The sequence below is a fragment of the Bufo gargarizans genome, chromosome 7 (genome assembly GCF_014858855.1).
Source record: "Bufo gargarizans isolate SCDJY-AF-19 chromosome 7, ASM1485885v1, whole genome shotgun sequence".
Classification (NCBI taxonomy): domain Eukaryota; kingdom Metazoa; phylum Chordata; class Amphibia; order Anura; family Bufonidae; genus Bufo; species Bufo gargarizans.
Genome location: NC_058086.1, coordinates 174,059,876 through 174,131,964, shown reverse-complemented (window position 1 = coordinate 174,131,964; position 72,089 = coordinate 174,059,876). Strand labels below are relative to the sequence as shown.

The 72,089-nt window shown below is 44.7% G+C and overlaps 2 protein-coding genes and 3 long non-coding RNA genes across 5 annotated transcripts; all 5 read right to left on the bottom strand.

Moving 5' to 3' along the window:
• Positions 1-27,855: 27,855 nt before the first annotated feature.
• Positions 27,856-28,809, bottom strand: LOC122943917. Its single transcript, XR_006390909.1, has 4 exons — positions 28,733-28,809; positions 28,311-28,366; positions 28,065-28,151; positions 27,856-27,960 (listed from the first exon to the last, which is right to left on the bottom strand). It is a non-coding gene; the product is annotated as an uncharacterized LOC122943917 (long non-coding RNA).
• A 27-nt stretch (positions 28,810-28,836) lies between these two features.
• Positions 28,837-30,305, bottom strand: LOC122944232 (DNA damage-regulated autophagy modulator protein 1-like). Its single transcript, XM_044302460.1, has 4 exons — positions 30,164-30,305; positions 29,456-29,523; positions 29,120-29,262; positions 28,837-28,947 (listed from the first exon to the last, which is right to left on the bottom strand). Exons 1-4 carry the CDS (start codon positions 30,280-30,282, stop codon positions 28,837-28,839), a joined length of 441 nt encoding a protein of 146 aa, XP_044158395.1. The 5' UTR covers positions 30,283-30,305.
• Positions 30,306-47,664: 17,359 nt separating this feature from the next.
• LOC122944231 (DNA damage-regulated autophagy modulator protein 1-like) lies at positions 47,665-48,945 on the bottom strand. The gene is made up of 3 exons (XM_044302459.1): positions 48,655-48,945; positions 47,937-48,004; positions 47,665-47,744 (listed from the first exon to the last, which is right to left on the bottom strand). Exons 1-3 carry the CDS (start codon positions 48,771-48,773, stop codon positions 47,665-47,667), a joined length of 267 nt encoding a protein of 88 aa, XP_044158394.1. The 5' UTR covers positions 48,774-48,945.
• Positions 48,946-56,173: 7,228 nt separating this feature from the next.
• LOC122943201 lies at positions 56,174-57,083 on the bottom strand. Its single transcript, XR_006390842.1, has 4 exons — positions 57,051-57,083; positions 56,629-56,684; positions 56,383-56,469; positions 56,174-56,278 (listed from the first exon to the last, which is right to left on the bottom strand). It is a non-coding gene; the product is annotated as an uncharacterized LOC122943201 (long non-coding RNA).
• Positions 57,084-68,642: 11,559 nt separating this feature from the next.
• On the bottom strand, positions 68,643-69,323 carry LOC122943191. The gene is made up of 3 exons (XR_006390841.1): positions 69,291-69,323; positions 68,869-68,924; positions 68,643-68,709 (listed from the first exon to the last, which is right to left on the bottom strand). It is a non-coding gene; the product is annotated as an uncharacterized LOC122943191 (long non-coding RNA).
• Positions 69,324-72,089: the final 2,766 nt, after the last annotated feature.

The following is a 72,089-nucleotide window of genomic DNA, read 5'->3' as shown; positions in this document are numbered from 1 at the left end:
TGCTTATGTAAAAGAGCTTAAAAGGGCATCTGTCAGCAGATTTGTACCTAAAAAACAGTTTGTACTTGTATTCCGCTGTAGGTTCCGAGTATAACGGAATATGACGGATCCGTTATGCGTTCCCATAGACTTCTATTATGACGGATCAAAACGGAATGCCTCTTAAAGTCTTCCATTTTGTATTCGGTCTATGTATTCCGGTATAAATGGAACCAATAACGGAATACACGCAAGTGCGAACCCGACCAAACAAAGTCCTGTCGACAGGACTTTGTTTTCTGTCCTACATAACGGAGAGCAGACGGATCCGTTATGCGTTCCCATAGACTTGTATTATGACGGATCCAAACGGAATGCCTCTTAAAGGCTTCTGTTTTGAAATCCGTCCTAGCGTTATAAATGGAACCTATAACTAAATACCCTAACGCAACTGCAAACCCGCCCTTACATGTGCACTTGGCAGCTGAAGGCATCTGTGTTAGTTCCATGTTGATATGTGTCCGCATTGCTGAGAAAAATTTAGTTTTAATATATGCAAATGAGCCTCTAGGAGCAAAGAGGGTGTTACTGTTACACCTAGAGGCTCTGCTCTCTCTGCAACTGCAGAACCCCTGCACTTTGATTGACAGGGCCAGGCAGTGCAAACGTGCTCACGCCTAGCTCTGTCAATTAAAGTGGAGAAGTTGCAGAGACAGAGACAATGGAGACTCTAGGTGTAACAGTAACGCCCTCGTTGCTCCTAGAGGCTCATTTGCATATAATAAAACATCATTTTCTCAGCAGTGTGGGCTCATATGAACATGGGACCAACACAGATGTCTTCAGCTGCCAAGTGCACATCTAACAGGTCAGCCAGTGTCAGATGTACAAATCTGCTGACAGATGCCCATTAAAGGCAATGTACACCATTAAGGGTATTTTTTATGATTGCATTTTACTCATTTTGTGCTACAAATCGTTCTTTCATCTTGGTCTTTATTAAAAATGTTTCTGAGATACAAGGGTTATAAATAAATCTGTCTGCTTTCTTTGAATCCCATCATTTGACGGCTCATGTGTAGCTCTTATCTCTGATCTCCTGACTTCATAAACACTCATTAAGGCTACATGCACACGAATGTTGTTTGTTTCCGTGTCCGTTCCGTTTTGGGTTTTTTTGCGGATAGGATGCGGACCCATTCATTTCAATGGGTCCACCAAAAATGCAGACAGCACACCGTGTACTGTCCGCATCAGTATGTCCGTTCCGTAGCCCCGCAAAAAAAATAGAACATGTCCTATTCTTGTCCGTTTTAGGCATTGTTACAATGGATCCGCCCAAGAAAATAGATGGCTTACGGATGTCACCCGTTTTTTTTTTTTTGCGGATCCACAAAACACATACGGTCGTGTGCATGTAGCCAAAAGCTCAATGCTTAGAAAAGTGTGATAAGAATATGGCTTTATTAAGTGTTTATGAGTTCAGGTTTTTGGGTAGATTACTACAGAATTAATATTTTGCCGTGGATTTCACCCAGAACATTGCAAAGGGTGAAATCCATGTTAGAAATCCATATAAAAAATTGACATGCTACAGATTCCAAATTCACAGCATATCTGCTCTAAATTTACCAATTCTACCCTTAGTTTACTAATTCCCATATTTCATATCATTACTTCCTTTGAAATACAGAAAAATTGGTACAATCACAAATGCAAGGAAACATGCAACTCATCTCTACGAAGAGAAGATTATGTCTAGCCTCAGCTTCGCAGTTTATTTTTTTTTAAGTATGCATTTATTATACACAAATGAAAATTTGAAATTCTACAAAATGTAATTGGAAGATTTCCATATACTGCCAGCAGAGGGCGCACCTTAGCGTTCAGCTGTCAGACCAGCATTGGTCCCTGCAGTCTAGCCACATGTAAAATTTCTATTGAAATCCACAGCTGGCAGCCTTTGCAGTGAATCTTCACTATTTAGGTTTCCCACACGAAAGGCCCATTCAGGCCTTCCATACAAGGTATATAATCATAACCAAGACCTGTGTTGAATGCCATACATCACCCATAGGTTTTATAAACATATTCTGCATGGTATATATGTATATTCTTTGCAGTAGCCATATGTATAAGAAAGAGTGGTCTGCGGTGTTTCCCTATACAGGTGAAAATGGTGTGGCCTCTGTGGAGTGAATGGGGGCCTACAGACCCATATATTGTATATGCCATATATGTCGAGAGCTTTTTCCGTAATCGCAGTGCACTTAGTCTTACTTTATGCTTCGAACACATTTGAATTGAAATTTATTTTATTGTTCTTTTGCTTTCTAAATGAAAAAGCCTTTATTAAAAATGTCCTATTAAAAATGTTTTTCCATCTCAACAACTATGACATATCGCTAGAATTATGCCATAAATATCAGATCACCTCTGGGACCCACTCCTATCTCCAGAATGCGCTATTTGCAGAACTGCCGTAAATGGAGAGAATGCCGCACATGCACTGTTACTTCCCTACCTTGCCAGTGGGCACGCTCTGCAGGTTTGCAGCACCGCCGGCATCTTCACTCCTTCTCAGCTATAGCTGGCAGGCGTGCTCTTCAGCGAGCAGCGCTGCCACCATCTATTTTCCGTAGAAACCCAGCCAACCTCCATGTTCTGCAGTGCTGGACAGTCAGGAGTGACGCTGGGATGCCCCACGTCATGACGTCACAGGTTTCATGTCGGTGACTCATTCCATGTGATCTATGGGAGTGCTCTATTTAAACAGGCAACTGCTGGTCTATTCACCTGGATATATTAATTTTCGAATCTCTGGATTTTTGGACCTCAACATGTTTCTGTCTGCTACACCTTTGCCTGATGAGACTCTAGTTTTGGTACGTTTCTGTTTTCCGTTTAGGCGTGTTATTTCCCGCTCGGTTTGTTCAGCTTGTGGTTAGCCAACCCATCTAGTTGGCTATCTGCACTGTGTCTGTCACTATGTTTATTATTTTGTCCCTGCCCATTTCCTGTAGACCCCTGCACCTAGTAAAAGAAGGGACCGTTGTCCAGTTGCGGGCCATCATCTAGGGCAGATCGTGCAAGCAGGTAGGGACAGTGGTGGCGGTGAAGTTCAGGGCCTCACTGATCCCTACTGTGACATGCACGTTGTTCACTTCAGGGGCCCATTGTGGAGACAGGTGTGACCAGCACCAATCTGACATTTATGGCATAATAATAGCAATATGACATAATTGTTGATATGGGATAACCCCTTTTTTATTTGTTTCCGTAAAGCATGTTCAACTCCTATACTTACCTGGTTCTGCTGCCGCACACAGGCTGCACTATATTACAGTGTCGCTAGGGAGAGAAGCACATAGGGCAGTCTGCAGAGGAAGCTGGTAAGACACACCGGCTGTGCATCAGTACTGAGATGGAAATAAATACATCAACGGGAGGGGGTGAGGTGAATCGCACACTCCTCATCATCTGTGTCTATCGGCACAACGGTGAAGTGATCCCTCATGAGCTGTAGAAGGATAAATCAGTCCAGGAATAATGCTGTGCTGATATACGAGAGCTAGTGAAAACAGCAGCATCCTGGACACACAGAACTGACATCCAGCATATACAGTCCTGATCAAAAGTTTAAGTCCACTTGAAAAATGGCAAAAAATCATATTTAGCATGGCTGGATCTTAACAAGGTTCCAAGTAGAGCTTCAACATGCAACAAGAAGAAATGAGAGTGAGACAAAACATTTTTTGAGCATTCAATTAATTGAAAATAACGATTAAACTGAAACAGGCTGTTTTTAAGCTGATCCAAATTTTAGGACCACATGCCTTTAAAAGGCCAAATCTGTGCAAAGATGTGGATTTATTGTCATTTTCTGTCAGGTAGTCACACGTTGTGATGGCAAAGGCAAAAAAACTCTCCCTTTTTGAACGTGGTCAGGTTGTTGAACTGCATAAGCAGGGTCTCTCACAGCGCGCCATCGCTGCTGAGGTGGGACGCAGTAGGACAGTCATTTGGAATTTCTTAAATGATCCTGAGGGTTATGGAACAAAAAAGTCAAGCGGAAGACCCAAAAAAAATTTCATCAGCACTGAGCCGGAGGATCCAATTGGCTGTCCGTCAAGACACTGGACGATCCTCGACCCAAATAAATGCCCTTACTGGTGCTGACTGCAGCCCCATAACCATCAGATGGCATCGGAGACTGAAGGGCTTCAAAAACAAAAAACTTCTCCTTGAACGCTTCAGAACTACTCGTTTGGACTTTGCAAAAGAGCACCAAACATGGGACATTCAAAGGTGGAAGAAAGTTTTATTCTCTGATGAGAAAAAATTTAACCTTGATGGGCCTGATGATTTCCAACGTTACTGGCATGACAAGCAGATCCCACCTGAGATGTTTTCTACGCGCCACAGTGGAGGGGGCGCCATAATGGTCTGGGGTGCTTTTTCCTTCAGTGGAACAATGGAGCTTCAGGAAGTGCAGGGGCGTCAAACGGCCGCTGGCTATGTCCAGATGTTGCAGAGAGCATTCCTCATGACTGAGGGCCCTCGTCTGTGTGGTAACGACTGGGTTTTTCAACAGGACAACGCTACAATACACAATGCCCGCAGGACACGGGACTTCTTCCAGGAGAATAACATCACTCTTTTGGCCCATCCTGCGTGTTCCCCTGATCTAAATCCAATTGAGAACCTTTGGGGATGGATGGCAAGGGAAGTTTACAAAAATGGACAACAGTTCCAGACAGTAGATGGCCTTCGTGCGGCCGTCTTCACCACTTGGAGAAATGTTCCCACTCACCTCATGGAAACGCTTGCATCAAGCATACCGAAACGAATTGTTGAAGTGATAAACAATAACGGCGGAGCTACTCATTACCAAGTTCATGTTTGGAAGTTGGATTTCTGTTTTGGGGGGGTTTAGTTTTTTTTGGGAGGTGTGGTCCTAAACTTTTGATCAGCTGAAAAACAGCCTGTTTCAGTTTATTCGTTGTTTTCATTAAATTGAATGCTCAAAAAAGGTTTTGTCTCACTCCCATTTCTTCTTGTTGCATGTTGAAGCTCTACTTAGAACCTTGTTAAGATCCAGTCATGCTAAATATGTTTTTTTGCAATTTTTCAAGTGGTCTTAAACTTTTGATCAGGACTGTATTACTAGAAGGGCCACAGACACATGGGAAAAAGCTCTAATGAGGAGCAAGTAGGACATTGTATGTCAGGGGCTCGGAAAATTAAAGAATGGAAATTACAACTTAAAACGTAGTGCTACTAACATAAAACTAACATATAAAAATATATATTTTTTTCCATTTCAAAGGTGTCCATAGTCTTTAAACCCCTGCATAGAGTTATCTGATATAATGGATGTAGTAAGCACTTCAATAATGGTTGCTGGATCATGTGCGCTGTAGTAATCACTGCAGAACTGGACTTTGCACCAGTACATTGTCACTAACATTTGGCATTTGGTTATTAACTCATTTAATGCCGGAAAGCAATTTCTAGTTAAAAACAAAGCGACAGCTGCCAACAATGACATCAGTGAGTAAAGTCCGGTGGTGACTGCGGTGCTCACCCCGGCCAACACACAGACTTTACTTGTTTCAGCTTCAAAGCATGAAGATTAAGATGGCACCGTCCTAGAGGATCACTTAACCCTTGTTCCCCAGAGGAGGCTGCTCTAAGAATAAAGCCTCCTGCAATTAGAAGACAGACGTTACTTCATATTAATCGTGGAGAAGACAAAACACCTTATTGTGTGGGGTCCTGGACCTGTAGACGGCTCATTACCTTGAAATCTGAGGTTGAAAACAATGATTTATGGACTGAACCTAGCAAAGGAGGATAAACACCACAGTCCTACATTACCCTTGTGTACGTGAAAGGAATGCCTGCAATGGAGCAGCATAGCCGATACCTGTCCGGCGGTTCAGCCGTAGGCTGACATGATGACCTTCTTTGTCTTTGCAGCAGAAGAGGCCAATTCTTGTCTTACTGTTTTTCTTTTTTGCAAAACCTATAGGATAGAAAAACTGCAATTCATGGTAACAATTGATGACTTTTGCTGATTTTTTAACCTGCAAATGTGAACAGGGACATACATTGCAATAATCAATAGAGGACCCACTTGGTGCTGGTCCACACTGCCAAAATCTTCTTATCCAAAACTAAGAGGAGATCTGGCACTTACTCTCACCCTTGTTCCACCAGCTGTTTGTGTTACTTCCTAAAGAAGTAACCAGGGACATACACATATATCGTTGGGCCCCTAGGGCCCCCCATGGCAAAACTTAATAACCCCCCCCCCCCCATATATATTTCTGAAAAATGTTACATTTTTATGGATTTTTTTTTTATTTAATCAAAAGAAAGAAAATGGTGCTCCTCCTCACCCATTTTACTTGACTTTTATGTCACAAAAACTGGAATACGTGCTTTATAGATAGGGCACTCATTCTGTTCACATTCTGTATAAATACATTGCCAAATCTCCCCCATATAGCGCTTTGCTTCCTTTTACACGTTATATTGTAAAATTTTCTCCTTGCAGCCACCAATAGGGGGAGCTTAGTGCATAGGAATTTATACCACTGAACTCAATGAAGGCTGTAAAATCTCTCTGCTCTGAGCTCCCCCTAGTGTTAGCTGCTGGGAAATGCCATGGATTTTTTGCTGGGTTAAATTTAGACCTGCTGTCCCGTCCCCTTCCCCGCCACGCCTACTTTTTTAGACCTGGTGTCAGTGGGGAAAATAGGTGTATTTCTGGATAATAAATGACCCGTGTGTATTTAAAAACAGTCCTCATTTTGCATTAAGCAATCCCTGCCTTAAAGTTGACATTCTGTGGGCGTTCCCAGGTGGTCGAAGGGACTGGACTTTTTATTGTTGGCGAGTACAAGGGATGTCCAATCCGCCCTAAAAATTGCTGGTGGCCAAGAAAGTGTTTAAAATAAAGAAGAAAAATAAAGCCACTCACATACGGAATGCTGCTCTGTTTCAGGGGTGAGGCTCTCATTCCCGTTACTTCTGGTCCCTGGCAGACACAAAGTGTGATGTTTGGTCCGTGGTCGTATGGACTGCTGCAGCCCGTTTCTGGTTTCAGTGGTGACATGTTGGTGACGTGTCTGCAAACGGCACATGACCACTCAGCCTCTGCAGTGACAACCAGGTGGGGACACATCACCAGAGATAGGACATCACGGATAGGACATCACACTTCCGGTCCTCCGGGACTCAGGAGGAGCAGGGACAGGAGCCTCGCCCCTGGAACAGAGTGGCATTTAATCGGTGAGTGTCTTTCGTCTTCCCTTTATTTTAAACCCTCCCTGCCATCACTAATTGTTTTTTTGGGGGGTTACGCAACCCCTTTAAATCTCAGAACATTGCCAATCGCACAGGCTTCACAACTAACTAAATCATACCTGCAGTTAAAGGGGTTTCCTGACCCCTAGATCTCACTTTAAATGGCTGAGAATAGTTTTCATTCCTGAACGACATGTCACTCCCGTCTCCCGCTGCCTATGATTATCAGGATCACCCAGCTTTGCTGAAGTATGCACACATAGACCTCGAGATGAAATAATAAGTCTTCTGGAATGTTACTTCAGGCCTGTAGCTTCTGCTATAATGTGAGCCGCCTTTAAATCAGGACCCGTCTCCTCTCCTGACACATCTACTTTCATTCCCCATATAATAACGATTCTGGAGCCTCTATTCTTATGGCTCTATGTTGTGCCATTCCTTTATTATTCCTACAAGAAGTTTATAAATGAATTGCCAGCAGTCTGCAATAAAGATCCAGATGGGTGTTACTAGTTGGGTTTGTGTGTCCCTGCACAGTCTGACACTATCCAATCAGTGCTGCCAGGGTCAAACTGTGCAGGGACACCCCCCTAACTGGTAACACCCAGCTGGACCTTTATTGCAGACTGCTGGCAATTCATGCATAAACTTCTAGTAGGGACAATAGATGAACGGCACATCATAGAGTCATAAGAGTAGACGCTCTAGAATTGTTAGTACATGGGGATGCAAGTAGTTACTAAAACAAACGAGTCAGGAGAGAAGACAGGTCCTCTTTAACCTGTTCGCTACCAGCGCCGTACATGTACGGCGCTGGAGCGAAGTGCAAACATGGCGCTCGCTCGCGAGTGCAGCAGGCGTCATGGCCGGCGGGTCTCTGCTGTTTCAAACAGCAGAGACTCGTGGCTAATGCCCGCGACCAGCAATAATGATGATCGCGGTCATTAAAGCCTTTAGATGCCGTGATCCCCTTAGGCCAGGTTCACATCACTGTTATGCATTCCGTTACTGCTTTCTGAGCTTCAAAATCGTAAAAAAAATATATGTTAAAAATATATAAAAAAATAAAAAAAATTAAAGTTTAAATCACTGTAAAAAAAATAAATAAATATCATTATCGCTTCTCTTACCCCAATTTTTTTTATAAAATGTGATAAAAAAGTCACACACGCTCCAAAATGGTATCAATAAAAACTACAGATCGTCCTGCAAAAAATGAGCCCCCACACAGCTCAGTAGATATAACTATAAAAAAGGTATGGGGGTCAGAATATAGTGATGTTTAAATATATTGTTACACTATTTAGACATAAAAAACCTATACATATGTGGTATCGCAAATGAAGGGCACAGGTCAGTTTTGCCGCAAAGGGAACGCCGTGGGAACAAAATCCGTAAAACCGTGGAGGAATTGCGTTTTTTTCCAATTCCACTGCATTTAGATTTTTTTTTTCTTGCTTCCCACTACATTATATGTCATAGTAAATTGAAAAATGAAAAAAACTCCACTATCCTAAGGGTTAAAGCTCCCAGTAAATTGTATTAATGGTTGGTCTTTGTTCAAGGAAATATTCTCCATCTTTGTTTGCTCTGCTTTGTTAACCAGTCAAATATTTGTGTTCAAGAAAACTGTCATAAAGATAAGACGTGTTCTAATAAGCAAGGCCAGACTAGGACAGAATGTCAGCCCTGGTATTTGAAAGCATACAGGCCCACCCCAGGATGAAGACGTCACACAGACCCCATCCCAGTAGGAGAGGACATTCCTTTGTGCATTTTGGTTATCGGTGTAATACATTCAGCATGCTAGTTACAGTGAGGAACAGAAGTATTTGAACACCCTGCGATTTTGCAAGTTCTCCCACTTAGAAATCATGGAGGGGTCTAAAATTCACATTGTAGGTGCATTCCCATCTGAGAGACAGAATAAAATAAAAAAAATCAGAAAATCACATTCTATGATTTTTAAAGAATGTATTTGTCTTGCACTGTGTCACGGCTGGCGGTGGGGGAAACCCCCAGCCGTGCGGTACCCGGAGATGTTTGGTCGCTGCAAGACCACAGGATCAGGGAGCAGGTCACCTCCTAAAGTCTCCCTGATCTGACCCTAACTCCTAACCTGCATGGGCCGACCTTTAGGGTAGGAGGACCCATGCGCAGGAACCTCGGGTCCCTACTATCCCTCCGCAGGTCCCTAGGCTAGGAGCTGGATAGACTACCTGTTCCTCCAGAACACGGAGGAACAGGAGCCTAGAAAGGCCAAGCTGGAAATAAAGGGAATCCAATACCACTTATGGCAGTGGCAGGTATGTGGAACTTCAACCTCCCCTACCTGCCACAAACACACCGCCCGGAACCCATGCAAAAGTGCTGTCTGTCTACAACCACAGAGAAGACAACAGCACACACCATACATCACCCAGGGAACCAGGGAACCATAAGGTGCAACAAGCCAGCAACCACATACACATAAACATAACATCAGACAAGGTAACAAAGGTTTTACTAACAAGGTTTTATGACCAGAAGGATGGTCCTCACCAGGCAGATGGAGGAGACAGGAGGCTGCTCCAGCCAGCATGGCTGAGAGCAACCTACTGAAGCCTGCAAGAGACTCAGGCTATATAGGCCAAAAGGCCACACCCAACGATCAGCACACACCCAGTGAAGTCACACACACTGGGAAGGGAGTTAACCCTTCCAGCAACACAGAAGGGAAACTCACAAAAAGGGGAAAGCACACAACCTCACTCACCTGTCTCCGACGGCAACGGCATGCGTGGCAACCGTGTCCTCCAGAACAGCCAACAGGCCGAGACACTTCCACAGCATGCAAACATCACCAGACGTTGCCGCGGACAACCGCAGGTGAAGGGAGGAGTCCAGGTGCATATAAAACATCACCTCGTGCACAACAAACAACACAAAGTGCACACAGACATACAAACGGGCATTCACACAAAACCCGTTGCCAAGGGCAACCGCACGCACACTTGTTGTCCGCGGCAACCGCACCTGAGGCAAACAACTAAGTGCCCCCAGCTGCGGTTGACGAACTCCCAAACCGCGGGCAACAGCATGCGGCACCCAAGGAGTCACGACCATGACCAAGGGTCGTGACACACTGCTGAACATAAGTTTTTGAACACCTGAGAAAATCAGTGTTAATATTTGGTACAGAAGCCTTTGTTTGCAATTACAGAGGTCAAACATTTCCTGCAGTTCTTGACCAGGTTTGCACACACTGCAACAGGGATTTTGGCCCATTCCTCCACACAGATCTCCTCTAGATCTGTCAGGTTTCGGGACTGTCGCTGAGCAACACAGAGTTTCAGCTCCCTCCAAAGAAGTTCTATTGGATTTAGGTCTGGAGACTGGCTAGGCCACTCCAGAACCTTGATATGCTTCTTACGGAGCCACTCCTTGGTTATCCCGGCTGTGTGCTTCGGGTCGTTGTCATGTTGGAAGACCCAGCCACGACCCATCTTCAATGCTCTGACTGAGTGAAGGAGGTTGTTGCTCAAAATCTCACAATAAATGGCCCCATTCATCCTCTCCTCCTTAATACAGTGTGGTTGTCCTGTCCCCTTCGCAGAAAAGCACCCCCAAAGCATGATGTTACCACCCCCATGCTTCACAGTAGGGATGGTGTTCTTGGGATGCAACTCATCCTTCTTATTCCTCCAAACACGACGAGTGAAGTTAAGTCCAAAAAGTTCTACTTCGGTCTCATCTGACCACATGACTTTCTCCCATGCCTCCTCTGGATCATCCAGATGGTCATCGGCAAACTTCAGACGGGCCTGGACATGTGATGACTTGAGCAGGGGAACCTTCCGTGTAATGCATGATTTGAAACCATGACGGCGTAGTGTTCTACCGACAGTGACCTTTGAAACTTCCAGCTCTCTTCATATCATTGACCAGCTCCTCCTTTGTAGTTCTGGGCTGATTCCTCACCTTTCTTATCATTAGTGATACCCCACGAGGTGAGATCTTGCATGGAGCCCCAGTCCGAGGGAGACTGACAGTCGTCTTTAGCCTCTTCCATTTTCTCACAATTGCTCCAACAGTTGCTCTATTTTCACAAAGCTGTTTTGCAATTGCCCCGTAGCCCTTTCCAGCCTTGTGGAGGTCCACAATTTTGTCTCTGGTGTCTTTTGACAGCTCTTTGGTCTTGCCAATGGTAGTAGTTGTCATCTGGTTGACTGTCGGGTGGACAGGTGTCTGACTGACTGTGGGGTGGACAGGGGTCTTTAAAGAGCTCAGACAGGTGCTACTAAGTTAGATTAATGAGTGGAGTAGAGGTGGACTTTTTAAAGGCACAGTAACAGGTCTTTGAGAGCCAGAATTGTTGCTGTTTCTCAGGTGTTCAAATACTGATGTTCAGCAGTGCAAGACAAATAAATTCTTTAAAAATCATACAATGTGATTTCCTGAATTTCTTTTTTAAATTCTGTCTCTCAGAGTGGGAAAGCACTATGTAAATTTCAGACCCCTCCATGATTTCTAAGTGGGAGAACTTGCAAAATGTCAGTGTGTTCAAATACTTCTGTTCCTCACTGTATATCCACATACTAGTTATTTTACATATCTGTGGCACATTTACACAGAGCAATAAAAGATAGATAGATAGATAGATAGATAAGATATGAGATAGATAGGCACTCCCAAAAAGTAAGTTAAAAATAGTGTTCTTCAATCACCAGAAAGCAACGTTTCAGTCCTCTTACTGGGACTTTGCATACATATAGGCCCGATAGGGTAAGTGATCATAATACATACTTCACGCAAAAAACATGATTATAGTAACATAGTAACATAGTATATAAGGCCGAAAAAAGACATTTGTCCATCCAGTTCGGCCTGTTATCCTGCAAGTTGATCCAGAGGAAGGCAAAAAACCCCTGTGAGGTAGAAGCCAATTTTCCTCACTTAAGGGGAATAAAAATTCCTTCCCGACTCCAATCAGGCAATCAGAATAAATCCCTGGATCAACGATATCTCTCTAGTAGCTATAGCCTGTAATATTATTACGCTCCAGAAATACATCCAGGCCCCTCTTGAATTCCTTTATTGTACTGACCATCACCACCTCCTCAGGCAGAGAGTTCCATAGTCTCACTGCTCTTACCGTAAAGAATCCTCTTCTATGTTTGTGTACAAACCTTCTCTCCTCCAGACGCAGAGGATGTCCCCTCGTCACAGGCACAGTCCTGGGAATGAATAGATGATGGGAGAGATCTCTGTACTGACCCCTGATATATTTATACATATTAATTAGATCTCCTCTCAGTCGTCTTTTTTCTAAAGTGAATAACCCTAATTTTGATAATCTTTCAGGGTACTGTAGTTGCCCCATTCCAGTTATTACTTTAGTTGCCCTCCTCTGGACCCTCTCCAGCTCTGCTATGTCTGCTTTGTTCACTGGAGCCCAGAACTGTACACAGTACTCCATGTGTGGTCTGACTAATGATTTGTAAAGTGGTAGGACTATGTTCTCATCACGGGCATCTATGCCCCTTTTGATGCAACCCATTATCTTATTTGCCTTGGCAGCAGCTGCCTGACACTGTTTTTTGCAGCTTAGTTTGCTGTTTATTAAAATTCCTAGATCTTTTTCCATGTCAGTGTTACCGAGTGTTTTACCATTTAGTATGTACGGGTGACTTGCATTATTCCTTCCCATGTGCATAACTTTACATTTGTCAGTGTTAAACCTCATCTGCCACTTATCTGCCCAAGCCTCCAATCTATCCAGATCCCTCTGTAGCTGTATACTGTCCTCATCAGTGTTAATTACTTTACACAGTTTAGTGTCATCTGCAAAAATTGATATTCTACTATGCAAGCCTTCTACAAGATCATTAATAAATATATTGAAGAGAATAGGGCCCAATACTGACCCCTGAGGTACTCCACTAGTGACAGTGACCCAATCTGAGTATTTACCATTAATATCCACCCTCTGTTTTCTATCACTCAGCCAGTTACTTACCCACATACAGACATTTTCTCCCAGTCCGAGCATTCTCATTTTATATACTAACCTTTTATGTGGTACAGTATCAAATGCTTTGGAGAAGTCCAGATACACAACATCCATTGATTCGCCGCTGTCAAGTCTAGAACTTACCTCCTCATAGAAACTGATTCAATTTGTTTGACATGATCGATCCCTCACGAAGCCATGCTGATATGGCGTTATTTGCTTATTTCCGTTAAGATGCTCTAACATAGCATCTCTCAGAAAACCTTCAAACAGTTTACCCACAACAGATGTTAAACTTACCGGCCTATAGTTTCCAGGCTCTGTTTTTGGACTCTTTTTGAATATTGGCACCACATTTGCCATGCGCCAATCCTGTGGGACATTCCCTGTCAATATAGAATCTGCAAATATACAAAGGTATCCTTTCATAAGACATCATAAACAGTGTTTACTCTGTTGTTTTTAATCAATTATTTTTAATTCTGCACCTGGACATACAAGGCTTTTCTTAACCCCTTAAGGACCGGGCCATTTTGCACCTTAACCTCTTTCCGTCTGCCCATAGGATATAAAACGTCCTATGGGTGGATCTCTATTTCTGAATGGACGTTTCTGAACGTCCGTTCAGAAACTGCAGCTGCACGCTAATCGTGCAGCTGCTGATCGGGTTGCCCGCTGTCAGTGACAGCAGGGCACCCCAGAGAGAAGGCAGGGACAGTGCCCAGGTGTCCCTGCCTTCTGGATCCCTGCCTTCTGGATCGCTATGCGCTTCCTGTTCCGGCCCGGCGGTCATGTGACTGCCGGGACCGGAGAGTGCAGGAGCTGTGTGAGGTCTTTCACAGACCTCGATCAGCCCTGCTCTGAGGCTGTACAGCGCTGTATTGCGCTGTACAGCCTCTCTGGGGGGTGCATTTCTCCTGTAACTGGGGCTACTATGTCAGCCCCAGTTACAGAAGAAATCAACAGTGAAAAAAAAAAAGGAAAAGTGAAGTAAATGTCCCCCAGAGGTCTTGTATGACCTTATGGGGGACGAAAAGTGTAAAATAAAAAATAAAGGGTTGAAAAAATAAAATAAAAAAAGTTTCACATGTAAAAAAAAAAAAAAGTCCCCAAATAAGGAATAAAAAAAAAATTTAAAAATAGAAAAATTTTTATAAAATAGACATATTTGGTATTGCCGCGTCCGTAAAAACCAGCTCTATAAAAATATCACATGACCTAACCCCTCGGGTGAACACCGTAAAAAAAAAAAAAAAAATGTGTCAAAACAAGCAATTTTTGTCACCTTACATCACAAAAGGTGCAACACCAAGTGATCAAAAACGCGTATGTCCCACAAAATGGTACCAATAAAACCGTCACCTCATCCCGCAAAAAATGAGACCCTACATAAGAAAATCTCTAAAAAAATAAAAAAAACTATAGCTCTTAGAACATGGAGACACTAAAACATCATTTTTTTGTTTCAAAAATGCTATTATTGTGTTAAAGTGAAACAAATAAAAAAAAAGTATACATATTAGGTATTGCCGCGTCCGTAAAAACCAGCTCTATAAAAATATCACATGACCTAACCCCTCGGGTGAACACCGTAAAAAAAAAAAAAAAACTGTGTCGAAACAAGCAATTTTTGTCACCTTACATCACAAAAGGTGCAACACCAAGTGATCAAAAACGCGTATGTCCCACAAAATGGTACCAATAAAACAGTCACCTCATCCCGCAAAAAATTAGCCCCTACATAAGAAAATCTCTAAAAAAATAAAAAAAAATATAGCTCTCAGAACATGGACACATTAAAACATAATTTTTTGGTTTCAAAAATGCTATTATTGTGTAAAACTTTAATAAATGAGAAAAAGTATACATATTAGGTATCGCCACGTCCGTAACAATCTGCTCTATAAAAATGCCACTTGACTGAACCCCTCAGGTGAACGCTGTAAAAATAAATAAATAGAAACTGTGCTAAAACAACCAATTTTTTGGTCACCTTGCGACATAAAGTGTTATAATGAATGATCAAAAAATCATATGTACCCAAAAATAGAATAAAACTGGCACCTTATCCCCTAGTTTCCAAAATGGGGTCACTTCTTGGGAGTTTCTACTGTAAGGGTGCATCAGGGGGCTTCAAATGGGACATGGCATCTAAAAACCATGTGGAGTTCCTTTTCTTCTGCGCCCTGCCGTGTGCCCATACAGCAGTTTATGACCACATGTGGGGTGTTTCTGTAAACCGCAGAATCTGGGTAATAAATATTGAGTTTTGTTTGGCTGTTAACCATCGATGTGTTAAAGAAAAAATTTGATTAAAATTGAAAATCTGCCAAAAAAGTGAAATTTAAAAATTTGTAAAATCGGTTTTGAATACCTTGAGGGGTGTAGTTTCTACAATGGGGTCATTTATGGGGGTATCCACTATGTAGGCCCCATAAAGTGACTTCAGACCTGAACTGGTCCTTAAAAAGTGGGTTCTGGCAATTTTCTTAAAAATTTGAAGAATTGCTTCTAAACTTCTAAGGCCCCTTTCACACGGGCGAGTTTTCCGTGCGGGTGCGATCCGTGCGGCGAACGTATGGCACCCGCACTAAATCCTGACCCATTCATTTCTATGGGGCTGTGCACATGAGCGATGTTTTTAACGCATCACTTGTGCGTTCAGTTGAAATCGCAGCATGCTCTATATTTTCCGATTTTGACGTGACGCAGGCCCCATAGAAGTGAATGGGGTGTGTGAAAATCGGATGGCATCCGCAAGCAAGTACGGATGCCGTGCGATTTGCACGCATGGTTGCTAGGAGACCATCGGGATGGAGACCCGATCATTATTATTTTCCCTTATAACATGGTTATAAGGGAAAATAATAGCATTCTGAATACAGAATGCATAGTAAACCAGCGCTAGAGGGGTTAAAAAAAATAAAAAATAATTTAACTCACCTTAGTCCACTTGCTCGAAGCTGGCATCTCCTTGTGTCTCCGCTGCTGATGAACAGGACCTGGGGTGAGCTGCTCCATTAAATAGAGCTTAAGGACCTTCGATGACGTCACTCCGGTCATCACATGATCTTTTACCATGGTGAATCACCATGGTAAAAGATCATGTGACCTACCATGTGATGACCGGAGTGACGTCATTTAAGGTCCTTAACCTGTATTTAATGGAGTAGCTCACCCCAGGTCCTGTTCATCAGCAGCGGAGACACAAGGAGATGCCGGGCTTCGCGAGCAAGTGGACTAAGGTGAGTTAAATTATTTTTTATATTTTTTTAACCCCTCTAGCGCTGGTTTACTATGCATTCTGTATTCAGAATGCTATTATTTTCCCTTATAACCATGTTATAAGGGAAAATAATACAATCTACAGAACACCGATCCCAAGCCCGAACTTCTATGAAGAAGTTCGGGTTTGGGTACCAAACATGCGCGATTTTTCTCACGCGAGTGCAACGCATGACAATGTTTTGCACTTGCGCAGAAAAAATCGCGCATTTTCCCACAACGCACCCGGCTCTTATCCGGGCAAAAAAACTCACGCCCGTGTGAAAGAGGCCTAAGCCTTCTAACGTCCTAAAAAAATAAAATGACATTTCCAAAATGATGCCAACATAAAGTAGACATATGGGGAATGTTAAGTAATAAATATTTTATGAGGTATCACTTTCTGTTTTAAAAGCAGAGAAATCGATATTTTTAAAATTGCGAATTTTTAAAATTTTTGGGTAAATTTGGGATTTTTTTCATAAATAAAGGTGAAATATTTTGACTCAAATTTATGACTATCATGAAGTACAATGTGTCACGAGAAAACAATCTCTGAATGACTTGGATAAATAAAGGCGTTCCAAAGTTATTACCACATAAAGTGAGATATGTCAGTTTTGCAAAATTAGGCCTGGTCAGGAAGGGGGCAAATGGCCCAGATGGGAAGTGGTTAAGGACCAGGCCATTTTTTGTCACTTTATGTGGTGATAACTTTAAAATGCTTTTACTTATCCAGGCCATTCTGAGTTTGTTTTCTCACACATATTGCACTTTATGACAGTGGTAAAATTGAGTAAAAAAAAAAAGTAATTTTGATAATTTGAAAAAAAATACCAAATTTACCCAAAGTTTTGAAAGATTAGCAAATTTACATTTTTCTACTTTTATAATAGTAATAACTCCAAAAAGAGTTATTACTTTACATTTCCCATATGTCTTCTTCATGTTTGGATCATTTTGTGAATGCCATTTTATTTTTGGGGGACGTTAGAAGGCTTAGAAGCAAATCTAGAAATTTTTAAGAACATTTCCAAAACCCACTTTTTAAGGACCAGTTCAGGTCTCAAATCACTTTGTGAGGCTTACATAATAGAAACCAGCCAAAAATTACCTCATTTTAGAAACGACACCCCTTAAGGTATTTAAAACTGATTTTACAAACTTTGTTAACCCTTTAGGTGTTCTACATGAATTAATGGAAAATGGAGATGAAATTTCACTTTTTTGGCAGATTTTCAAATTGTAATCAATTTGTTTCCGCTAACAAAGCAAGGGTTAACAGCCAAACAAAACTCAATATTTATTGCCCTGATTCTGTAGTTTACAGAAACACCTCATATGTCGTCGTAAACGGTTGTACGGACACACAGCATTGCGCAGAAGGAAAGGAACGCAATATGGTTTTTGGAAAGCAGATTTCACTGGGATAATTTTAAGCTGCCATGTCACATTTAAAGACCCCCTGATGCACCCCTAGAGTAGAAACTCCTAAAAAAGACCCCATTTTGGAAACCATGGGATAGGGTGGCAGTTTTTTTGGTACTATTTTAGGGTAGATATGATTTTTGGTTGCTCTAAATTACACTTTTTGGGAGGGTAATAAAAAATATCTGTTTTGGCACCGTTTTTATTTTTTGTTATTTACAATGTTTATCTGACAGGTTAGATCATGTGGTATTTTTATAGAGAAGATTGTTACGGATGCGACAATACCAAATATATTAACTTTTTTGGGTTGTTTGTTTCAGTTTTACATAATAAAGCATTTTTGAAAAAAAATCATGTTTTAGTGTCTGCATATTCTGAGAACCATAGTTTATAAATTTTTTGGGCGATTGTCTTAGGGTTTTTTCGGGATAACGTGATGGTTAGATTGGCACTATTTTGGGGTGCATATAACTTTTTGTGATTTAAGGTGACAAAAAATGGCTTTTTTTACACCGTTTTTATTTTTTACAGTATTCACCTGAGGGGTTAGGTAATGTGATATTTTTATACAGCAGGTTCTTACGGACGCGGTAATACCTAATGTGTGTACTTTTTTTAATTTATTTTTTACACAATAACAGCATTTTTGAAATAAGAAAAAAATCATGCTTTAGTGTCTCCGTATTCTGAGAGCCATATTTTTTTTATTTTTTGGGTGATTGTCTTAGGTAGGGGCTCATTTTTTACGGGGTGAGGCGATGGTTAGATTGGTACTATTTTGGGGGGAATACGCCTTTTTGATTGCTTGGTGTTGCACCTTTAGTGATGTAAGGTGACCAAAAAATTTTTTATCACTGTTTTTATTTTATTTTTGGGACAGTGTTCACCTGAGGGGTTAGGTCATGTGGTGTTTTTATACAGCCGGTTGATACAGAGGCGACAATACCTAATATGACTATTTTTTTACAATTTTTTTTAACTTTATTTTGGGAAAAGGACTTTTTTTTTTACTTAAAACTTTCAATTTTTTTTGTCCCTTAACTTTTTTGTCCCACTCTAGGAATTCAACTTTTGGGGGTCTGATCCCCTTTACAATGCATGACAATACATGCATTGGCTGTAAGTGTATTACACACTGTAATACACTTCAGCCAGCTTGCCTGTGAGATCCACAGCATCACTGGGACCCGATGGCTGCTCCCTCCCTCTCCATACATTGCACATCTAGGGTTTATGTGTCAGCATCAGTGTTTTCAACGATGTCGGCGCATACAGCAGGGGTCCTGCTATCAGTGACTGCTGGAACCCTGCCACTGATCGCGTGGGCGCAGCTCCTGCACCTGCCTGATCAGCCCACCATAATAATACAGCGCCGGACGGCAAATCACGTCCCGCAGTGCCATACTATTACGGCGCTGGTCGGGAAGGGGTTAAAGAACACTATTTTTAATTTACTTTTTGGGAGTGTCGTGGAATTTTTCAAAGATAGATAGACAGATAGATAGATATAAGATATGAAATAGATAGATATGAGATAGATTAATAGATAGAAAAATAAATATGAAATAGATACTTTGACAATCTCTTATGTCATTCGTCTTCCATAGTATGGCAGGTATACTATTAGAGAACCTGCCCCATGAAAATGAAAATTCATCTGCAGGCAGCATTTTATAGAGCAGGAGGAGCTGAGCAGACTAGTATATAATGTCATAGGAAAGTATTCCGTAAAACTTGTATTTCATTCATTTAAATTCCTGCTATAAAAAACAGTCATGTGACCAAGTTTCTATTAGCTAATGCATTTTTGGGGAATATTTCGGGAACTGTACATCCTAGAGAGCTGAGACCTGGTCTAAAACCTTCCCTGACACCTGATGTACCAGTGTGCCAAATTTCGTGATTGTAAATGCGACGGTGCGGATTCCTTTAGCGGACACACACACACACTCTCAGCTTTATATATTAGATATATTCAGATGCCGTGGTGAAAAATTGATCACAAAAACTGCCATAAAAAGCTATGTGTGAATCCACCCATATAATGTGCAGATCTTTCTGACAAACCAGGTTCTCCAGAGCACAAGCCACTGTTTGAAGACAACTATACGCCGTACTCCTGTTCAGACTACTTTATGTGCTACAAATCTGTCAATCACACAGGTCTTCAGAAATGTATCCATACTCTTGTCAGTTTCTAATAAATAATGGATTGGACCTTGAGAAGAACATCCGCCCATGGCCATGCCTCAGCGCTCAGATAGTGTCCATGTTACAGCGAGGAGTCCTAATCTCTTGGCACAGATGGAAGCTGGGACCTTATCAGCACTTACACACACAGTATGATGCTGAGCGTCAGGAATTCACCGAGACCTGGAAGGGATAACAGTTATCGCTGGTCTTCTGCCATATTCGTTTTGGATACAACGTACCATAATATTGAGCTCTGGTAAACTATCAGAAATAGGGGACTCTAGGCTGTACTTTTTTTGTTCAAAAACACTAATGGGGTCATTCATCAAAGTGGTGTAAAGTAGACCTGGCTTAGTCGCCCATAGCAACCAATCAGATTCCACCTTTCATTTTTTGACAGCTCCTTTGGAAAATGATTGGTTGCTATGCCAGATCTATTTTACACCAGGTTGATGAATGACCCCCCCATACATTTTGGCAGCATTTTTTGTATTGCTTTTTTGCATCCAGATGCTACATGTTGCTCAGTAGGAAATGATTAAACTCCTTGCAAAGGGCTCATGCACACGAATATGTGCCGTGCACCGTCCGTGTGGCCGGCGCTGATGGATGCAGACTCATTCAACTTGAATGGGTCTGTGATCAGTCTGCTCCCCCAAAAAATAGAGCATGTTCTATTTTTTTTTACTGGGGCTTCGTAGTGCTGCCATGGCCTCCGCACTGTATCTTCCAGATTGTGATCCCATTCAAGTGAATAGGTCCGCATCCCTGAAACGGTGCACACACGGCCGGTGCCTGTATATTGCGGACCCGCTGTTTGCAGGCCGCAATAAGGGAAAGGTCGTGTGGATGAGCCCAAACATAGTTTTTTGTAGTGGCATTTTAAAGGAAATCTGGATCAAAAACACCCCCCAAACTAGAGTTAGCGGTGTATAGTGTCAGTGACGCTGAGTTCAATGATGTCATTTTTATCGTCGTACTCACTTGCACTGTGACGCTCTCCTCCCACAAACCAGCAGTAAAATGCATTGAATGGACTCCTCTTTGAGTCCTCTCCATTAGGCCTTATGCACACGACCGTATTTTTTCACGGTCCGCAAAACGGGGTTCCGTAGGTCCGTGATCCGTGACCGTTTTTTCCTCCGTGGGTCTTACTTGATTTTTGGAGGATCCACGGACATGAAAAAAAAGTCATTTTGGTGTCCGCCTGGCCGTGCGGAGCCAAACGGATCCGTCCTGAATTACAATGCAAGTCTATGGGGACGGATCCGTTTGACGTTGACACAATATGGTGCAATTGCAAACGGATCCATCCCCCATTGACTTTCAATGTAAAGTCAGGAGTCCCTTTTATACCATCGGATCGGAGTTTTCTCCAATCCGATGGTATATTTTAACTTGAAGCGTCCCCATCACCATGGGAACGCCTCTATGTTAGAATATACCATCGGATTTGAGTTACATCGTGAAAACTCATATCCGACAGTATATTCTAACACAGAGGGGTTCCCATGGTGATGGGGACGCTTCTAGGTAGAATATACTACAAACTGTGTACATGACTGCCCCCTGCTGCCTGGCAACACCCGATCTCTTACAGGGGGCTATGATACGCACAATTAACCTCTCAGGTGCCGCACCTGAAGGGGTTAATTGTGCATATCATATCCCCCTGTAAGAGATCAGGGGCTGCCAGGCAGCAGGGGGCAGACCCCCTCCCTCCCCAGTTTGAATATCATTGGTGGCACAGTGTGCGGCCCCCCTCCCTCCCTCTATTGTATTTAACTCATTGGTGGCACAGTGTGCGGCCCCCCTCCCTCCCTCTATTGTATTTAACTCATTGGTGGCACAGTGTGCGGCCCCCCTCCCTCCCTCTATTGTATTTAACTCATTGGTGGCACAGTGTGCGGCCCCCCCTCCCTCCCTCTATTGTATTTAACTCATTGGTGGCACAGTGTGTGCCCCCCCTCCCTCTATTGTATTTAACTCATTGGTGGCACGATCATTGGTGGCAGCGGAGAGTTCCGATCGGAGTCCCAGTTTAATCGCTGGGGCTCCGATCAGTAACCATGGCAACCAGGACGCTACTGCAGTCCTGGTTGCCATGGTTACTTAGCAATATTAGAAGCATCATACTTACCTGGCTGCTGGCTGCTGTGATGTCTGTGACCGGCCGGGAGCTCCTCCTACTGGTAAGTGACAGATCTGTGCGGCGCATTGCTTATAGCACAGACCTTTCACTTACCAGTAGGAGGAGCGCCCGGCCGGGGCGGATTAATTGTGCGGATCACAGCCCCCTGTAAGAGATCGGATGCTGCGAGGCAGCAGGGGGCAGTTATGCCCACAGTTCTTAGTATATTCTAACTTGAAGCGTCCCCATCACTATGGGAACGCCTCTGTGTTAGAATATACTGTCGGATCTAAGTTTTCACGATGTGAAAACTCAGCTCTAAAAAAAGCTGTATTAAAGTAGCCTACGGATCACGGACGCGGATGGCAATCTTGTGTGTCTCCGTGTTTTTTCACGGACCCATTGACTTGAATGGGTCCGTGAACCGTTGTCCGTCAAAAAAATAGGTCAGGTCCTATTTTTTTGACGGACAGGAAACACGGATCACGGACGCGGATGACAAACGGTGCATTTTCCGAGTTTTCAACGGACCCATTGAAAGTCAGTGGGTCCGCAGAAAATCACGGAAAACGGAACAACGGACACGGATGCACACAACGGTCGTGTGCATGAGGCGCTAATAACGTGGACAGAGATTTCATTATCAGTGCGAAGAGCCTGGATGTTTCTGACACTGTAATTAATCTGACATCTGTCTCAGGGACGCAGATCTGATCGTAGACCCATCTCTTCAAATCTCTGGCGTGGGGGGAGGGGTGAACGTCATTTCTGACACTGTAATTAATCTGACATCTGTCTCAGGGACGCAGATCTGATCGTAGACCCATCTCTTCAAATCTCTGGCGTGGGGGGAGGGGTGAACGTCATAGAAAAAAACTATTATTTTTTATTTTATTTCCTGAGGATATTGTGTGCAATCATGCTAAAATGTCAGCGTCCTCTGAGACTGTTAGGTAACATTTGTCATCAGGGCCGTAAATAATATTTTTTCCTGGGGGGGTTCAGCTTTCTCAGATTATAAGAGTCATCATTAACATCCACAGATATCTCCCCCCCCCCATAACAGTGTCCCTGACAGTGTCCCTATTGTAAGACGGACCCGCCGTTCCTTATGTAAGTGACTAAGTGAGCTACTTGTGCAAAGTATATGTACTACTACTATCTAATAATCTATCACTAACTTACTGGGACTGGGACGGTCAGGACTCCAGATGCTTGGGTACTGGGCGAGTGGGCGGGCAGGCAGGCTAGCTCCCTCTCTTCAAAGACTTAAACTAGGCGGCCGGCGGCGGCAGTGTAACGTGACGTCACTCACTACGTCATGCCGCAGGCGCATGCTCCTCCCACTTTATGAATGAAGGAGGAGCAGGCGCGTGACATCGGAGTGAGTGACGTTATGTGGCCGGCCGCCGGGAGACGGAGTCACGGAGGCGGAGCACAGGAGCAGTGGGGGTGGACTGAATACACTGTCTACAGTATGTCTCTTTGTGTTATAGTTACCATCTGTGCAGTCGCCAGCCCTGTCGGACACTAATGCGGGGCTGGCAGGCGGCAGTGCAGGAGGCGGAGCACAGGGGTGTGATTAGGGTGTGCCCAGGCACACCCGGCACACCCCGTGCGCACTCCTATGCTGCCCGCCCTGCAGCCTTCATCACCTCTCTGTGTGCCGCACTGCTGGCGCCGCTTTTGCAGGCAGCGGCACGCCCGGGCCGTTCTCTGGCAGGTTAGGAGGACAGACACTCGGGGGGGGGGGGGGGTTTGAAGCCCCCTATCCCCCCCCCCTTATCTACGCCCCTGTTTGTCATTTCAAAACACCTTTTCTGGAGAGTCACACGGTACAGAAATAGAGGCTGTGAAGGCTGATGATACTAGAGCAGGATTTACCCAGTGACCTTCATTGACTACGTTACTAGAGCAAGGACCCACTCCTTTTTCAGAGGACCCACCCCTTTCCCAGAATGTTCAACCCATACTTGTTTTGAACATACTTAAAGGGGTTGTCCGGGTTCAGAGCGGAACCCGGACATACCTCCATTTTCACCCCGGCAACCCCCCTGACAGGAGCATCGGAGCAGTTCATGCTCCGATGCTCTCCTTTGCCCTGTGCTAAATCGCGCAGGGCAAAGGCATTTTTTGGAGATCCGGTGACGTACTGGGGCTCTCCATGGGGCTGCCAGGAACCCCGGTGAAGTCACCGGCACTGATGGGCGGGATTTAGCGCTGCCCTAGCCAGTAAAACTGCAATTTCGGGACTGTTAGCAACTATGTCTGAAGTAGTGGGTCAAGGTGTGGAGCTGGAACTTAAAGTGGCCCTGGAAAAATAAAAATAAAAGTGGCCCCCAGGTTGTAGGTAGGTTCTGATTGACAGAAGGCGGATGAACAACACAGGCGGAGACAAGTGAAGTAGGTGGGGACAGCAAGATACAGCCCCTGCAAAACCAAATACCACAGTGCAGCACAAAATACTGTCGTCCCCACAGCAGTATTGAACAGCATCACCATCTTGAGGATGGTAATACAGTTTAATTTGGGAGGGCACTTGCAGCTGCCGGCCAAGTACCTGATGCTTCTAGCATTCATTAATGCTGAGAGGATAAGATCGTTAGGTACTTTGCTTGCCACAGTGAGAAGGGCTGAGGAAGCCCCCTTGGGCATCGGCCAACCAGGAAAATTCCCTGTAAGGTCTAAGGACAGTTTGCCCCTCTATGGGTCTAATGACGCAGCATCCTGGTGCCAAAAATAGTTAGAGCTCATGAAGGCATTCTTTCCAGGAGAAAGCAGAGATCCAGAGCTGTGTAGGATATTTGACAGCTCTGCTGGGAGTCCGAGATGTTGCCTTTTTTGGGGGGGGGGGACGTCCCGAACGTTTTGGAAGAGTTGGCAAGTGTGGCTAAAATGAAGCTTCACCTTTTAACATCTTCTGACGTGTCACTTAGACATGTCAGAAGTCCTCGATAGGGACAAATGGTCAGTGACTCCTAATGAATGCCAGAATGCAGCGACCATGATGTTCCTCCAAGAACCATGCCCTTCTTCAGACTTGGTGATCTGCGGATCTAAAATTCTGTAGTTGGAAATATCACATTTGTAGAGCCTGGGTGACTGTAGTTTACCACCACCACCACCACAGGACCCCCAAATAAAGCAAACAAACATATTTGGTGGGCACCACACATTGTAAAGCTGCTTTAGATGTCTCAGCACCAGCCTTCAACATGGAAAGAAAATCACAAGTCATGGGTGAATTTGCTGAGACTGGTGTTTCATACTACAGCTTTAATAATAAATGCACAGGAGTAAGATTTGCCAAATTTACTTAGTACAGGCCCCTAAATAAATTTGGCACATCTTCTAGAAGTCCGTGCACCTAAAAAACTAATTTCTGCCATAGTTTTGCTCTATAATTTATGTCAGTTTCTGGCTTAAATCACAGTAAATTTGTTGGGCCGCTGCAGAGTAAAGCTCTTAGCAACCAATCACAGGGCAGCTTTCATTTTTCAAGAGCACAGTAAGAAATGAAAGCTGTGCTGTGATTGGTCGCCATTGGCAACAACAGCAAAATGAAAGCTGTGCTGTGATTGGTCGCCATTGGCAACAACAGCAGTTTCCCTATTAGACAAGGAACTCTAGTCATTTCCTACTTTTGCTTATTTCTTTCCCCTTGGGGCCGTTTAAATAAGGACATTTCATCTTGGGTCTCGTTCACACAGCAGATTTTGCAAAGGCATTCCCTGACCGTAACTAGTTCCTTTTTTTTCAATACGAATGCCGCGGACCCTCCCACAGTTTAGGCCCATTAAATGGAGCTTAACCGCAAGCTCACGCCGGATTGCAGTGGCTTCTAGCTGGACACCATACCGGAAAAGGACATATCCATTCTTCGCCCAGTCACGGCTACAAAACACAGTCGCATGGAGTGAAGAGCGGCATCACGTTGAAAACAATGGGAGGCAGATTCTGCAGTTTTTTTGGTGCAGAACCCGCTCCAGGCACCAGCCTCTGTACTAAACATGGCACCTGTTTACGCCAGACGTAATATGTGAAGAATTTGTTTGTTTGTGAAAGGCGTCTTAGTAAAATGTTTGTCTTCGAAATGTCACGGCTTGAAGTGTGCTGGCAATTAGCATAAGTGAAGACGTTAGGTGTGAAGCCTAATGTCAGTCGGAAGCGCGCAAGGCTTGATATTTGTGTTCTGTGCCCACTGATGATGAATATGGATTTATTAACAGCTCCCGCTCACATAGGAGGCAGCCATTTTATCTACTGCAGCAGTTCACTGTGATGTAGAGTACAAAGTCACTAGGAACAAAAGCCAGATCATTAATCACCCTGAAACATGCCGGCTTCAATGGCGGAGGGAGATATTTTGGTACCCAAGCAATATATTACATAAGCAAAACCTTGTTACCATTCTAGTCATTACTGCATACATGATTTCTGCTAATAAAATATAAAATGTCAAATACCCTGATATCTAAAACTGTGACGCTGTCCATAATACAGCACAAGATATCGCTTTACAGGCCTCATTCTTATAACTTGTATACAGTGACATATAGGCCACTGACGAGTGTTATATACCTATATTGCCAAATGGTCCTTCTGTCTTCTCCACCATTTATTATGTGCCTATAAAGGCAGTTGTAATTGTGATATTCAAAGTATTTGGTGCTCCTAATACCACTAGAGATGAGCGAATTTCCGCTTATGAAATTCGTTCACACTTGATTTGTTTGTAAAAGGTGAATTGCGTTATAGATTCCGTTACCACGGACCATAACATAATTCTATGACGAAATGCCTTTAGAGGCATTCCGTTATTCATTCTGTCATAATAGAAGTCTATGGCCTGCATAACAGATCCATTTGCAGCCTATAGACTTCTATTATGACGGAATGAATAAAGGAATGCCTCTAAAGGCATACCGTCATAGAATTGCATTATGGTCCGTGGTAACTGAATCCATAACGCAATTCTGCTTTTACCAGTAAACAAATCACAAACGAATTTCATAAGCGTGAATTCACTCATCTCTAAATACCACCTTCCAGAGCTTGGTCTGATCACCCCTATGATGTTCCCCGCTCTTTATTGGGTAACATTAGTTACAATACATTCCCTACAATAAAGAGGCTTGGACACATTGTTAGCTACCTCATGTATTGACTCATTTAATAACAGGCCAGTGGTTTTGAAATGGCCCTGATGATGGTGAACCCCCAACTCATCCTTCAACACTCAGGAGAGGAAAAACCCCCTAGTGGGGGAAACCTCCAGGGAACCATGGCTGAAGGACTGCCCTTCCCCTGGGCAAGGGGGTAAAAGCCATCATTTGAGATGAGGTAGCTATGGAAAGTCCGGGTAATTGTCACATCCAGTATTTGGAAATTCGGCTAGATGTTGAATCCAGAAAATCCGGTAAATGTCAAATCCGGTATTAGGAAAATCCGGTAAAATGTCACATCCAGTATTGAGGACAGAGACCAAGCCTGGAATCTGCCTCTTGATCCAGAAAATTCATGTCCAGCAATCTCATGATGGTTTCAGTTGTCTTGGCGCTCCACCCCTTGGATCTTATTGGGGGTTTTCAGGGTCCTGGGTCTTTTCTCTCAGGCCAATGGAGACACCTTCTCGGGACAACGTTAAAGACAAACGCTGAGAAAAAAGAAGACCATTAATTATAAAACAGCTCTATATAATATATTACTTCTCTGAAATGTTTCTGGAGCACATTAGACCTTCACACAGCATCTACTCACCTGGAAATCTGTATAGTTCGTTAGTTGGTGTATTATCAGGCCAAGGAATCCAGTCCACTCGGCCACCATGCCTGTCCTGGTGTAGATCTGCAGAAGACAGAATAGAGGATTAGTGCCTGGCGGTACTCACCAGGGACTCTATATGGAGTGAGATGGGAAGATGGAGGTGAGATAGGAGCTTTCATATTACTGTTACACAGGAAAGATGTAGATTATACAAGACGGCGAAAAGTTGCATGAACTCACCTCTTCACATCGGCCAGTACATAGCTGGAAGAAGCCGATGGTCATACACACAGAAACTGGAAGGACGTGTTAAGGACAAGTAACATAATTCATTCTATTAATATAGTGTTTCCTATACTGTGATGTCTGATCTGTGCTACAATGGGGTCAGAGGAAGTGAATAATCTTAGTTGCCAACAGTCACAAATTTGCCAAAATGTTTCCAAATTTTCAGAGACAATCTCTCTGTAAATTTGGGTTGTCCTGGGACGAAAATGGGTGGGGCTTAGTTAACTCCACCAATGAGTGAGCGTGACCTGACAATTTAAGGGGGTGGGTAGCTTGACCCAAATTTACTAACGGCAGCAATGATGGTAAGTACGTATGTGTAAGTGTATCCAGCACACAACATGGCACTGTACCAGTCAGCTATAAGAGGATACAGGTCAGCAGGGCCACAATGGGCACAAAGGTTGATGCCAATCTAATGTGGCATAGGCGGCGACTGCTGAAGGATTTCTTGTACAGGCATACAGCTTGACCTAGGTTATAAACGGCACAAAAGACAAATGCCGGTCCGGCGCCGATCCTGTGGACTGTAGGACTCATCCTCATCTAGAACAAAAGCAGAGGAATAAATGTCATCAATATGGACATCCTGAAGATCTGAGAATACAGAACAGCAGAGGCCGCAGGTGGTGTAATTATACAGGGGCAGTAATACATAAGAATAGTCACCAGGGCGCGTCATTCTATTTATACACATCTCTTGACTTCAAGCGATGTCCCCTCTGTATTACTAGTCCTGAGACCTCTGTATATAAACTTACCGAAACTATGGCGGTCACAATGGTCCCAATGCAGCCAATCCATGCAACGACATAGAGGATTCTCTGGCAGATGATATGTCGCCTCTCTGATTGTTCAGACCGGATGATCATGAACCGGTACATGATGGAAGCGTTGCCAGCTCCTGAAATAGACAATACATGGGATCAGCCGGGAACGTCCATAGACACTTGTAATAACCTCCAGGACTCAGTAATGATTATAATCTCCAGTGATGGCCGCCGCTCAGCAGTGAATAGTGCTTAGGGAGATAACGTCATCACTGAGCACTGGAGCCGCTGATCTCCTCATGATGTTGTCTCTCTAAATCCACTTACCTAGAATGGCAGATATTAAGAAGACCACTGTAAAGACCACCGATTCGGGGAATGCTCGTCCCGTGTCACTGAGAAAGAAAGCAAAATATTGGGTGTTATTAGGACACAAACGGCAGCAGGATTGTGTTATGTCTTCTAATAGCAGAGACTTTATTTCTTTCCATTGTAATCATCCTCCATAATATGATCTAATGTCCAGACACAAATAGAAGACAAACAACAATGGGGAAGATATTATGGAGTCGTTGCTCATAGCAACCAGTGAGATTGCAACTCTAAAAAATGATTAAGGAATAGACATTTTCTACAAAAAGTTGCTTTTTGCACTCTTAAGCCATTTCCAAAAAGTGGGTGTGGTTTAGGTGGGTTTAGCAGGAGGGGGCGAGCCTCTGCAAGCTGGCAAATTTCTACCTGAAATAGTTGGTGCAATTTAAAAATTTTTTGTGCATGGGGGTCAGAGATGCTCCTAATTTATTATTAGGCTTGTGCATCTCACTCCAGTGCAGATTAGATGAGGGCCGGGGCATGAAACCTCAGTCTTCATAGATTCCCCCACCCCCAAATGTGATGTTTTCTATACTAACAATTATTAGATGGCGCTTATTAATAATCCCCTAATAATAATGTAATAACTTTCCAGGAATAAACTGATAATACGGTAATAACAGTAATGATACTACAGAGGAATCCCGCCCCGTCCCCTCTTACCTGATGTAAGGATATTTTACATGGCCTGGGATGACAGTCAAGGCAATCAGGGCACAGAGGCCCGATAGCGTCCATATGACCCAGAGGAAAAGCAAGAATGCCAAACCCCGGATCTCCATGGCGCAAAGTCAATTATTCGCTAAGCGAAAGCAAGGATTTGCTAAGCAAGAGCACAAGCCGATCTGTCTCTCTCTATATCCAGAGAAAATCTGGCTGAGATAATGTCAGGCAGTGGTTTTCTAAGGCTCAGAACTCGGTGATGTCACTAGCTTCTGTGACATCATCACACCTTCCGCAATCTTATTGGTCCTCGCTAGTTTATTTCATTTCATTAGTTCTCCCTTCATTGTGACATCATCTTATATACTTGAATCTGATTGGTCCTCAGTAGCTTCTGCGATGTGATTGGTGCTTCAACCTCCATACATGCCTGGATCTGATTGGTCCTCCGTATTTTCGAAATTTATGCCTACGTTGCTGAGATGTTACTGACTTTTCAAGTCTACTAAATAGAGAAGAAATTCTACTTTTATACATGTGTACCATATCACAACAGAATGAGAAAAACTGGGTATGGACCCTCACCCATGTGAGCCCCTCTGCCTACAATGTGTAGGGAATGAAGGGGCCATGAAAGGTGTCTCTATTCTGCTGACCGTTTCAGGAGGGAAGATATCACCTCTCACTGCTCTGCGCTCCTATCCAAATTATTCCTGCTTGTAAACTTGAAAATTGAGTTTTATAGACGTTTTTGGTCAATTATTGATAATGCAATTCCAAAATGATATGGAGTATCCATTTAAGGTAGTTGTCTCACACTAGTTGCCCTGTAATACTTTTGCAGCAGTGGACGCAGCAGAGTATATGGTTTCATAGTCATATACTTTGCAGTAATGTTAATGTAATCCATTGACATGACAGGTCAGTCAGAGTTACAGGGACGCTCTGATTTGTCTAGTAGAAGGGGTCTTGAGCAGAAGTCCCCCTCTATGATGTTCGGATATGGCATATGGGTAGTGCTGTCCCAATGAGCCCACACTGGAGAGACACCCATGATCTTCGGCTCCTGTCTCGTCTTTGCTACAGAACGATTTTGACGTTATTTGGTAACGAAATGGCAAATGTGAAGTTTTCCTTTTTTTGATTGATTACAAAGGGAATTGAGGACAAATTGGAGAACTGTGGATTGTTATGCATAACAATGAAGACCTCCTTGGGGCTCATCTCCATACAGGGGGTCCAGCCATAGCCTAGCTCTATACACATACAGATACAGATTGCTGGAGGACACAGATGGAAATGATTTGTTACAAACCATACAGATGGACAAGTGCAACCCCGGGTCTCCCCCATCTGAATCTACTGAAGATGGTCCCATAGTCTTATATTAATTTTATGTTTCATCATAGACTTTTCATATCAACAGTAGAATAGGCCAATATGTCTAAGGCTGAGTTCACACCAGCGTTCAGCCTTTCCGTTCTCCTGCTCCGTTATATGAGCAGGAGAACGGAAAGGACGGATTGGGCACATAACTGAGGCGAACGCAGCCTACGGACCCCATAGACTATAATGGGGTCCGTTAGGTTTACGAAAGTACTGCATGCAGGACTTTTGTCTCCGCTCCAAAATCATCTTCTGAGCGTAAACCTAACGGACCCCATTATAGTCTATGGGGTCCGTAGGCTCAGTTATGTGCCCAATCCGTCCTTTCCGTTCTCCTGCTCCTATAACGCAGGAGAATGGAAAGGCTGAACGCTGGTGTGAACGAAGCCTAAAGCGTACCTGTTATATTAGATGTGCATGTAAATATATTGTAATATATATAATTGTAATATATATTTTTTGAGGACACTGACATCTTCCTGAATACTTGTAAAATAATTCAGAGGCTCACCCTTCCTACACTATGGATAAATTGAAGGTTCTCTACCAAATAGCCTGCCCACTGCCAACTAGTGTACAATAGAAATTATAAATTGATTAATAGACACACCTCCACCTGGACTATTAGTATCAACCAATTATATAGTTAAAATATTTTATTATACAATATAACAATTATAAATGGTACCAGAAGGGCCCTTTCTGAATCAAACAATGTATCAATCTCTTGCCTTGATGATAGATATTAGATATAATGTGCTGTCAAAAAAGGTATTAGATATAGTCCCAATATGGATGTTCCATTGGTATAATACACCTTGTAGGATTTAAGGGTTATAGCAGTGTATCTTATATTGTTTTAACGAGTTTCAAACATGTTACAAAGGAGGAAATCCAGAACTTAATTATGGCCACTGAGGAAGGAGCTAGAACTTAAGTTCCAGTTCAATGCACAGCCTTGTGGGTTTCAGAGCTTCTAATCTCCTTCTCACTGGAATATTTTGGTAGCTAAGTTGCTTCCTTGGTTCTCAGAAACAGAGGTTCTCTGAACTTGGGCCTAGCTCTGAGTAGCTCGCACGTGTAGGTTTTACTGTTCCTAAACCAAAAGTAGACTTGGACTAATCAAGGGAGTGGATCCAGGTCCATCACCCTGGAAATTTGACACAGTGTGCCATTTTGCTGCATATTCCTGGGAGGAAGTTGGGTGGAGGGCTTGCAGACAGCCTGGATCAGCCAATCAGTGGGCAGCAGGCAAGGAAATGCCTGTCAAGAAAAAAAATAGGGGTTAGTCAGCACATCTAAATGCGCAGGTTACACGTCTCCATGGCTGAAAGCACAAAAAGCAAAAACAAACATAATGCAACAGCACTCTGCAAACACAAATAATACAGTAAATACAATAGTGCCATACTCACTATAGAAAATGTACTAGTGTTGAAATCAGAATAAACCTTTCCTGTTTTTGGTCAATTAGGATTATTATAATTATTATTATTTACCAAATGCCAGAATAATGAGAGCGAGAATGGTTTAAGGCATTTTTTATTACTTTCTGCAAAAAGTCAAGTTTACATACATTTCATTACTCTTTGGTACCATTGCCTTTAAACTATATGACTTAGGTCAAACGTTTTGGATATCCTTCCACAAGCTTCTCACAATAGTTGGTTGGAATTTGGGCCCATTACTCCTGACAAAACTGGTGTAACTGAGCCATGTTTGTTGGTCGCCTTGCTCGCACCTGCCTTTTTAGCTTTGCCCATACATTTTCAATAGGATTGAGATCAGGGCTTTGTGATGGCCACTCCAAAACATTGTCTTTGTTATCCTTAAGCCACTTTGTAACCAGTTTGGCAGTATGCTTGTGGTCATTGTCCATTTGGAAGACCCATTTCCGACCAACTTCCTGGCTGATGTCTTGAGATGTTGCTTCAGAATTTCCACATAATCTTCTTTCCTCATGATGCCATCTATTTTGTGAAGTGCACCAGTCCCTCTTGCAGCAAAACAACCCCACAACATGATGCTGCCGCCGTCGTGTTTCACAGTTGGGATGGTGTTCTCAGGCTTCTAAGCTTCTCCCTTTTTAATCCAAACGTAACGATGGTCATTATGGCCAAAAAGTTCAATTTTAGTTTCGACAGACCACAGGACATGTCTCCAAAAATGTAGGTCTTTGTTCCTGTGTGCGTTTGCAAACCTTAATCTGGCTTTTTTATGTTTCTTTTGGAGTAATGGCTTCTTCCTGGCAGAGTGGCCTTTCAGCCCATGTTGATGCAGTACTTGTTTCACTGTGGATACTGACACAATCTTACCATTTTCCGCCATCATCTTCACAAGGTCTTTTGTTTTTGTTCTTGGGTTGATATGCACATGGTGGTCCAAAGCACATTCATCTCTGGGACACAGAACCCGTCTCCTTCCTGAGCGGTATGATGGCTGGACATTCCCATCTTGTTTGTACTTCCATATAATTGTTTGTACAGATGAACGAGGTGCCTTCAGGTATCTTGAAATGGCACCCAAAGTTGAGCCAGACTTGTGCAAGTCCATAATTCTCTTCCTGATATCTTGGCTGATTTCTTTAGACTTTCCCATGATGCTACACAAAGAAGCCGTGTGTTTCAGGTGTGCACTTAAATGCATCCACAGGCGTGTCTCTAATTAACTCAGATGTTGCCAACAAACCTAACAGAAGCTTCCAAACACATGACATAATCATATGGGCAGTCCAGAATTGTTTAAAGGCATAGTAATCTTAGTGTATGTAAACTTTTGAAATTGCAGAAAGTAATAAAAATGCCTTAAAACATTCTCTCTCATTATTCTGGCATTTGGCAAATAATAATTATGGTAATCCTAATTGACCAAAAACAGGAAAGGTTTATTCTCATTTCATGTCAGATATTGAGAAAAACATGCATGTGTGTCTTTTTATATAGTGTATGTCAACTTCTGGTTTCAACTGTAAATGTGTGATTCCTGGCAAATTCATTTTGTTCAAAATACAATGACAAGGCAATCTCTTTAGGACAGGGACCTACACTAAATGCTACCTACTCGGGTGTCCATCTGGCCTCCATTAAGTTCAGGTAATGCAGGTTCCACACACGCGCTGAGCGCACTCTGTATTTTACCTTTCCTGCTGCCGAATGGCTTCCATTCAATTCAGGAAGCGCAGGCTACAGCTTTATACTTGCAGTAATTAAAATCTGCCTGTGGGACAAACAGGTTATTTAGGGCACAAACGACCAATGGAGTCAGCCACAAATGCCTGTACAGAACCAGCAGAACATCATTTTGTGTTGAGGTGTTAAAGGGTTATTCCCATCTTGGACATTGGGGCATATCGCCAGGATATGCCCTCAATGTCTGGTAGAAGCGGGTCCCACCTCTTGGACCTGCACCTATACTTAGAACGGAGCCTGCGAAGTACAGGAGGGCGCACTGCGCTTGAGCAGCCGCCCTCCATGCATTTTTATTTGTGTGCCGAAAATAGGCGAGTGCTGGCTCGGCAGTTTTTTCGTAAACTCTATATAAGTGAACAGAGGGCGGCTGCTCATGCGCAGGCCGTGCATGCGCAGTATACAATTCTGTACTTTGTGGGCTCCAAAAAGTATAAGTGCATCTTCAAGAGGTGGGACCTGCACCTATCAGACATTGGGGGCATATCTTAGAGATATGCCCCAATGTCCTTTCATGAGGGTGACATGGAGGTCACTTCTGAGTCTGTCACTGAGCCTTGGAGCCAGGAGTCACATTATTCCTCCTGCTTTTTCTCCTTGCAGCCCCAGAGAATCCTTTCTTTTTTTTTCTTTTCTTTTTCAGTCTCTTTTTATTAAAGGGTCTGTCTCACTTCAGTAAGTTGCATTTATCATGTGGAGAAAGTTAATTCAAGACACTTACTAATGTATTGTTATTATCAATATTGCTTCCTCTGCTGGCTGTATTCATTTTTCTTTCACATTATACACGGCTCGTTTCCATGGTTACAGACCACCCTGCAATCCATCAGTGGTGGTCGTGCTTGCACACTATAGGAAAAAGCATCAGCCTCTCTGGTGGCCGGGACCATGGGAGTGCACACAGGCTAGTGCTTTTTCCTATATTGTGCAAGCACGACCACCACTGATGGATTGCAGGGTGGTCTGTAACCATGGAAACGAGCCGTGTATAATGTGAAAGAAAAATGAATCCAGCCAGCAGAGGAAGCAATATGGATAATAACAATACATTAGTAAGTGTCTTGTATTGACTTTCTCTACATGATAAATGCCACTTACTGAAGTGAGACAACCCCTTTAAACATTGCATTGAAAAAAACAATGGAGGCACACAAAGTGCAGAATGACATTTTTCAGTACATAAATGAGGTGTGTTACATTTTGAACCAAGTTTCTTGAAAATCTTCATATACTTCAGGGGTATTGTGAGAGTACTAGATAACTCTGGGGTTATAACTAAATGCAACAATTTTTGACTCCATACCCAGATCATGTCCCAAACTCTTGTGGGGTGCTGTAAGTAGCTCAAGAAGATGTTCGGGTATAAAGTGAATATCGGGATAGGCAGGAATTTTTGCCCCGGTGCAAAACTGATCCATGGGGCCCCCTCCACGTCGCCGCTAGTGGCGTCGCTAGAGGGGGGCGAGGGGGGGCAATTGCCCCCCCTATGTTGTCCCTTGCCCCCCCGGGTGCCCCCCCGCTGATTCCCCAGAGTGAATACTAATGAGCGCTTCCATTATGGAAGCGCTCATTAGTACCGAAGGACCAGGAAGTGGTGAACGCTCTGTACTCACCACTTCCTGGTCCTCGGCTGTCGGCTGTGCAGGGCTGCGCACAGCGTAAGGTCGCTCTGTGACCTCACGCTGTGCGCGCCAGTTTAGAGCACAGTCGACTGAGGAGAAAATGGCAGGCGGCGTCCGTCCAGGAGCAGGAGAGGTAAGTGTTTTTATTTTTTATTTTATAGAAAATGTGGCTGCTGGGGGCATTATGGGGGCTAATTGGAGGCATATGGGGCATTTGGAGGCATATGGGGGCTAATTGGAGGCATATTTGGGGGCTAATTGGAGGCATATGGGGGCATTTGGAGGCATATGGGGGCTAATTGGTGGCATATTTGGGGGATAATTGGTGGCATATTTGGGGGATAATTGGAGGCATATTTGGGGCTAATAGGAGGCATATGGGGCTAATAGGAGGCATATGGGGCTAATAGGAGGCATATGGGGCTAATAGGAGGCATAATGGGGCTAATAGGAGGCATATGGGGGCTAATTGGAGGCATATGGGGGCTAATTGGAGGCATATGGGGCTAATTTGAGGCATATGGGGGCTAATAGGAGGCATATGGGGCTAATAGGAGGCATATGGGGCTAATATGAGGCATATGGGGGCTAATAGGAGGCATATGGGGGCTAATAGGAGGCATATGAGGCTAATATGAGGCATATGGGGGCTAATAGGAGGCATATGGGGGCTAATAGGAGGCATATGGGGGCTAATAGGAGGCATATGGGGGCTAATAGGAGGCATATGGGGGCTAATTGGAGGCATATGGGGGCTAATAGGAGGCATATGGGGGCTAATTGGAGGCATATGGGGCTAATAGGAGGCATATGGGGCTAATAGGAGGCATATGGGGCTAATAGGAGGCATATGGGGCTAATAGGAGGCATATGGGGGCTAATTGGAGGCATATGGGGGCTAATTGGAGGCATATGGGGGCTAATTGGAGGCATATGGGGGCTAATTGGAGGCATATGGGGGCTAATAGGAGGCATATGGGGGCTAATAGGAGGCATATGGGGGCTAATAGGAGGCATATGGGGCTAATAAGAGGCATAATGGGGGCTAATAAGAGGCATAATGGGGGCTAATGAGGCATAAGGGCTGATATGGGGGCTAATGAGGCATAAGGGCTGATATGGGGGCTAATGAGGCATAAGGGCTGATATGGGGGCTAATGAGGCATAAGGGCTGATATGGGGGCTGATATGAGAGGCATAATGAGGGCTAATGAGAGGCATAATGTGTCATCCACAGATGCCCCCATAACAGTGTGTCTTCCACAGATCCACCATAACAGTGCGCCTGTGCACTGACGAGAGACAGAAAGAAGGGGAAAGAATCCGTGGAAGCAAGCAGAGGACGGCACTGCAGACGACTGAATAGCTTCTTTTGTAAGTAAATTGCTTTATTATAACTGTATCCCTGCATATCGCAATTCTCTCGTATTTTGTAATCTTATTGATATATACTTATTTTGTTTGTGCCCCCCCATTTTTGACTGTGGTATCTTTGTGCCCCCCCTATATATTGTTCCTAGAGTCGCCACTGGTCGCCGCCCCCCCAACTTGCCTACACTCCCCCTCCTCTCTACTGCTTTATAGTGCCCACTGACAGGCAGGGCCGGCGCCACCCATAAGCAAGATACGCCACTGTGTAGAGCGCACTCTTGCTGGAGACGCCGGCCCCCGGCACCGCCTCCTGGCTAATTTATTTACTTCACTTGCCTCTGTGTAATCTCGCACAGGCAGAGGCATCGTCGAGCGAAGTCCGCATGCGCCGTATTCCAGCGCACTTCGCTCGACGATGCCTCTGCCAGTGCGCCTGTGCGAGATTACACAGAGGCAAGTGAAGTGAATAAATTAGCTAGGAGGCGGTGCTGGGCGGGGAGGGGATCTGTGGATGACACTCGTGGGGATCTGTGGATGATACACGTGGGGATCTGTGGATGACACACGTGGGGATCTGTGGATGACACACGTGGGAATCTGTGGATGACACACGTGGGGATCTGTGGATGACACACGTGGGGATCTGTGGATGACACACGTGGGGATCTGTGGATGACACTCGTGGGGATCTGTGGATGACACTCGTGGGGATCTGTGGATGACACACGTGGGAATCTGTGGATGACACACGTGGGGATCTGTGGATGACACACGTGGGGATCTGTGGATGACACTCGTGGGGATCTGTGGATGACACTCGTGGGGATCTGTGGATGACACTCCTGGGGATCTGTGGATGACACTCGTGGGGATCTGTGGATGACACACATGGAATCTGTGGATGACGCACGTGGGGATCTGTGGATGACGCAAGGGGGGGATCTGTGAATGGCGCACGTGGGGATCTGTGGATGACGCACGTGGGGATCTGTGGATGACGCACTTGGGGATCTGTGGATGACGCACGTGGGGATCTGTGGATGACACACGTGGGGATCTGTGGATGACACACGTGGGGATCTGTGGATGACACACATGGGGATCTGTGGATGACACATGTGGGGATCTGTGGATGACATGGTATGTAGCTGGAGGGGGAAAACGTGGGTTTACCACAATGAAGCGTACAGTCTGTATAAATAGGTTGGCAACAAAAAGGGGGCGGGGCAAAGGGCGTGGTCAATAGGTGGAGTCTATCGCAGTCGGCATAGGTTGCTGGCAAAAAGTATGAACATAAGGGTATAGAGATTGGCCCCTCTACCTCTGGGGAATCACAGTGCTGTTCGATCACATCTGCATGAACATTCCATTTTTGGAAAGATGGTTTTCCCAGGGTCTCATATGTGAATATCTTCTTTGGTATTCTTGTTTTTTGAGAATAGTCTGATTGTCGTGGAGGACTGTCATGTCTCTGTTCTTCAGGGACATTTGGTATAACTGCATCCTTGTCACACCGTGAATCTACTTGTTGTGAGGATGGTGCTACAGACCCTTCTGCAAAGTCTATGGGCAAGTCTTGGACTTCCTCATCTAATGAGCGATGGCTTTTCAGTTGTTCTTCTGCAAGTTCTATAGGCAGGTCTTGAACATTTTCCTCAAGCATACTGTGATTTTTCCGCTGTTATTGTGAGGCATTGCGATCCCTAGGATGTAATTCTTCAGCCTCAGCTCGTAGTTGAGGAGTGATACCTTGCTCACTGTATTGAAACAGTTCAGGACAGTAGTAATACCCTTCATCTGAAGAATCTGAGTCTGTGCTTTCTGCATTGCTGTTTACTTCAGGTCTAGCTACTGGTCTGGTGTGAATCCTCTTCCCTGATTTTTTGGTTTGTTTTCCAGAGGTAAAAACAAATTGCGATGAATCACTCTTGTTGGTTTATTGCCTTTTTCTGATTCAACTTTATAAATATGTTCTGGCCCTATCTGTTCAACTACCCTGTATACATCTTTTCCCCAGTAAGTGCGGAGTTTCCCTGGCCCTCCCCGCTCCGACAAATTTCTTACAAGAACACTGTCACCAGACTGAAGAGCGACTCCTTTGACATGCCTGTCATATTACTTTTTCCCTTTTTGAGATGACTTTTGGCTGGTCTCACATGCAATTCTATACGCTTCCTTCATTTTCAAAGCCCATTTCTCAGCATAGTCTTGAGGTGAAGCTGCTCCGTTTCCATTATCCAGGTCAAATATCTGATCTATTGGTAGACGAGCTGTCCTACCATATAGCAGGTAGTGAGGGGCGTAGCCAGTTGCCTCATGCCTGGTACAGTTATATGCATGGACTATGTGCGGGAGATACTCTTTCCACTGAGTTTTCTTTTCTTCTTCTAACGTCCGAAGCATTTGCAAATGTGTTCTGTTCAGTCTCTCAACTGAGTTTCCTTGTGGGTGGTACGGTGTAGTCCTAGAATGGGCTATTCCTGACAAATGTCTCAACCTTCTAAAAAGGTGGTTCTCAAATTCCTTGCCTTGATCGTGATGTAATTTTTCAGGATAACCAAATACAGGGATGAAATTGTCAAAAATCTTCTCTGCAGCTGTTTTTCCCGCTTTGTTGCGAGTAGCATATGCCTGGGCAAAACGGGTGAAATCCATGACTACCAGTATGTATTCATAGCCACCTCTGCTCTTCTCCAGGTGAAGGAAATCTACTGAGACAAGTTCAAAGGGAGCACTTGTTTTAATAGCACCCAGAGGTGCCCGGTCTGGTACTGTTGGATGCTTCTGTTTGAGACAGCTACATCTTTTAGTGACATAATCTGTTATCTCTTTCTGCATGAAAGGCCAGTAAAATATTTCTCTTGCCAGCTGCATCACTTTATCTGCTCCACAGTGGCCCATGTCATTGTGTAAGTGTTTCAACACTATTGGGGTTAGTTTCTCTGGAACCACTATTTTTTTCTGCCTTAGTAAAATATCATCTTTCACACTCAGTTTGCCCCAATCATGTATGAGTTGTTTCCCTCTCCTTCCCAGGTCCGTTTTGTCTTCCCTTGAGGGTACGTCCTTCTTCAGTTTCAGATCCATCACCACTCGAATAGCTTTGTCTTCTGCCTGAGCAGTTCTGAGCTTATCCTTTGTAATAATTTCCTGAGGATCAATAGCTCGAAATTTTTCTTCAACTTCTGGTTCTAGGGCTAGTGACATGGCCCAAAGATCTGCTTCATCAACCCTTGCATTGCTGCCTTTCCATATAGCAGAGATAGTCTGTGATGGAGTCACCTTTGTAAATTCATCTACATCTTTGGCCATATTCAATGGCATCCTTGACAGAGTATCAGCATCTGCATTTTTATTCCCTGGTCGATATTTAATATCAAAACAGAAATCAGCTAACTCCCCTACCCATCTGTGTCCCACGCTATTTAGTCTTGCTGAGCTGAGGACATAGGTCAGGGGGTTATTGTCGGTAAAAAACAGTGAAAGTGGAAGCATAGTACAGGTAGTCCCGGAACTTATCACAAATGGCCCACTTCAAGGCTAAGAATTCCAGTTTACCTGAGTGCAGGTGATAATTTTTCTCGGTGGGTGTCAGTGTCCGTGAACCAAACCCAATAATACGTAGTTTATTCTCCTGATGTTGGTACAGCACTTCACCCAACCCGTCCTGTGATGCGTCTGTATGCAAAATAAATGGCAGGTTAAAGTCCGGATAAGCAAGAATTGGGGGTTTGGTTAGCAACGCTATTATCTTGTCAACAGTTTCCTGATGCTTTGTTGTCCATTGAACTGAGGTTCCTGAGGGTAACTGTTGTGTTCTTCCTGCCTTTACATGCAGCCTCTCCTTCGCTAAATTATTTCTACTTGTTTTCTTGGATTCTTTCTTTGTCTGCAGCAAGTCATATAGAGGTTTCGCAATTTGGGAGAAGTTTTGTATAAAGCAGCGGTAATAACTCAAGAACCCCAGTAGTTTTCTCACATCTCCCACTGTCCTTGGTGTTTTCTCTCTGACTGCTTGAATTGCTTCTGTATCTTTTGGGTCCAGTCGAATCCCATTGCCCGACACAAGTCTTCCTAGGAACCTCACTTCTTTTTTGAAAAGTTCACACTTATTTGGTCTCAACTTAATCCCATATGCACGCATTCTCTGAAAAATCTTTCTTAAACTTTCAATATGTTCTGGAAAAGTCTTAGAATAACACAGAACGTCATCAAGATAAGGTGAGCAACATTCATCTCTCAGACCTTCTAGGGTCTCTTCCATACACCTTTGGAATGCTGCTGGGGCATTCTTCAAGCCAAAAGGGATCCTCACCCATTCATGTAGCCCCCATGGTGTACTTAATGCTGTCATGTGCCTTGATTCTTTGGAGATAAACCCTTGATGGTAAGCACTTCCCTGATCCAAAATAGAGAACCATGAGAATCCACTCAGATTATCTAAAAGATCTTGAGATCGTGGTAGGGGATGCCTATCAGGTACAGTCTTCTTATTTAATTCTCTGAAGTCAATGCACAGTCTCAAGCTGCCATCTTTTTTCCATACACATACCACAGGTGAGGAGTAAGATCATTTTGACTTGCGAATCCACCCCCTCTTCATTAGCTTCTGTATATAATCTTTTACTTCCTGATATAAGGGTTTTGGTATGGAATTGTAGGACTTCTGCACTGGTATCTTGTCTGTTAAATTGATCTGCAGATTCAGATTAGGAATACACCCAATGTCTTCCTCCTCTTTTGCAAACATGTCAGCCTCCTCCCACAACATCTGCCTAGCAAGTGTCTGCTCCTCTTCAGTGAGATGCTGTAGATCTACTGGCGGATTCCATTTCTCTCCTTGTAAGCTTTGGGCATTTGCTTGCATCATGGATATTGTATTCCTAATTTTTTTTTTTGTCGTTTGTTTTGCAGGTTTAATCTCATCCACAGGGATCTCTTCCATAATTGGGTAGATCATGCCTAACACAGTCCTTGGTTGAATGTATACAGTATGTTTAGTGGTGTTCTGAACGGGAATCCTTATCTGTTTTATTCGTCCCCTGTGTATCTTCACAAGTGTAGGGAATGCTTCCAGACCCTCAAGACATTGACTGGGCAATAGTGGCTCAAACAGCACTGTTTCCTCGCCAGGCCAGGAACCAACATTACACCGAATCTCACATGATTTCCCTTTCAGGACCGTAATGCTTTGACTACCTGTATATATGCTACGTACCAACTCATTATCTTTACTCATGGGTGACAATACAAGACCCACCAAAGCAGTTGCTTTACATTTTCTTACATGTAATGCCTCACTTAATAGTTTGGTGACACTACTTTGATCAGCGTTACCACTGTCAGCATTTTCTTTAATCAATTCTTCAATTGCATTAAACCCTATAATTGGGGTAAAGGGGCAATGTTGGCTAACTAACATGGGTACAACCATAGTTACCTTTTCTCTATTATTCTCAATTTTTAGTTCAAGCTCAACCCATCCATCATAAGGAATAACAGACCCATTTGCCGCTTTAATTGTTAAGCATTCGTTTTCTCCTAACAATTTCCCAATAGGCTGTACTGTAGCGTGCTGCTGGTATTGTTTTATCCAGCTTGCAGCCACAATACTGATTTGGGACCCTGTGTCAACAAGTGCTTTTGTGGACACCCCTCCCAAACTGCAAGTCAGCAAGCATTTATCCCCTATCAGCCTGCCTACTTTTCTCCTGTCCCCACTCTTTGGTTGGAGGGGCATTTCACTAAGCTTTGTGACTGTCTGGGACTTGTCTTGAGAACTGATCACTGGTTGTCCCTCACCTGTGACCATTCCTCGTTTCCCGAGAACCTTTTCTGTTTCATGCAGCCACGTGCACTGTGACCTTCCTGACCACATTTAAAACAATGCCAACATTTTCCTCTCCCCTCATGCACACATTGCTTACATTTAGGCACAGTCTTGGGTTTAACACTGTCATTCACTACCTTCCCCGGCCCATGTTCATTCTTCTGTATTGCCCCTGCCTGTAGCAGCAATTGTACATTCTTTGTGAGAGCAGCAACTTGTGTTGTCAGCTCTACCAGAGAGGGTTGGTTGTCACCAGCCTGGTGTATGGCTTCTCCTCCATCCTGTGTCTGGATGACATTGGCAGTAGTCAGCCTGGATCTGCCACTTAATCTGGCTTGCCTCTCTGCTTCTATTCTGGCTAGCTTGGTAACTATTTCTAGCAGCACATCATCACTTGTAGATAAGTCAGAAATATATAGCTTAATCTCTCTTCTAATGTCACTATATTTCTCACTTAACCCCTGATATAACGTGTGAAGAAACACTCCTTGTACCAAATTCTTAGGTAATTGCAGCACCAACTTGTTGGGAAGACCACAAAACTTTCTGTTTTAGTCCCATAATTCTGTACACAAACTGCTGCGGAGTTTCTTTATCATGCTGTTTAGCGTTCATCAGTTCCTGAAACCAGTCGGTGCCGCTCCTGTCCTGAAGATGTGAGCGCAGGAACCTTCTCAGCTCTGCTACAGAAAGATCCTCCTGGTTTACCAGCATCTCCTAAAAGTTCCTGGTTTCACCGTTTTCAGCACAGTTCTGATGATTTCTGACTCCGAGTATCTTTCTTGTATACCTTCATCAATCTGTCTACATACACTGCTATATGTCAGTTCAGAGTCCCAGTCTGAAATTTGCCCACCATGAATTTTAAACTCCTTCCTTGGCAGGTAAGCTGCTAAGTCCTTTAATGTAAACCCACTTTCTGCCATTTGCCCTGTCCTGTCCTTTGTGTGAGTTGTGCTGTGCTCTCTGTTCACACTTCCATGTGGAGTGTCAGAGTGTCTTTCTCCTAGCAAGGACTCAGCCAGTTCTTTTATCTGAAGCAGATATGCCTTACCACTGTCCTCCATGCTGTACACCGCTTCTCCCTGTAAATGTCCCAGGATGTACTCACAGATCTCCTGCTCACTTGAACTTGTAGCTTGGGAAACTTCTTTTCCAGCATCTCCCTGAATCTGTACAGCAAGTGAGTGCAACTGATCCTCAGACAATGTGTGCAGCAGCTTCTGGATCTGCCACTGCAGCTTCTTCACTGATGCTGCGTCCGCCATCTTAGACCCTGTATAGCTTGCTTGAAGCCTTCCCTCACTCCCTTTACTGTAATGGCAGCCTTCTCACTCTGTGACTGTCTTGCACGATAATTACATATCCCGGACGAGCCCCCAAATGTTACCCGCGTTCGTGGTGGTAGTGCATACTAGTGCCACGATGCAGCCGACAGCGTCTGTTTTAACAGAGGAGAGACACGACATGTGGCTCAGTTGATGTCCAACTTTAATATGAGCATCAGGCCCTAACTCTCCTCAACTAGTGTAATCATGTTAGAGATCCCTCTAGTGACAGCCTTATGTTTTTGTGCTGTTGGGAAGTCTGAATTTAACCCTGTTACATTACCATTCTAGTCATTACTGCATACATGATTTCTGCTAATAAAATATAAAATGTCAAATACCCTGATATCTAAAACTGTGGCGCTGTCCATAATACAGCACAAGATATCGCTTTACAGGCCTCATTCCTATAACTTGTATACAGTGACATATAGGCCACTGACGAGTGTTATATACCTATATTGCCAAATGGTCCTTCTGTCTTCTCCACCATTTATTTATTATGTGCCTATAAAGGAAGTTGTAATTGTGATATTCAAAGTATTTGGTGCTCCTAATACCACTAGAGATGAGCGAATTTCCGCTTATGAAATTCGTTCACACTTGATTTGTTTGTAAAAGGTGAATTGCGTTATAGATTCAGTTACCACGGACCATAACATAATTCTATGACAAAATGCCTTTAGAGGCATTCCGTTATTCATTCTGTCATAATAGAAGTCTATGGCCTGCATAACGAATCCGCCCTGTTTCCATTATGCAGGAGAGGACTCCCCTGTATAATGGAAATGGGACGGATCCATTTGCAACCCATAAACTTCTATTATGCCTCTAAAGGCATTCCGTCATAGAATTGCATTATGGTCCGTGGTAACTGAATCCATAACGCAATTCTGCTTTTACCAGTAAACAAATCACAAACGAATTTCATAAGCGGGAATTCGCTCATCTCTTAATACCACGTTCCAGAGCTTGGTCTGATCACCCCTATGATGTTCCCCTGTCTTTATTGGGTAACATTAGTTACAATACATTCCCTACAATTAAGAGGCTCGGACACATTGTTAGCTACCTCATGTATTGACTCATTTATTAACAGGCCAGTGGTTTTGAAATGGCCCTGATGATGGTGAACCCCCAACTCATCCTTCAACACTCAGGAGAGGAAAAACCCCCTAGTGGGGGAAACCTCCAGGGAACCATGGCTGAAGGACTGCCCTTCCCCTGGGCAAGGGGGTAAAAGCCATCATTTGAGATGAGGTAGCTATGGAAAGTCCAGGTAATTGTCACATCCAGTATTTGGAAATTCTGCTAGATGTTGAATCCAGAAAATCCGGTATTAGGAAAGTCCGGTAAAATGGCACATACAGTATTGAGGACAGAGACCAAGCCTGGAATCTGCCTCTTGATCCAGAAAATTCATGTCCAGCAATCTCATGATGGTTTCAGTTGTCTTGGCGCTCCACCCCTTGAATCTTATTGGGGGTTTTCAGGATCCTGGGTCTTTTCTCTCAGGCCAATGGAGACACCTTCTCGGGACAACGTTAAAGACAAACGCTGAGAAAAAAGAAGACCATTAATTATTAAACAGCTCTATATAATATATTACTTCTCTGAAATGTTTCTGGAGCACATTAGACCTTCACACGGCATCTACTCACCTGGAAATCTGTATAGTTCGTTAGTTGGTGTATTATCAGGCCAAGGAATCCAGTCCACTCGGCCACCATGCCTGTCCTGGTGTAGATCTGCAGAAGACAAAATAGAGGATTAGTGCCTGGCGGTACTCACCAGGGACTCTATATGGAGTGAGATGGGAAGATGGAGGTGAGATAGGAGCTTTTATATTAATGTTACACAGGAAAGATGTAGATTATACAAGACGGTGAAAAGTTGCATGAACTCACCTCTTCACATCGGCCAGTACATAGCTGGAAGAAGCCGATGGTCATACACACAGAAACTGGAAGGACGTGTTAAGGACAAGTAACAGAATTAATTCTATTAATATAGTGTTTCCTATACTGTGATGTCTGATCTGTGCTACAATGGGGTCAGAGGAAGTGAATAATCTTAGTTGCCAACAGTCCCAAATTTGCCAAAATGTTTCCAAATTTTCAGAGACAATCTCTCTGTAAATTTGGGTTGTCCTGGGCCGAAAATGGGTGGGGCTTAGTTAACTCCACCAATGAGTGAGCGTGACCTGACAATTTAAGGGGGTGGGTAGCTTGACCCAAATTTACTAACGGCAGCAATGGTGGTAAGTACGTATGTGTAAGTGTATCCAGCACACAACATGGCACTGTACCAGTCAGCTATAAGAGGATACAGGTCAGCAGGGCCACAATGGGCACAAAGGTTGATGCCAATCTAATGTGGCATAGGCGGCGACTGCTGAAGGATTTCTTGTACAGGCATACAGCTTGACCTAGGTTGTAAACGGCACAAAAGACAAATGCCGGTCCTGCGCCGATCCTGTGGACTGTAGGACTCATCCTCATCTAGAACAAAAGCAGAAGAATAAATGTCATCAATATGGACGTCATGAAGATCTGAGAATACAGAACAGCAGAGGCCGCAGGTGGTGTAATTATACAGGGGCAGTAATACATAAGAATAGTCACCAGGGCGCGTCATTGTATTTATACACATCTCTTGACTTCAAGCGATGTCCCCTCTGTATTACTAGTCCTGAGACCTCTGTATATAAACTTACCGAAACTATGGCGGTCACAATGGTCCCAATGCAGCCCATCCATGCAACGACATAGAGGATTCTCTAGCAGATGATATGTCGCCTCTCTGATTGTTCAGACCGGATGATCATGAACCGGTACATGATGGAAGCGTTGCCAGCTCCTGAAATAGACAATACATGGGATCAGCTGGGAACGTCCATAGACACTTGTGATAACCTTCAGGACTCAGTAATGATTATAATCTCCAGTGATGGCCGCCGCCCAGCAGTGAATAGTGATTAGGGAGATAACGTCATCACTGAGGCTGGAGCCGCTGATCTCCTCATGATGTTGTCTCTCTAAATCCACTTACCTAGAATGGCAGATATTAAGAAGACCACTGTAAAGACCACCGATTCGGGGAATGCTCGTCCCGTGTCACTGAGAAAGAAAGCAAAATATTGGGTGTTATTAGGACACAAACGGCAGCAGGATTGTGTTATGTCTTCTAATAGCAGAGGAGACTTTATTTCCTTCCATTGTAATCATCCTCCATAATATGATCTAATGTCCAGACACAAATAGAAGACAAACAACAATGGGGAAGATATTATGGAGCCGTTGCTCATAGCAACCAGTGAGATTGCAACTCTAAAAAATGATTAAGGAAGAGACATTTTCTACAAAAAGTTGCTTTTTGCACTCTTAAGCCATTTCCAAAAAGTGGTTGTGGTTTAGGTGGGTTTAGCAGGAGGGGGCGAGCCTCTGCAAACTGGCAAATTTCTACCTGAAATAGTTGGTGCAATTTTTTATTTATTTTTTTGTGCATGGGGGTCAGAGATGCTCCTAATTTACTATGAGGCTTGTGCATCTCACTCCAGTGCAGATTAGATGAGGGCCGGGGCATGAAACCTCAGTCTTCATAGATTCCCCCACCCCCAAATGTGATGTTTTCTATACTAACAATTATTAGATGGCGCTTATTAATAATCCACTAATAATAATAATGTAATAACTTCCCAGGAATAAACTGATAATACGGTAATAACAGTAATAATACTACAGAGGAATCCCGCCCCGTCCCCTCTTACCTGATGTAAGGATATTTTACATGGCCTGGGATGACAGTCAAGGCAATCAGGGCACAGAGGCCCGATAGCGTCCATATGACCCAGAGGAAAAGCAAGAATGCCAAACCCCGGATCTCCATGGCGCAAAGTCAATTATTCGCTAAGCGAAAGCAAGGATTTGCTAAGCAAAAGCACAAGCCGATCTGTCTCTCTCTATATCCAGAGAAAATCTGGCTGAGATAATGTCAGGCAGTGGTTTTCTAAGGCTCAGAACTCGGTGATGTCACTAGCTTCTGTGACATCATCACACCTTCCGCAATCTTATTGGTCCTCGCTAGTTTATTTCATTTCATTGGTTCTCCCTTCATTGTGACATCATCTTATATACTTGAATCTGATTGGTCCTCAGTAGTTTCTGCGATGTGATTGGTGCTTCAACCTCCATACATGCCTGGATCTGATTGGTCCTCCATATTTCCAAAATTTATGCCTATGTTGCTGAGATGTTACTGGCTTTTCAAGTCTACTGAATAGAGAAGAAATTCAACTTTTATACATGTGTACCATATCAAAACAGAATGAGTAAAACTCTGAAAAAGCTGTATGAGGAGAGATCTGCGGATCCGTCTGTGCTAAAGTAGCCTACGGACACGGATCACGGACGCGGATGGCAATCTTGTGTGCCTCCGTGTTTTTTCACGGACCCATTGACTTGAATGGGTCCGTGAACCGTTGTCCGTCAAAAAAATAGGACAGGTCTTATTTTTTTGACGGACAGGAAAAACGGATCACTGACGCGGATGACAAACGGTGCATTTTCCGAGTTTTCAACGGACCCATTAAAAAGTCAATGGGTCAAAAGAAAATCACGGAAAACAGCAAACAAAAACGGTCGTGTGCATGAGGCCTTAATAACGTGGACAGGGATTTCATTATTAGCGCGAAGAGCCTGGATGTTTCTGACACTGCAATTAATCTGACATCTGTCTCAGGGACGCAGATCTGATCGTAGACCCATCTCTTCAAATCTCTGGCGTGGGGGGAGGGGTGAACGTCATAGAAAAAAACTATTATTTTTTATTTTATTTCCTGAGGATATTGTGTGCAGTCATGCTATAATGTCAGCTTCCTCTGAGACTGTTAGGTAACATTTGTCATCAGGGCCGTAAATAATATTTTTTCCTGGGGGGGGGTTCAGCTTTCTCAGATTATAAGAGTCATCATCCACATCCACAGATATCCCCCCCCCCCCCCCCATAACAGTGTTCCTGACAGTGTCCCTATTGTAAGACGGACCCGCCGTTCCTTATGTAAGTGACTAAGTGAGCTACTTGTGCAAAGTATATGTACTACTACTATCTAATAATCTATCACTAACTTACTGGGACTGTCAGGACTCCAGATGCTTGGGCACTGGGCGAGTGGGCGGGCAGGCAGGCTGGCTCCCTCTCTTCAAACACTTAAACTAGGCGGCCGGCGGCAGCGTAACGTGACGTCACTCACTACGTCACACCGCAGGCGCATGCTCCTCCCACTTTATTAATGAAGGCGGAGCAGGCGCGTGACGTCGGAGTGAGTGACGTCACGTGGCCGGCCGCCGGGAGACGGAGTCACGGAGGCGGAGCAGTGGGGGTGGACTGAATACACTGTCTACAGTATGTGTCTTTGTGTCATAGTTACCATCTCTGCGGTCGCCGGCCCGGTCGGACACTAGTGCGGGGCTGGCAGGCGGCAGTGCAGGAGGCGGAGCACAAGGGTGTGATTAGGGTGTGCCCAGGTACACCGCGCACACCCCATGCGCACGCCTATGCTGCCCGCCCTGCAGCCTCCATCACCTCTCTGTGTGCCGCACTGCCGGCGCCGCTATTGCAGGCAGCGGCCCGCCCGGGCCGTTTTCTGGCAGGTTAGGAGGACAGACACTCTGGGGGGGGGGGGGGGGGGGGTTTTAAGCCCCCTACCCCCCCCCCCCCTCCTCCCTTATCTACGCCCCTGTTTTTCATTTCAAAACACCTTTCTTCTCTGGAGAGTCACACGGTACAGAAATAGAGGCTGTGAAGGCCGATGACACGAGAGCAGGATTTACCCAGTGACCTTCATTGACTACGTTACTGCAGGATGAACCTATTTTGGCCACCATGTCAGGAGCACTAGAGTCATCACAATGTTCTCTAGGATACGGCACCGCCTTCTGTAAATTAGTTTGTATGGTGACCATAGGGATATGTTTTTACTTAGAATTGACACCTCAGCTGCTGCAGAACCTCAACCATGGATTGGTGTATATATCGGACACGTATCTCATGTGAAAAGTTTCCTCTGAGATACCTATAATGCTGTTCTGTAGTAGATGGGGTGCAAAATGACTTTCCTTTAGCGTAGATATCCCTCAAGATTTTCATGGTTTGACCATAAGAACCAGGATTATAATGGGTTAAAATCATACTTGCCAACTTTTCATAGCCGTGGAGGGATTGATTGTGGCGAGCGAAATGTGGATTTTTAGAGCAAGGACCCACCCCTTTTTCAGAGGACCCACCCCTTTCCCAGAATGTTCAACCCATACTTATTTTGAACATACTTAAAGGGGTTGTCCGGGTTCAGAGCGGAACCCGGACATACCTCCATTTTCACCCCGGCAGCCCCCCTGACAGGAGCATCGGAGCAGTTCATGCTCCGATGCTCTCCTTTGCCCTGTGCTAAATCGCGCAGGGCAAAGCAGTGGCGTCGCCATAGCAACCATAGCAGTGGCTATGGGGCCCTACGCCACTGGGGGCCCGTCCGGACCGCATAATTTTTTTTTATTTTTTATTAATATACAGGCTGCGGCAGCCAGCAGCCAGGCCCGACCGCCCGCCCAGTGTAGTGGGCGGGGCGCGGGCGGTCCGCGGCTCGGGCCTGGCTGGGGGGAAGGCGGAAGCTAAGGAAGGAGGAGACAGGAGAGGACAGTGAGTGGCACTGCCGGAACATGAGGTAGGCGGACGCGGTGGAGGGGGCCGGAACGGGGGCGTAGCGGAGGCGGAGACAGGCTGGCACCAGCGCCGCAGACCGCACTGCACTTGCCTCTGTGGAAATTGAAGAGAAGCGCCGTAATCTCGCACAGGCGCACTGGCAGTCGGCAGAGGCATCGAAGTGCGCATGCACCGTCTTCCTGGCCTCTGCCAGTGCGCCTGTGCGAGATTACGGCGCTTCTCTTCAATTTCCACAGAGGCAAGTAAGTGCAGTTAATAAATTAGGTAGGAAGCGGCTCTTGGTAGTGGTGATGGTGGGGGGGAGGGAATCTGTGGAGGACACTGAAGGGGGGGGATCTGTGGAGGAAAATGAAGGGGGGATCTGTGGAGGACACTGAAGGGGGGGGATCTGTGGAGAACACTGAAGGGGGGGGGGGATCTGTGGAGGACACTGAAGGGGGGGGGGATCTGTGGAGGACACTGAAGGGGGGGGGATCTGTGGAGGACACTGAAGGGGGGGTCTGTGGACGACACTGAAGGGGGGGTCTGTGGACGACACTGAAGGGGGGGTCTGTGGATGACACTGAAGGGGGGGTCTGTGGATGACACTGAAGGGGGGGTCTGTGGAGGACACTGAAGGGGGAGTCTGTGGAGGACACTGAAGGGGGAGTCTGTGGAGGACACTGAAGGGGGAGTCTGTGGAGGACACTGAAGGGGGGGTCTGTGGAGGACACTGAAGGGGGGGATCTATTGGACGACACTTAGGGGGGGGATCTGTGGAGGACACTGAAGGGGGGATCTGTGGAGGACACTGAAGGGGGGATCTGTGGAGGACACTGAAGGGAAGATCTGTGGAGGACACTTAGGGGGGGATCTGTGGAGGACACTTAGGGGGGGATCTGTGGAGGACACTTAGGGGGGGCTCTGTGGAGGACACTTAGGGGGGGATCTGTGGAGGACACTTAGGGGGGATCTGTGGAGGACACTTAGGGGGGGATCTGTGGAGGACACTTAGGGGGGGATCTGTGGAGGACACTTAGGGGGGGATCTGTGGAGGACACTTAGGGGGGATCTGTGGAGGACACTTAGGGGGGGATCTGTGGAGGACACTGAAGGGGGGGATCTGTGGAGGACACTGAAGGGGGGGATCTGTGGAGGACACTGAAGGGGGGGATCTGTGGAGGACACTGAAGAAGGGATCTGTGGACGACACTGAAGGGGGATCTGTGGACGACACTGAAGGGGGGGTCTGTGGACGACACTGAAGGGGGGGTCTGTGGACGACACTGAAGGGGGGATCTATTGGACGACACTTAGGGGGGGGGATCTGTGGACGACACTTAGGGGGATGTTCGGGTGGGAGGTCCTGGAGGGGTGTTTGGGTGGGAGCTCTGGAAGGGGTGGGAGGTCCGATAGGTATGTGGGGGTGGGAGATCCGGGAGGGGGGGCCCATAATTTTTTTTGCTATGGGGCCCAGTCATTTCTAGCTACGCCCCTGGGGCAAAGGCATTTTTTGGAGATCCGGTGATGTACTGGGGCTCTCCATGGGGCTGCCAGGAACCCCGGTGAAGTCACCGGCACTGATGGGCGGGATTTAGCGCTGCCCTAGCCTGTAAAACTGCAATTTCGGGACTGTTAGCAACTATGTCTGAAGTAGTGGGTCAAGGTGTGGAGCTGGAACTTAAAGTGGCCCTGGAAAAATAAAAATAAAAGTGGCCCCCAGGTTGTAGGTAGGTTCTGATTGACAGAAGGCGGATGAACAACACAGGCGGGGACAAGTGAAGTAGGTGGGGACAGCAAGATACAGCCCCTGCAAAACCAAATACCACAGTGCAGCACAAAATACTGTCGTCCCCACAGCAGTTATGAACAGCATCACCATTTTGAGGATGGTAATACAGTTTAATTTGGGAGGGCACTTGCAGCTGCCGGCCAAGTACCTGATGCTTCTAGCATTAATTAATGCTGAGAGGATAAGATCGTTAGGTACTTTGCTTGCCACAGTGAGGAGGGCTGAGGAAGCCCCCTTGGGCATCGGCCAACCAGGAAAATTCCCTGTAAGGTCTAAGGACAGTTTGCCCCTCTATGGGTCTAATGACGCGGCATCCTGGGGCCAAATATAGTTAGAGCTCATGAAGGCATTCTTTCCAGGAGAAAGCAGAGATCCTGAGCTGTGTGGGATATTTGACAGCTCTTCTGGGAGTCCGAGATGTTGCCTTTTATTTTTTTTTGGGAACGTCCCGAACGTTTTGGAAGAGTTGGCAAGTGTGGCTAAAATGAAGCTTCACCTTTTAACATCTTCTGACGTGTCACTTAGACATGTCAGAAGAGGTCCTCGATAGGGACAAATGGTCAGTCACTCCTAATGAATACCAGAATGCAGCGACCATGATGTTCCTCCAAGAACCATGCCCTTCTTCAGACTTAGTGATTTGCAGATCTAAAATTCTGTAGTTGGAAATATCACATTTGTAGAGCCTGTGTGACTGTAGTTTACCACCACCACCACCGGACCCCCAAATAAAGCAAACAAACATATTTGGTGGGCACCACACATTGTAAAGCTGCTTTAGATGTCTCAGCACCAGCCTTTAACATGGAAAGAAAATCACAAGTCATGGGTGAATTTACTGAGACTGGTGTTTCATACTACAGCTTTAATAATAAATGCACAGGAGTAAGATTTGCCAAATTTACTTATAGTGCAGGCCCCTAAATAAATTTGGCACATCTTCTAGAAGTCCGTGCACCTAAAAAACTAATTTCTGCCATAGTTTTGCTCTATAATTTATGTCAGTTTCTGGCTTAAATCACAGTAAATTTGTTGGGCTGCTGCAGAGTAAAGCTCTTAGCAACCAATCACAGGGCAGCTTTCATTTTTCAAGAGCACAGTAAGAAATGAAAGCTGTGCTGTGATTGGTCGCTATTGGCAACAACAGCAGTTTCCCTATTAGACAAGGAACTCTAGTCATTTCCTACTTTTGCTTATTTCTTTCCCCTTGGGGGCCATGTAAATAAGGAAATTTCATCTTAGGGCTCATTCACACAGCAGATTTTGCAAAGGCATTCCCTGACTGTAACTGTTCTATTTTTTTTTCAATACGAATGCCGTGGACCCTCTCACAGTTTAGGCCCATTAAATGGAGCTTAACCGCAAGCTCACGCCGGGTTCCAGTGGCATCTAGCTGGACACCATACCGGGAAAGGACATATCCATTCTTCGCCCAGTCAAGGCTATAAAACACAGTCGCATGGAGTGAAGAGCGGCATCACGTTGAAAACAATGGGAGGCAGATTCTGCAGTTTTTTGGGGGCAGAACCCGCTCCAGGCACCAGCCTCTGTACTAAACATGGCGCCTGTTTACGCCAGACGTAATATGTGAAGAATTTGTTTGTGAAAGGCGTCTTAGTAAAACGTTTGTTTTCGAAATGTCACGGCTTGAAGTGTGCTGGCAATTAGCATAAGTGAAGACGTTAGGTGTGAAGCCTAATGTCAGTAGGAAGCGCGCAAGGCTTGATATTTGTGTTCTGTGCCCACTTATGATGAATATGGATTTATTAACAGCTCCCGCTCACAGAGGAGGCAGCCATTTTATCTACTGCAGCAGTTCACTGTGATGTAGAGTACAAAGTCACTAGGAACAAAAGCCAGATCATTAATCACCCTGAAACATGCCGGCTTCAATGGCGGAGGGAGATATTTTGGTACCCAAGCAATATATTACATAAGCAAAACCTTGTTACCATTCTAGTCATTACTGCATACATGATTTCTGCTAATAAAATATAAAATGTCAAATACCCTGATATCTAAAACTGTGACGCTGTCCATAATACAGCACAAGATATCGCTTTACAGGCCTCATTCCTATAACTTGTATATTGTGACATATGGGCCACTGACGAGTGTTATATACCTATATTGCCAAATGGTCCTTCTGTCTTCTCCACCATTTATTTATTATGTGCCTATAAAGGCAGTTGTAATTGTGATATTCAAAGTATTTGGTTCTCCTAATACCACTAGAGATGAGCGAATTTCCGCTTATGAAATTCGTTCACACTTGATTTGTTTGTAAATACCACCTTCCAGAGCTTGGTCTGATCACCCCTATGATGTTCCCCGCTCTTTATTGGGTAACATTAGTTACAATACATTCCCTACAATAAAGAGGCTCGGACACATTTTTAGCTACCTCATGTATTGACTCATTTATTAACAGGCCAGTGGTTTTGAAATGGCCCTGATGATGGTGAACCCCCAACTCATCCTTCAACACTCAGGAGAGGAAAAACCCCCTAGTGGGGGAAACCTCCAGGGAACCATGGCTGAAGGACTGCCCTTCCCCTGGGCAAGGGGGTAAAAGCCATCATTTGAGATGAGGTAGCTATGGAAAGTCCGGGTAATTGTCACATCCAGTATTTGGAAATTCTGCTAGATGTTGAATCCAGAAAATCCGGTAAATATCAAATCCGGTATTAGGAAAGTCCGGTAAAATGTCACATCCAGTATTGAGGACAGAGACCAAGCCTGGAATCTGCCTCTTGATCCAGAAAATTCATGTCCAGCAATCTCATGATGGTTTCAGTTGTCTTGGCGCTCCACCCCTTGGATCTTATTGGGGGTTTTCAGGGTCCTGGGTCTTTTCTCTCAGGCCAATGGAGACACCTTCTCGGGACAACGTTAAAGACAAACGCTGAGAAAAAAGAAGACCGTTAATTATAAAACAGCTCTATATAATATATTACTTCTCTGAAATGTTTCTGGAGCACATTAGACCTTCACACAGCATCTACTCACCTGGAAATCTGTATAGTTCGTTAGTTGGTGTATTATCAGGCCAAGGAATCCAGTCCACTCGGCCACCATGCCTGTCCTGGTGTAGATCTGCAGAAGACAGAATAGAGGATTAGTGCCTGGCGGTACTCACCAGGGACTCTATATGGAGTGAGATGGGAAGATGGAGGTGAGATAGGATCTTCTATATTACTGTTACACAGGAAAGATGTAGATTATACAAGACGGTGAAAAGTTGCATGAACTCACCTCTTCACATCGGCCAGTACATAGCTGGAAGAAGCCGATGGTCATACACACAGAAACTGGAAGGACGTGTTAAGGACAAGTAACAGAATTCATTCTATTAATATAGTGTTTTCTATACTGTGATGTCTGATCTGTGCTACAATGGGGTCAGAGGAAGTGAATAATCTTAGTTGCCAACAGTCACAAATTTGCCAAAATGTTTCCAAATTTTCAGAGACAATCTCTCTGTAAATTTGGGTTGTCCTGGGACGAAAATGGGTGGGGCTTAGTTAACTCCACCAATGAGTGAGCGTGACCTGACAATTTAAGGGGGTGGGTAGCTTGACCCAAATTTACTAACGGCAGCAATGATGGTAAGTACGTATGTGTAAGTGTATCCAGCACACAACATGGCACTGTACCAGTCAGCTATAAGAGGATACAGGTCAGCAGGGCCACAATGGGCACAAAGGTTGATGCTAATCTAATGTGGCATAGGCGGCGACTGCTGAAGGATTTCTTGTACAGGCATACAGCTTGACCTAGGTTGTAAACGGCACAAAAGACAAATGCCGGTCCTGCGCCGATCCTGTGGACTGTAGGACTCATCCTCATCTAGAACAAAAGCAGAGGAATAAATGTCATCAATATGGACATCCTGAAGATCTGAGAATACAGAACAGCAGAGGCCGCAGGTGGTGTAATTATACAGGGGCAGTAATACATAAGAATAGTCACCAGGGCGCGTCATTGTATTTATACACATCTCTTGACTTCAAGTTATGTCCCCTCTGTATTACTAGTCCTGAGACATCAGTATATAAACTTACCGAAACTATGGCGGTCACAATGGTCCCAATGCAGCCCATCCATGCAACGACATAGAGGGTTCTCTGGCAGATGATATGTCGCCTCTCTGATTGTTCAGACCGGATGATCATGAACCGGTACATGATGGAAGCGTTGCCAGCTCCTGAAATAGACAATACATGGGATCAGCCGGGAACGTCCATAGACACTTCTGATAACCTCCAGGACTCAGTAATGATTATAATCTCCAGTGATGGCCGCCGCTCAGTAGTGAATAGTGCTTAGGGAGATAACGTCATCACTGAGGCTGGAGCCGCTGATCTCCTCATGATGTTGTCTCTCTAAATCCACTTACCAAAAATGGCAGATATTAAGAAGACCACTGTAAAGACCACCGATTCGGGGAATGCTCGTCCCGTGTCACTGAGAAAGAAAGCAAAATATTGGGTGTTATTAGGACACAAACGGCAGCAGGATTGTGTTATGTCTTCTAATAGCAGAGGAGCCTTTATTTCCTTCCATTGTAATCATCCTCCATAATATGATCTAATGTCCAGACACAAATAGAAGACAAACAACAATGGGGAAGATATTATGGAGCCGTTGCTCATAGCAACCAGTGAGATTGCAACTCTAAAAAATGATTAAGGAAGAGACATTTTCTACAAAAAGTTGCTTTTTGCACTCTTAAGCCATTTCCAAAAAGTGGGTGTGGTTTAGGTGGGTTTAGCAGGAGGGGGCGGGCCTCTGCAAACTGGCAAATTTCCACCTGAAATAGTTGGTGCAATTTTAATTTGAATTTTTTTTTGTGCATGGGGGTCAGAAACGCTCCTAATTTATTATGAGGCTTGTGCATCTCACTCCAGTGCAGATTAGATGAGGGCCGGGGCATGAAACCTCAGTCTTCATAGATTCCCCCACCCCCAAATGTGATGTTTTCTATACTAACAATTATTAGATGGCGCTTATTAATAATCCACTAATAATAATGTAATAACTTTCCAGGAATAAACGGATAATACGGTAATAACAGTAATAATACTACAGAGGAATCCCGCCCCGTCCCCTCTTACCTGATGTAAGGATATTTTACATGGCCTGGGATGACAGTCAAGGCAATCAGGGCACAGAGGCCCGATAGCGTCCATATGACCCAGAGGAAAAGCAAGAATGCCAAACCCCGGATCTCCATGGCGCAAAGTCAATTATTCGCTAAGCGAAAGCAAGGATTTGCTAAGCAAAAGCACAAGCCGATCTGTCTCTCTCTATATCCAGAGAAAATCTGGCTGAGATAATGTCAGGCAGTGGTTTTCTAAGGCTCAGAACTCGGTGATGTCACTAGCTTCTGTGACATCATCACACCTTCCGCAATCTTATTGGTCCTCGCTAGTTTATTTCATTTCATTGGTTCTCCCTTCATTGTGACATCATCTTATATACTTGAATCTGATTGGTCCTCAGTAGCTTCTGCGATGTGATTGGTGCTTCAACCTCCATACATGCCTGGATCTGATTGGTCCTCCGTATTTCCAAAATTTATGCCTATGTTGCTGAGATGTTACTGGCTTTTCAAGTCTACTGAATAGAGAAGAAATTCTACTTTTATACATGTGTACCATATCACAACAGAATGAGTAAAACTCTGAAAAAGCTGTATGCAGATAGATCTGCGGATCCGTCTGTGCTAAAGTAGCCTACGGACACGGATCACGGACGCGGATGACAATCTTGTGTGCCTCCGTGTTTTTTCACGGACCCATTGACTTGAATGGGTCCGTGAACCGTTGTCCGTCAAAAAAATAGGACAGGTCTTATTTTTTTGATGGACAGGAAACACGGATCACGGACGCGGATGACAAACGGTGCATTTTCCGAGTTTTCAACGGACCCATTAAAAAGTCAATGGGTCAAAAGAAAATCACGGAAAACGGCAAACAAAAACGGTCGTGTGCATGAGGCCTTAATAACGTGGACAGTGATTTCATTATCAGTGCGAAGAGCCTGGATGTTTCTGACACTGTAATTAATCTGACATCTGTCTCAGGGACGCAGATCTGATCGTAGACCCATCTCTTCAAATCTCTGGCGTGGGGGGAGGGGTGAACGTCATAGAAAAAAACACGTGGAAATCAAGTCAGAGTTATGTATTCTTTTCCTCAATGCGGCCAAGATACTAATACCGAGGAAGTGGTTGCAGAAAGAACCTCCAACGCTGAAAGATTGGTTTCTGGAGGTCAAGAAAGTACAGAGTTTTGAAAAATTGAGGTGGACTCTAGCCCAAAATGTGCAAAGATTTGAGGAAACATGGGAAAAATGGACTACATACCTGACACCAGAAAAGACAAATATGTTCTTAGAGGACTGTGTTTAATTGTTTATTTGTGTTTATTTTGAGTCGAGACTAAACAGACTATTCTCTGTTTCTATACTCCTTAGAGGTCTGTACTTAGATCATTCTCTAAAAGGTTTACTAAATAGCTATTTTGACTGGTAACCATTATCTTCTCCTTTACCTATCCTTCCCTCCTCCCTCCCTCCTTCCCTACTCTTTCCTTGTTTGTCCTTTTTTTTATTGATCATGTATCAATGATGTTACTATTTCATTACAATATGTATATGGATATATATGTATATTATTTGTCAGATATTTAGAGAAATCTTTATAATTATTCATTTGGAGTGATGTAACTCCAAGATATATATCCTTAAAATACCCTTAAAAATAAAATTATTTACACATAGAAAAAAACAATTATTTTTTATTTTATTTCCTGAGGATATTGTGTGCAGTCATGCTAAAATGTCAGCGTCCTCTGAGACTGTTAGGTAACATTTGTCATCAGGGCCGTAAATAATATTTTTTCCTGGGGGGGTTCAGCTTTCTCAGATTATAGGAGTCATCATTAACATCCACAGATATCTCCCCCCCCCCCCCCCCCATAACAGTGTCCCTGACAGTGTCCCTATTGTAAGACGGACCCGCCGTTCCTTATGTAAGTGACTAAGTGAGCTACTTGTGCAAAGTATATGTACTACTACTATCTAATAATCTATCACTAACTTACTGGGACTGGGACGGTCAGGACTCCAGATGCTTAGGCACTGGGCGAGTGGGCGGGCAGGCAGGCTAGCTCCCTCTCTTCAAACACTTAAACTAGGTGGCCGGCGGCAGCGTAACGTGACGTCACTCACTACGTCACACCACAGGCGCATGCTCCTCCCACTTTATTAATGAAGGCGGAGCAGGCGCGTGACGTCGGAGTGAGTGACGTCACGTGGCCGGCCGCCGGGAGACGGAGTCACGGAGGCGGAGCAGTGGGGGTGGACTGAATACACTGTCTACAGTATGTGTCTTTGTGTCATAGTTACCATCTGTGCGGTCGCCGGCCCGGTCGAACACTAGTGCGGGGCTGGCAGGTGGCAGTGCAGGAGGCGGAGCACAAGGGTGTGATTAGGGTGTGCCCAGGTACACCCGGCACACCCCATGCGCACGCCTATGCTGCCCGCCCTGCAGCCTCTATCACCTCTCTGTGTGCCGCACTGCCGGCGCCGCTATTGCAGGCAGCGGCACGCCCGGGCCGTTCTCTGGCAGGTTATTAGGAGGACAGACACTCTGGGGGGGGTTTGAAGCCCCCTACCCCCCCCCCCCTCCCTTATCTACGCCCCTGTTTTTCATTTCAAAACACCTTTCTTCTCTGGAGAGTCACACGGTACAGAAATAGAGGCTGTGAAGGCCGATGACACGAGAGCAGGATTTACCCAGTGACCTTCATTGACTACGTTACTGCAGGATGACCCTATTTTGGCCACCATGTCAGGAGCACTAGAGTCATCACAATGTTCTCTAGGATACGTCACCGCCTTCTGTAAATTAGTTTGTATGGTGACCATAAGGATATGTTTTTACTTAGAATTGACACCTCAGCTGCTGCAGAACCTCAACCATGGATTGGTGTATATATCGGAAACGTATCTCATGTGAAAAGTTTCCTCTGAGATACCTATAATGCTGTTCTGTAGTAGATGGGGTGCAAAATGACTTTCCTTTAGCGTATATATCCCTCAAGATTTTCATGGTTTGACCATAAGAACCAGGATTATAATGGGTTAAAATCATACTTGCCAACTTTTCATAGCCGAGGAGGGATTGATTGTGGCAAGCGAAATGTGCATTTTTAGAGCAAGGACCCACCCCTTTTTCAGAGGACCCACCCCTTTCCCAGAATGTTCAACCCATACTTATTTTGAACATACTTAAAGGGGTTGTCCGGGTTCAGAGCGGAACCCGGACATACCTCCATTTTCACCCCGGCAGCCCCCCTGACAGGAGCATCGGAGCAGTTCATGCTCCGATGCTCTCCTTTGCCCTGTGCTAAATCGCGCAGGGCAAAGGCATTTTTTGGAGATCCGGTGACGTACTGGGGCTCTCCATGGGGCTGCCAGGAACCCCGGTGAAGTCACCGGCACTGATGGGCGGGATTTAGCGCTGCCCTAGCCAGTAAAACGGCAATTTCGGGACTGTTAGCAACTATGTCTGAAGTAGTGGGTCAAGGTGTGGAGCTGAAACTTAAAGTGGCCCTGGAAAAATAAAACTAAAAGTGGCCCCCAATTTGTAGGTAGGTTCTGATTGACAGAAGGCGGATGAACAACACAGGCGGGGACAAGTGAAGTAGGTGGGGACAGCAAGATACAGCCCCAGCAAAACCAAATACCACAGTGCAGCACAAAATACTGTCGTCCCCACAGCAGTATTGAACAGCATCACTATCTTGAGGATGGTAATACAGTTTAATTTGGGAGGGCACTTGCAGCTGCCGGCCAAGTACCTGATGCTTCTAGCATTAATTAATGCTGAGAGGATAAGATCGTTAGGTACTTTGCTTGCCACAGTGAGGAGGGCTGAGGAAGTCCCCTTGGGCATCGGCCAACCAGGAAAATTCCCTGTAAGGTCTAAGGACAGTTTGCCCCTCTATGCAGTGGCGTAGGGATCGCCATAGCAACCATAGCAGTGGCTATGGGGCCCTACGCGACTGGGGGCCCGCCCGTCCGGACCGCATAATTTTTTATTTTTTTTAATACATTACAGCACTCACAGGCAGTCAGCAGCCAGGGCCGACCGCCCGCCCAGTGTAGTGGGCGGGGCGCGGGCGGTCCGCGGCTCGATCTTGAGAACATGAGGTAGGCTGGCGGATGCGGTGGAGGGGGCCGGAACGGGAGCGTAGCGGAGGCGGAGCCAGGCTGGCACCAGCGCCGCCCGCAGACCGCAGTGCAGGAAAGGAATGAATTTCCCCGCCCCCTCCACCGCCTGAGTCCGCCTCCTGAGTCCTCCCACCCAGTCCCTCTAGTTAGTAGGAGGCGGACTCAGGCGGTGGAGGGGGCGGGGCCAGGCCGGGGGGGGGGGTTGTTACCTGTGCTGCTGTGGGGAGGAGGGACTGGGAGTGGGACTATGGAGGGAGACTGGTCCCGCCCAAAACTGAACTAGTCTGAGGGCGGTGGGCCAGAGAGGAACCGGCTCATAATCAGTGACTCACTAGTCACTACTACTGCTGTCACTGGATGGCACAGAGGGGTGATGGCACCTACTTCTCCAGGCTGCCTGTGAGGACCAGACATCAGCTGTCTACAGGAAAGGTAAGTGTCTGTCTGTAGAAATAGTGTCTGTCTGTAGAAATAGGTGTATAACTACTTGTAAGTTCATGTGTATGTAATGTGTGTGTGTATATATATGTGTATATATATATATATATATATATATACAGTATATATGTCCATATATGTAGTGAGTGCGTATGTGAGTCTGTCCATGTATGTAGTGAGTGCCTGTATGAGTGCGTCCATATATGTGGTGAGTGCCTGTATGAGTGCGTCCATGTATGTAGTGAGTGCCTGTATGAGTGCGTCCATATATGTGGTGAGTGCCTTTATGAGTGCGTCCATGTATGTAGTGAGTGCCTGTATGAGTGCGTCCATATATGTGGTGAGTGCCTGTACGAGTGCGTCCATGTATGTAGTGAGTGCCTTTATGAGTGCGTCCATGTATGTAGTGAGTGCCTGTATTAGTGCGTCCATGTATGTGGTGAGTGTATGAGTGCCTCCATGTATGTGGTGAGTGCCTGTATACGTGCGTCCATGTATGTAGTGAGTTCCTGTATGAGTGCGTCCATTTATGTGGTGAGTGCGTGTATGAGTGCGTCCATGTATGTGGTGAGTGCATCCATGTATGTGGTGAGTGCCTGTATGAGTGAGTCCATGTATGTTGTGAGTGCCTTTATGAGTGCGTCCATGTATGTGGTGAGTGCCTGTATGAGTGCGTCCATGTATGTGGTGAATGCGTGTATGAGTGCGTCCATGTATATGGTGAGTGCCTGTATGAGTGAGTACGTGTATGCGTGCGTCCATGTATATGGTGAGTGCCTGTATGAGTGCGTCCATGTATATGGTGAGTACGTGTATGAGTGCATCCATGTATGTGGTGAATGCGTGTATGAGTGCGTCCATGTATGTAGTGAGTGCGTGTATGAGTGCGTCCATGTATGTGGTGAGTGCGTCCATGTATGTTGTGAATGCGTGTATGAGTGCGTCCATGTATGTGGCGAGTGCGTGTATGAGTGCGTCCATGTATGTGGCGAGTGTGTGTATGAGTGCGTCCATTAAGTTTGGGAGGGGCCCAGTACAAAAATTTGCTGTGGGGCCCAGTCAGTTCTAGCTACGCCCCTGCCTCTATGGGTCTAATGACGCGGCATCCTGGTGCCAAATATAGTTAGAGCTCATGAAGGCATTCTTTCCAGGAGAAAGCAGAGATCCTGAGCTGTGTGGGATATTTGACAGCTCTTCTGGGAGTCCGAGATGTTGCCTTTTTTTTTTTTGGGAACATCCCAAACGTTTTGGAAGAGTTGGCAAGTGTGGCTAAAATGAAGCTTCACCTTTTAACATCTTCTGACGTGTCACTTAGACATGTCAGAAGAAGTCCTCGGTAGGGACAAATGGTCAGTGACTCCTAATGAATACCAGAATGCAGCGACCATGATGTTCCTCCAAGAACCATGCCCTTCTTCAGACTTGGTGTTCTGCGGATCTAAAATTCTGTAGTTGGAAATATCACATTTGTAGAGCCTGTGTGACTGTAGTTTACCACCACCACCACTGGACCCCCATATAAAGCAAACAAACATATTTGGTGGACACCACACATTGTAAAGCTGCTTTAGATGTCTCAGCACCAGCCTTCAACATGGAAAGAAAATCACAAGTCATGGGTGAATTTGCTGAGACTGGTGTTTCATACTACAGCTTTAATAATAAATGCACAGGAGTAAGATTTGCCAAATTTCCTTATAGTACAGGCCCCTAAATAAATTTGGCACATCTTCTAGAAGTCCGTGCACCTAAAAACAAATTTCTGCCATAGTTTTGCTCTATAATTTATGTCAGTTTCTGGCTTAAAGGGCTTCTGTCACCCCACTAAACTGTTTTTTTTTTTTTTTTTGTTTACTTATAATCCCTATACTGCGATTTATGCATACATAATCTAATTAATCATTTCGGTTCAGTAGATTGTGTTAAAAACCGTGCTTTTAAAATATGCAAATTACCTTGCTACCAGCAAGTAGGGCGGCTACTTGCTGGTAGCAGCCGCATCCTCCGATCCTAAAGACGCCCCCGCCGCATGTTGATTGACAGGGCCAGGGAACGGGATCGTCCTCCGGCTAGCCCTGTCTGCTATCAAGATCTCGCGCCTGTGCCGTAACGGTATTCAGTCGGCGCAGGCGCACTGAGAGACGGACGCTTGCTCGGCCGCTCCATCCTCAATGCGCCTGCGCCGATGACGTCACATCTACACCCGGCACAGGCCCATTGAAGATGGAGCGGCCGAGCGAGCCTCCGCCTCTCAGTGCGCCTGCGCTGATTGAAGACAGGTGCGGCGCAGGTGCGAGATTTTGAATGCAAACAGGGCCAGCAGAGAACGATCCCGTTCCCTGGCCCTGTATCACGATCGGCGTGACTATCACATACGTGACACAGAGGGAGGGAAAGAGGAAGGCCCTGCCCAAGTGAGAGGGAAGGTGGTGACCCCTGACTCACCTTGCGGCTGGCACCTGGCTGCCCTGACGTCCCTAGACGGGTTCCTCACCCGTACGCCGATCACGTGCCTAAAACCCTGGCTTTCCCTAAGATGAGCCCTAGATAGTGAACAGGGCGGTGGGAACACTAGTCCGCACCACTAGCTCTAAAGGAAAACACCAAGGGGAGGACAGACAATACAGACTAAACATATAATCCCAGGTGGGCGACAACAGGAGACAACAAAAAGCCCAACAGGGATCCGGAGGGTAGCACTCTGGAACAACAACCAGGATTCACAGCTCCAGTGGGTCAGTATAGATGTCCAGGCAGGAAGCTCTATAACTGGCAACTAGAGAAGTGTGAGAGGAGAATATAAGGAGGTTGGGAGTGGCAGACAAGAAACAGCTGAGGAGGAGAAGCTACGGATCCCTGAGTGAGACAAAAAGGATTGCAAGGCAAACACAGAAAACAATCACTAAGAAACAACGTGATCTTTAGACATAGAGCGCGCAACCACCCGCTGCGACTTCCTGACCCCGGGTATAACGGAGTCAGACGTGGCTCTTGACACCCTCGTGACACCCTGTCAATCAACATGAGGAGGGGGCGTCTTTAGGATCGGAGGATGCGGCTGCTACCAGCAAGTAGCCGCCCTACTTGCTGGTAGCAAGGTCATTTGCATATTTTAAAAGCACCTTTTTAACACAATCTACTGAACCAAAATGATTAATTAGATTATGTATGCATAAATCGCAGTAAAGGGATTATAAGTAAACAAAAAAAAAAAAAACTGTTTAGTGGGGTGACAGAAGCCCTTTAAATCACAGTAAATTTGTTGGGCTGCTGCAGAGTAAAGCTCTTAGCAACCAATCACAGGGCAGCTTTCATTTTTCAAGAGCACAGTAAGAAATTAAAGCTGTGCTGTGATTGGTCGCCATTGGCAACAACAGCAGTTTCCCTATTAGACAAGGAACTCTAGTCATTTCCTACTTTTGCTTATTTCTTTCTCCTTGGGGGCCGTGTAAATAAGGAAATTTCATCTTAGGGCTCATTCACACAGCAGATTTTGCAAAGGCATTCCCTGACCGTAACTGTTCTTTTCTTTTTTCAATACGAATGCCGTGGACCCTCTTACAGTTTAGGCCCATTAAATGGAGCTTAACCGCAAGCTCACGCCGGGTTCCAGTGGCATCTAGCTGGACACCATACCGGGAAAGGACATATCTATTCTTCGCCCAGTCAAGGCTACAAAACACAGTCGCATGGAGTGAAGAGCGGCATCACGTTGAAAACAATGGGAGGCAGATTCTGCAGTTTTTTTGGTGCAGAACCCGCTCCAGGCACCAGCCTCTGTACTAAACATGGCGCCTGTTTACGCCAGACGTAATATGTGAAGAATTTGTTTGTGAAAGGCGTCTTAGTAAAATGTTTGTCTTCGAAATGTCACGGCTTGAAGTGCGCTGGAAATTAGCATAAGTGAAGACGTTAGGTGTGAAGCCTAATGTCAGTAGGAAGCGCGCAAGGCTTGATATTTGTGTTCTGTGCCCACTTATGATGAATATGGATTTATTAACAGCTCCCGCTCACAGAGGAGGCAGCCATTTTATCTACTGCAGCAGTTCACTGTGATGTAGAGTACAAAGTCACTAGGAACAAAAGCCAGATCATTAATCACCCTGAAACATGCCGGCTTCAATGGCGGAGGGAGATATTTTGGTACCCAAGCAATATATTACATAAGCAAAACCTTGTTACCATTCTAGTCATTACTGCATACATGATTTCTGCTAATAAAATATAAAATGTCAAATACCCTGATATCTAAAACTGTGGCGCTGTCAATAATACAGCACAAGATATCGCTTTACAGGCCTCATTCCTATAACTTGTATATAGTGACATATAGGCCACTGACGAGTGTTATATACCTATATTGCCAAATGGTCCTTCTGTCTTCTCCACCATTTATTTATTATGTGCCTATAAAGGCAGTTGTAATTGTGATATTCAAAGTATTTGGTGCTCCTAATACCACTAGAGATGAGCGAATTTCCACTTATGAAATTCGTTCACACTTGATTTGTTTGTAAAAGGTGAATTGCGTTATAGATTCCGTTACCACAGACCATAACATAATTCTATGACGAAATGCCTTTAGAGGCATTCCGTTATTCATTCTGTCATAATAGAAGACTATGGCCTGCATAACGGATCCGTCCCGTTTCCGTTATGCAGGAGAGGACCCATTTGCAGCCCATAGACTTCTATTATGACGGAATGAATAAAGGAATGCCTCTAAAGGCATTCCGTCATAGAATTGCATTATGGTCCGTGGTAACTGAATCCATAACGCAATTCTGCTTTTACCAGTAAACGAATCACAAATGAATTTAATAAGCGGGAATTCGCTCATCTCTAAATACCACCTGCCAGAGCTTGGTCTGATCACCCCTATGATGTTCCCCGCTCTTTATTGGGTAACATTAGTTACAATACATTCCCTACAATAAAGAGGCTCGGACACATTGTTAGCTACCTCATGTATTGACTCATTTATTAACAGGCCAGTGGTTTTGAAATGGCCCTGATGATGGTGAACCCCCAACTCATCCTTCAACACTCAGGAGAGGAAAAAACCCCTAGTGGGGGAAACCTCCAGGGAACCATGGCTGAAGGACTGCCCTTCCCCTGGGCAAGGGGGTAAAAGCCATCATTTGAGATGAGGTAGCTATGGAAAGTCCGGGTAATTGTCACATCCAGTATTTGGAAATTCTGCTAGATGTTGAATCCAGAAAATCCGGTAAATGTCAAATCCGGTATTAGGAAAGTCCGGTAAAATGTCACATCCAGTATTGAGGACAGAGACCAAGCCTGGAATCTGCCTCTTGATACAGAAAATTAATGTCCAGCAATCTCATGATGGTTTCAGTTGTCTTGGCGCTCCACCCCTTGGATCTTATTGGGGGTTTTCAGGGTCCTGGGTCTTTTCTCTCAGGCCAATGGAGACACCTTCTCGGGACAACGTTAAAGACAAACGCTGAGAAAAAAGAAGACCATTAATTATTAAACAGCTCTATATAATATATTACTTCTCTGAAATGTTTCTGGAGCACATTAGACCTTCACACGGCATCTACTCACCTGGAAATCTGTATAGTTCATTAGTTGGTGTATTATCAGGCCAAGGAATCCAGTCCACTCGGCCACCATGCCTGTCCTGGTGTAGATCTGCAGAAGACAAAATAGAGGATTAGTGCCTGGCGGTACTCACCAGGGACTCTATATGGAGTGAGATGGGAAGATGGAGGTGAGATAGGAGCTTTTATATTACTGTTACACAGGAAAGATGTAGATTATACAAGACGGTGAAAAGTTGCATGAACTCACCTCTTCACATCGGCCAGTACATAGCTGGAAGAAGCCGATGGTCATACACACAGAAACTGGAAGGACGTGTTAAGGACAAGTAACAGAATTAATTCTATTATTATAGTGTTTCCTATACTGTGATGTCTGATCTGTGCTACAATGGGGTCAGAGGAAGTGAATAATCTTAGTTGTCAACAGTCACAAATTTGCCAAAATGTTTCCAAATTTTCAGAGACAATCTCTCTGTAAATTTGGGTTGTCCTGGGCCGAAAATGGGTGGGGCTTAGTTAACTCCACCAATGAGTGAGCGTGACCTGACAATTTAAGGGGGTGGGTAGCTTGACCCAAATTTACTAACGGCAGCAATGATGGTAAGTACGTATGTGTAAGTGTATCCAGCACACAACATGGCACTGTACCAGTCAGCTATAAGAGGATACAGGTCAGCAGGGCCACAATGGGCACAAAGGTTGATGCCATTCTAATGTGGCATAGGCGGCGACTGCTGAAGGATTTCTTGTACAGGCATACAGCTTGACCTAGGTTGTAAACGGCACAAAAGACAAATGCCGGTCCTGCGCCGATCCTGTGGACTGTAGGACTCATCCTCATCTAGATCAAAAGCAGAGGAATAAATGTCATCAATATGGACGTCATGAAGATCTGATAATACAGAACAGCAGAGGCCGCAGGTCACCAGGGCGCGTCATTGTATTTATACACATCTCTTGACTTCAAGCGATGTCCTCTCTGTATTACTAGTCCTGAGACATCAGTATATAAACTTACCGAAACTACGGCGGTCACAATGGTCCCAATGCAGCCCATCCATGCAACGACATAGAGGATTCTCTGGCAGATGATATGTCGCCTCTCTGATTGTTCAGACCGGATGATCATGAACCGGTACATGATGGAAGCGTTGCCAGCTCCTGAAATAGACAATACATGGGATCAGCTGGGAACGTCCATAGACACTTGTGATAACCTCCAGGACTCAGTGATGATTATAATCTCCAGTGATGGCCGCCTCTCAGCAGTGAATAGTGCTTAGGGAGAAAACGTCATCACTGAGGCTGGAGCCGCTGATCTCCTCATGATGTTGTCTCTCTAAATCCACTTACCAAAAATGGCAGATATTAGGAAGACCACTGTAAAGACCACCGATTCGGGGAATACTCGTCCCGTGTCACTGAGAAAGAAAGCAAAATATTGGGTGTTATTAGGACACAAACGGCAGCATTGTGTCATGTCTTCTAATAGCAGAGGAGCCTTTATTTCCTTCCATTGTAATCATCCTCCATAATATGATCTAATGTCCAGACACAAATAGAAGACAAACAACAATGGGGAAGATATTATGGAGCCGTTGCTCATAGCAACCAGTGAGATTGCAACTCTAAAAAATGATTAAAAAAGAAAAATTTTCTACAAAAAGTAGCTTTTTGCACTCTTAAGCCATTTCCAAAAAGTGGGTGTGGTTTAGGTGGGTTTAGCAGGAGGGGGCGGGCCTCTGCAAACTGGCAAATTTCCACCTAAAATAGTTGGTGCAATTTAAAAAAAAAAAATTGTGCATGGGGGTCAGAGATGCTCCTAATTTATTATGAGGCTTGTGCATCTCACTCCAGTGCAGATTAGATGAGGGCCGGGGCATGAAACCTCAGTCTTCATAGATTCCCCCACCCCCAAATGTGATGTTTTCTATACTAACAATTATTAGATGGCGCTTATTAATAATCCACTAATAATAATGTAATAACTTTCCAGGAATAAACTGATAATACGGTAATAACAGTAATGATACTACAGAGGAATCCCGCCCCGTCCCCTCTTACCTGATGTAAGGATATTTTACATGGCCTGGGATGACAGTCAAGGCAATCAGGGCACAGAGGCCCGATAGCGTCCATATGACCCAGAGGAAAAGCAAGAATGCCAAACCCCGGATCTCCATGGCGCAAAGTCAATTATTCGCTAAGCGAAAGCAAGGATTTGCTAAGCAAAAGCACAAGCCGATCTGTCTCTCTCTATATCCAGAGAAAATCTGGCTGAAATAATGTCAGGCAGTGGTTTTCTAAGGCTCAGAACTCGGTGATGTCACTAGCTTCTGTGACATCATCACACCTTCCGCAATCTTATTGGTCCTTGCTAGTTTATTTCATTTCATTGGTTCTCCCTTCATTGTGACATCATCTTATATACTTGAATCTGATTGGTCCTCAGTAGCTTTCTGAGATGTGATTGGTGCTTCAACCTCCATACATGCCTGGATCTGATTGGTTCTCCGTATTTTCGAAATTTATGCCTATGTTGCTGAGATGTTACTGGCTTTTCAAGTCTACTGAATAAAGAAGAAATTCTACTTTTATACATGTGTACCATATCACAACAGAATGAGTAAAACTGGGTATGGACCCTCACCCATGTGAGCCCCTCTGCCTACAATGTGTAGGGAATGAAGGGGCCATGAAAGGTGTCTCTATTCTGCTGACCGTTTCAGGAGGGAAGATATCACCTCTCACTGCTCTGCGCTCCTATCCAAATTATTCCTGCTTGTAAACTTGAAAATTGAGTTTTATAGACGTTTTTGGTCAATTATTGATAATGCAATTCCAAAATTATATGGAGTATCCATTTAAGGTAGTTGTCTCACACTAGTTGCCCTGTAATACTTTTGCAGCGGTGGACGCAGCAGAGTATATGGTTTCCTAGTCATATACTTTGCAGTAATGTTAATGTAATCCATTGACATGACAGGTCAGTCAGAGTTACAGGGACGCTCTGATTTGTCTAGTAGAAGGGGTCTTGAGCAGAAGTCCCCCTCTATGATGTTCGGATATGGCATATGGGTAGTGCTGTCCCAATGAGCCCACACTGGAGATACACCCATGATCTTCGGCTCCTGTCTCGTCTTTGCTACAGAACGATTTTGACGTTATTTGGTAATGAAATGGCAAATGTGAAATTTTCCTTTTTTTGATTGATTACAAAGGGAATTGAGGACACATTGGAGAACCGTGGATTGTTGTGCAAAACAATGAAGACCTCCTTGGGGCTCATCTCCATACAGGAGGTCCAGCCATAGCCTAGCTCTATATACACATACAGATACAGATTGCTGGAGGACACAGATGGAAATGATTTGTTACAAACATTACAGATGTGCCACCCCGGGTCTCCCCCATCTGAATCTACTGAAGATGGTCCCATAGTCTTATACTAATTTTATGTTTCATCAT

Excerpts from the sequence above, each read along its gene's own strand:
- LOC122944231 (XM_044302459.1), bottom strand. The coding sequence starts at position 48,773 with ATGGAGATCCGGGGTTTGGCATTCTTGCTTTTCCTCTGGGTCATATGG. Across the intron at positions 48,005-48,654 it reads GTAAAATATCCTTACATCAG|TGACACGGGACGAGCATTCC; the intron begins GTAAGAGGGGAC and ends TTTCTTTCTCAG. Across the intron at positions 47,745-47,936 it reads CTTAATATCTGCCATTCTAG|GAGCTGGCAACGCTTCCATC; the intron begins GTAAGTGGATTT and ends TGTCTATTTCAG.
- LOC122944232 (XM_044302460.1), bottom strand. The coding sequence starts at position 30,282 with ATGGAGATCCGGGGTTTGGCATTCTTGCTTTTCCTCTGGGTCATATGG. Across the intron at positions 29,524-30,163 it reads GTAAAATATCCTTACATCAG|TGACACGGGACGAGCATTCC; the intron begins GTAAGAGGGGAC and ends TTTCTTTCTCAG. Across the intron at positions 28,948-29,119 it reads TTGTGACCGCCATAGTTTCG|GATGTCCATATTGATGACAT; the intron begins GTAAGTTTATAT and ends TCAGATCTTCAG.